Genomic DNA, 70696 nt, shown 5'->3' with positions numbered 1-70696 from the left:
GGATAACCCTGAGCTTCCTTCCCAAAGGCTCGCCAGACGCTTAGACTTGCACACAGGCATATATGGGGCAATTTACGAGCGATTTTATTGAGAAGGAGCCCCATGATTCAGGAGCCCCGCGCGTCGTGCCATCTGGTGTGGTAGCGTATCTGGCTTTCCTTGATATGGAGAGAGCCTATGACAGTGTTCCCCACTCAAGGTTTTGGCAAAGGCTACTAAGCATTGGCCTAGATTGTAAAAGCATAGACCTGCTCAAGAACCTATACACGGATTGCACAGCAGTGTATACACACTACAAGAACTAAGGTCGAAGAAAGTCGAGCAAAAGATAGGACTAAAACAAGGATGCCCGTTGTCCCCAACATTATTTAACATATACATCGCGCACAACTACTCCAAACATTAGGCAATGAGGGACCAGGCCTCCGCCTGTCCACGATAACGACTGACGAGCAAGAAGAATACACCAAAATTTCATATCTGGCATTCGCTGACGATATAGTGCTGCTAGCAGAATCAGCAGCTGACCTCCAACACCAGCTCGACATCTGCTCACAAGTTACAGGAAACGACCAGTTAAGGTTCAACAGTGACAAAACACAGTGGATGGGAATAAATACAAGCAGAACTAGCGACGAATCCACCCTCGAAGGGAACCTCATAAAAAATATATATATATATATCGGCATACAAATACTTCGGCGTGACTCTCAGCGACCAACAAAAGTTTCTGGATCCGCATCAAAACGCATCAGTAAAAAAATATAATCGCCTCAAAAGCCGCTTCTGGCACTTGGCCAGACATTCATATAACCCATACACGGTCGGACGCACACTGTGGAAGGGAGTAGCAGTACCAGCGACAGCATACGCAGACGATGTGCTGGCCTATACTCCAGCGAAACCATAAAATACCTGGAGTGTCACCAAACAGAACTAGGCCGCTGGCTGCTAGGGGGCATCATAGCCACTGCAAATGCAGCAGTATGCGGGGAAATGAGCTTGTCCTCGTACGAGGCAAGGGAGGCGAGGTCCAAATTACCATACGCCGGCAGATTCAAATTCACGGCAAACACAAATTACAGTCGCGGAATGTACCTACACCTATGATACAAGAACATCAAGACGGCTTGGATTCGGAAATACACGTCCCTAGACACGAGAAGAAAGGGGTTTGGCTCCTTATGATACGTCCCTAGACACGAAATACAGCCAAAATTCAAAACACCACAACACTAAGACAGAGGCCGAGTGGCGCAAGGCAGTCATCAAGCAAGTCAATGATGCTGCAAAAACGATTTGTCGCACGACAGTGGCAAAAAAAGCAAAGCCTGGCACCATATTACCACCACAAGCCGGAACCGTGCCCATCACCAGACTACCGAGGAGATAGAGGCAGCGTCCTGCTGTTTCAAGCCCGCACTGGCGCTCTCCTCACAAACCAACGCCGCCACGAACTATTCGGCGTGGATCCGACGTGTCGCTTGTGCGGTGCACCAGAAGAAACCCTTGTCCACGTGCTACAACAATGTCCGAGACTTACCGCAGATCCCCGATCGTGCCCCCTGGCCGAGAGCCTGGCGCTGACTGGTCTCACCGAGGAAGACCGAACTGCACGCGCCGAGACTACGAAGACCCGGCTAGAACAGTGGGAACGACTGTGCAGCCGAGCCGAAAATATGGAGGAAAACCCCAGACAGACATCGCTCGGCTAGAGCCGCCCAGTCACAGCGAGCGGCCGCCAACGCCTATCACCTCAGCTACACGAGCTACTACGACAGTCACAGCCGACCAGGCTACAGTGTACTAGAAACAAAGTATACAAAGTATTATAGTACACTGTAACCCGGCAGCAACGCGGCTGGGACGCGCTGACTTGAACCAGAATGGCTGGCGGATTGGATATTCGTGGCTTTGGTGAAATCCGAGGCGACTGGAGCCTAGAATACAACGAACCGGACCAACCAGACGGACTCACAAACTGCGACTGTGACAAAACTGTGTTTTATGTTATTTCTCTCCTTACCTTTCTACGGCTTACTTTCGTTTCTTTTCGTGCTTTCAAGATTCCCTGTGGCGTTGACAAACGCCTGCCCTGAGTCAAAACGGATCAGGAGCGCTATAACCACTGGCGTAGCAACGGGGGGGGGGGGGGGGGGGGGGCGTGTGCAAGGGGCCAGTGGGGGGGGGGGGGGTGACAGAAGACCTATGGGCCCCGGGTGCCAGACGACCTAGCTACGCCACTGGCCATAACGTACAGCTATTCCAAACTTTTCTATTCCAATTCTGCAATCAGGCCTCCGCGATTGGTCAAAATCTTTTTTGAACCCCCCCCCCCCCCCCCCCCCCCCTTCGCCTGCCTGTAACGCGACCTCGCGAAAACCGCGATAGCTCCCTGTCTGATATGACTCGTACACACTGATTATGCATGATTGGACCGAACGAAAGAAAAATATTTATTTCTGATTCGACGCCTTTTCGCCAAAAGCTCTCGGCTATTGGTGAATAGTTTTCGGGCTGCACTCACTTCACCTACCTGTCACGAGACGTCACAAAACCGCGAAAACTAACCTCGTCAATGTGACGTGTACGTGTTAAAGATGCATTAATATGCCGAACAAAACTGAGTTTCTTTTTCTGAATAGCCGCAGGCTGCCCCGTTCCGAAAGGAGTAAAAGATGGCTGCCGCCGATCGCACGGTGACTGGCTACTCGCACCTGCCGGATAGCATGGTGTTAGGTATGGCCGGACGCCAAGGGCCTTACGTCATCCCCTTACCCTCTACTTGGTCGGGCACCGCGGGTGCTACGTCATCCCCTTACCCTCTACTTGGTCGGGCACCGCGGGTGCTACGTCATCCCCTTACCCTCTACTTGGCCGGACCCCACCAGCCGAAGAGGTCATTCACCCGATCTTCTCCCAGGATTCGTCGAAAAGAGGATCGACTTCTCCTTCCCGTGCTCGGTAATGCAGGAGGAGGAACCCTCTCTCTGTGCCTGTCACGTGTCATCGACGGAAGCAAGATCCCGCCCACACTTGTAGAGAGCCTATTTAAGGGGCTCCGAAATGTACTTTTGAATACTTCATACTTGTTACTTCATGCTTTTCTTCTTTTCTTTCAACTACCTTTGAATAAACCGTGCAAGTTTCGCACTAGCAAAAACTCGTCTCGCCCCTGCTTCGTCGCCATGGTCTACCGGATGCCTGCAGCCCGCCGACAACGCTACGCTACCCAATAAATAATGTCGGTCGAGCTTCGAAAGGCAGGCGTCGCTACTTCTCGGCAGCAGTACGGTACGCTACCCTGGAGTACGCAAGAAACAGGTTGCTAGCAGTGGGATCGCCCCTGAAGTGCAACAAACTGGTTGCTAACGGTGGGATCGCCCCTGAAGCGCAAGAATGGGTTTGTTTGAGTACAATAAAGCTTTTTGCGAGGCCGTGTAACATCATCGAGCACTTTCGGCACGTTTATGACCTCGCTCTGCCAACACGTCTTTGATGAGGATCCGTTTTAGCATCATTCTTGACCTTTCGTTGCATGCCGCCGCGATTTTCAATCAGCCACGTCAAGCTAAGTAAGGGAAAGCGGACCAATCGCAGATGCTGGCACCACCCTCTTCATGCGGTTATCGATTTTCAGTGCGCTGGATCGGTCCCATAGAATCCTTCTCCACTTGAGCGTGCTCCTCGACTCTTGTCAGCCAATTAGATAAGACAAGCCGCTCACTGTATGCAGTGTTATTCGTTTTTAAAGCAAACAAAAGTGACCTCCTATATATGAGGTAAGCATTTGATTGGTCTGTTCAGACAACCTTGCGGGTCACCGCCCGATGCTTGCGTCGGTGGTTACGCAAATCTGACGTCAGGAGATTGGAATAAAAAAAAATATATTGAAATAGGTTTACGTTATAGGGCCCCAGGACCACTTACTTAATCACTGGCGCTCGCGTGCACTCCATAATGTACAACACTTTTCGAGTCGCACATAGAATCTGATTACGTAATGTTCTGCGACAACATAGGCAACAGATAGAATCGGCAACAACATTTGGGAAAGGTCCGATACAGAAAGTCGCGTCTTGCATTGAGCGAAAGCTTTTCACATGTGTTAGACGGTGAAAAATGCTCACCAGAAAGTCGCAAACAATGCACTATCGCGCTCAGTTTGAGCATCTAGCCTCTATAGTATGAGCGACAAAGCGCGAGAGCGTGGTCAAGCGCTCTCAAGATTGGAAAGGCTTACCGACTTAAAGGGTGAGGGTTCCGCTGTTATTGCTTCGAACAGGCCCCTTCATGTCTGCTTTTGCCCTCTTTCCCAAGCTTAAAAAAGATATCTTTGTCTCGCGAAAAGAATCTGAAAGACCGGTGGTAGCCACATTTTCCATGAGCTGGGTAGCATGCATGCTTCTGGCAATGAAAATCTCCGTAGCCACAGAATTTCATGCTTGATTTATCGGCCCTCAATGCGTAGTCCAACAAGATTTTGCATAATTCCTGTATATTTGTCTTTTCTCTCTTTCTGCGTGCAGCCGCACTATATGTAACATAAACGTCTCTGTGGACTCACTGTCTCTTATCTGCGAAATTTCATTGGTTGAAGTGCGTAGAACCAGTTAACGCACAACTCGCACAAAGGGTGGCCACCATCTGTCCTTACCATTTTCTTGAGACCAAAATATTGCCCATAAATTTGTGGGCGAGGGCGAAACAAGGCATGAAGGGGCGATACTCGACAAAAGAACAGCAGAACCCTCTCCCTCTAGGTCGGTAACCTGATGCCGGTCGGCGCCACTATAAAACCTGGTAGGGTGGTTAGCCACGCCCTGGCGCGTCATAGCTCATGAGACAGTACGCGAGTGGATATAGATAGAACCTATAAGGACATAACTAAAGTTGCGAAATAGCTATCTGCCTTGTGCAGTCTTACTGAAAGCGAAGAACCGACCAGGTATATAATACGGATTATATGTACAATATATGATTGCATGGATCTTGCAGGTATCTTAAGGGATAATATAAGCATTAGATTACATAACCAATGACATATACCACTACAGCATCTTTATTAGTACTCCTATAAAGAAAGTTTGTAGTTTAGTATAAACTATAGGACACAAACACAGTGCTTACGCGTAATCACAAATAGACTGGTGTACATGAAAATAGCGAAAAATAAGTACTTATATTTCGTGCTGTTTGGCATAGTTTGCCATGGATTATGTCACTTTCACCATTGCTTCACAGCGTTTCGAGCTTCCATTCCGCGACCAAGTCTTGAAGGCTGTCTGTGGCCGAGATGGCTTCGACCAAGTTGGTCAAAGCGTTCCTGTCGACGGGTTGAAACGCCTTGAGGGTCAAACACTGTAGAGCGGAATTCTTCATCGCGAAGTATTTCGCGAATGCTTCTGCCGAGCCAGTTGAGCCACAAGTGAAGATGCAAGAACTGTTAATGAGGGCGTGTGTCAGCATAAACAAGGCTTGCTCGTCTCCAAGTGTCCAACTTTTTAACTGGTGATACTTGTACCTAGGTCTTAACAAGGTCTGGACCGACTGCACTTTCAAGTACACCGCATGATAACTGCTTTATATCCACAATTACTTTATGTACTTCAGAGAAGCTACTACGTCGCAGACGTGCTGTACTTCTGAACTCAGTAATTGACTGACTTGGGACGTTTACCCTCTTCTGTGCCGGCATGTTATTGAGCGCTTTGTGCAGTGCACTGACAGCGACGTACTCGATATAAACAACAATGCACATATGCAACCTGATAATACTGTTCAAGAAACACATGGTTGAGCTCATTTTCTCCTCGCTCAGTCCATATTCTTCGGCTCCGAAGCGCCTTCCAGATACACTCACCAGCAGCTGATCTCCCAGATTGTCATCGTCGTGCTCCTCAGGCTGGAGACATAACTGCCAAAGGAGGTTGTTGCATGCCAAAAGGTGCTGTGCCATTTTGCAAACGCGAGTGTCTGTGGTTCTTGTACCAGGAAACTGGTACTCTTCAGAAGTGGCACTGGGTGCTACAGGCTCGTGCGTCGACCGTCGATGTAGTAGGGTGCTCCAACGGTTACCCATGGCTCAAGTCACGCCAGGGTGCAGTCCCTAGCTCGCCTTTTTGTCGCTCCCCGTAGAAGGCTGACTTTGGGCCCGTCTCTTAGGCTTGAGTTGCTGACGCCCTCCAGAAGATTGCCACAGTGGTGTTAGTCGTAGCAGAAACAACGGCGACTCAGAATAATCATCGGGTTATCTCAAAACATTGGGCAATGAACGAACGGACGAAGGGCGGAGAATGAAGTAGACTCACAGATAGTGAAAAACAAACAGGACGAGGCCCCAGCGTGGAACACTTTCACCCGTGCTGTGCGCGACGTAAAAAAAAAAAAAATGTTGGAATGCCGTTGTAGTTGGCCGGCCTGGCACAAGGCGAACCGGGGCATGCCACGCGCGACGCGCGCGACAGCCGCTCTTCATTCACATCTTCGTCGAACCTCACGCTTTTTCACGGCTTGTGAGAACGCTGTACGTCCGCTAACACGCGCAGCTTGAAATTCGATATTTTCGCGGAACATCCCTGCTTCTGCGCTGTACGCGGTAGAAGTGTACGCTTGTTTTACGTGACGCAAACCACGTCTTGCAAAAGCTTGTCTGTTCGCGTATTCTTTAAGTAAAAGAGCGGAGGAGGAGAAGCAATAAGCATTATTTGTGGAAATGAACGTCCGAGGTGGGCGCAGTCCCTAGTCCAGGATGCCGTGGGCCATGAACCGATAGCTTGGCCCTGCTCACCAGACAATGCTGGTCTTCAGGACTCGGGCTTGTTAGCAGGGCCTCCCACTGCTCGACAGTTGGTCTGGTTATGTATGATGTCGATGGGTTGTGCCCACACTCCCATACCATGTGGTAGAGGGTATTGGGCGCACAGCAGAAGGCGCCCTTGTAAGTGTAGCTCGCAGGGTACATTGCGTATGCAGGGTGCTGTGCGGGAATGTGTCCGTATGTAGTTTCCGGAACATCACCGCCTCTTCTCTGGTCAGCTTGGGATGCGAGGGTGGGTAAGTCCTCCTACCCAGTCTGTACAGTGGCTCAGCATGTTGCTCGGTGCATCCTTTCGGGACGCCATCGTGTGGGTATACCGGTGCTCGTGAACCCGGTGGGATAGCCCGGAAAGCGTTTCATTTTTTTCTTTCTTTCTTTAGTTTCCATTTATTTCATGAATTAGCTTTTTCGGTTGCAATTGTTTTTATTAAATATATTTATTTACTTTGCATGTTTACTTTCCGGTGTTATTATTTCATATTTCACCCTAATCATCTGGTGTACCATGACAGGCATTCGGCTAGGCTAACACCTGCAGCTGTTGACTAAACCATTTCTATATTTGACTGTCTCAGCTGTTGCGTTTTTCATAAGCCTTATTATCGGGTAGCTGAAATGACGAACGCATGTGAAAACGCTTTAGTATGCATTAAATCTTGTCCGCCTTGAGGTTAAAAGTTTCGGTACCGCAGGAAATAACAAAAAGTTTACCAAATTCCCCAGAAATTTCCGTAAACGTGGCTTCATGACGACAGCGTTCGTCGGTGGTAAAGAAAGGGCTAAGGACGCGTAGGACATTGTTGGCTGCATGCGAATTGATTTCTGTCTGAATGGTTCAATAAATGATCTTCAATGCTCATCGACAACTGAGTCTCGTCACAGAACACCATGCAACGTCAGCAGAAGCATTCACCTTATTGCATGTTTAATCGAAGACGTCATGAGTCGTTCACAGCTCTAAGAGAAGGGCACTGGCGATCATTGCCCACAGGTGGCGATGGGGAAGAGAAGGCAAGGGAAGAGAGGCACGGTTCGAGATCGATCCTACTGATTATAGCTTAATTACCTGTTATAAAATTTTGACTCATTCTAAACTTTACTATAATTGAACTACCCAATTCTTGGCGAATCCCCCAGAGTGGGCACGTGCCAGTAGATGATAAGGATCTACATCTATAGTTAGTGAGAAAATTTCCAGATAATGTGTGATGATGTCTACTCAAACAACATGAAACATCTGCGTTACAGTGTATTGAGTGGTCTATTACAAAATCACTTAAAGTGACAGATGCATCGCAAACCGAAGAAATACCAGGAATTCGCATTTTTTCTTCCGCCTTTGACTGGTCGTTCTCCTTAAGATTTCTTAACTCCGTACTGATATTTTTAGCTGAGTTTCTGGCGGTTATATTAGCCCTACGAAAAGGCAACTCACCAATCTCGAAAGTTGTTATAGTAACAGATTCTTTTTTTATTCTCAGCTCTGACTGTACATAGTGGTTCACATATTTTCCGGGGATTTTATTGCCTAATACCCTCTTCCATAACACTAATTAGATTGGTATGCATGCGCTCCTGGTCACAAAGGATTAGTTATGAGTGAAGTAGCAAACATTTTCGCGAGAGCAGCCTTTAGTGGTCCAATTCTCTCGATCCTTCCTGGGTCAGCTTTCATAACCACTGTTAGGTTCAGGAGACGTGCAGCATGCAAAACTCTTAGAACCTATCATTAACAAATTTAACTGATTATCGACACCTCCTATTTTCTTGGAGTAGAAAATTCTACCGCACTAGACAAGTTCACGTCCTGTTTACCAAATTCCGATGTAGGACACCTGCATTAAACTATTATCTGCATCGATATGGTCTGGCGAAGTCCTCATTGTACCCATATTGTGGTGATTATGAACCCACAGAACAATTCTTGTCATGTCACCATTTTGCATTATTAAGAAAATATTCTTTAGAAGGACAATTTCATGGTGCCGGATTGAATGTAGCCATTCCGGATATTCTACGTTTTGGAGCTTCCTCTGTAGGACATAATCACAGATGTCGGCGCAGCTTTCGTGAGGTTAATAATTGAATCCGGACAATTTCCTTGCTAAATTCTGAAATTTCTATCTGACCTTATTTTCGTGTTTATCTTGATCTTTACAAAATTTCTAATTAGGGTTTCTTTTTTAGACACCGATTATTTTCCTAACTCACTCGATAATTGGCCAAACCCCCATAGTTGGTATGATCCACTCGTAAAGGAAAACCAACTAACTAATTTCCTTGTTTTTATCCGCTTACATTTTATCTTGTCTTGTTTTAATATGCTCCAATACTGAGACCTCCAGATGTTCGCGGGCACAAAAAATTATGATTTATTGCTTGTTAACACTAATAGTTATGAATTTTAATTATATAAATTAATAAATAAGAAATAAATCGATCGTGAAAAATAGGGAAACGTTGCAAGATGATCTTTTTATTTTTTCGCAGAGGTAATCATACTGACCGTTATCGCGGAGCACGAAAGTGACAGCGCACGAATGCGAAACCATTACGGCTGTTACCCTGCTTCTGTGCAATCAGCTGCTGGAAATTCAACTGAGTTTTTGCTAATTAACGCATTTTGCTCCGATCATGCTGCAAATTGTGGAGCGGTGGATTGAAGACGTGTGCAGTAGTTGGCTGCGAAAATATTGACTGGCATATTAAGGAATGGAATTAATTGTGTGACAAAGTTCACGGACCGCTGCTACATAATGACAGCCTGTGTTGCGAGCCCTTCGCGATGCGCGACTTTCCTAGAGAATATAAAAAAAACGTCACTCATCCGCCAGTGTTGTATCACTAACCTCCAAAGAAAGGGCTTGAATCCCGGAGTGTAGGCAAGAGCGAGTACCGCTCGTTAAACAATGACAGAGAGAGTATCGCCGCTTCCTGTCGTAGTAAGTTTCGCGCACGTTATCTACACACATATACCCCAACTGACACGCGAACTTACGCCCACTCTACCACCAACGTATCAAGAATAAATGAATGGGCGCACACTTGAACACATGCGCACTATGTAGGCTCAATTAATCGCGGAATACACCGACTGCGCATAAATGGTCGATGCTGAATGTTTCGTGCCGGTTCAAAGGAGTAAGCAAGTCACTCGCGATAATACTTCTTTGTTACAACGCATTACAATGTACCAAACACCCAAGCTTCAAGTCTTGTGCGCAGCAAGAACAAATCAATCAGAACTGAATTCACCCGCGAGCGATTAGGCAGAAAATAATCAGATTCTGAACGCACCGAGGAACTTTCCTGGGGAGAAACGTGACAATTGACGCTGCTTCAAAATGTTAGCCAAATAAAGAACGAAAAACAAAACACGCTGATCCTTATTGATTTCATAAGCTTCGATAGTTTAGATAGCTTGAAATACATATTTAGCCCCGCTTCTAGAACGAGCACCATATACGTATACGCTGCTCGCACCGTTTGGACAAAGCTTAATCAGCTCCGAAAGCGCTTTTATATGTTTTCAGAAGCTGTGGCCGAAGCTTCGTGTCGTCCACCCAGTCCCCGTTTACGATATCTCCCGAAACAGATGTTTGCTAAGCCACACCAGTGTTATACACATCCATTGTAAACACTGAGGCAACGGAGGCCGCTGAAGCTATAGCAGTGAACGCGTCACCACGTGATCAAACATGGCAGTGCCCACAGGGTCGCCGGGAAAAGGATCAATACGGCTCGATAAACGTTCTACCGGCTGTATCGTAGCCCCGATGCTCCAAGTAAGAGTAAAACTGTACTTTAAATATTCAGTCCAAGATTACGAAGCGGAATCTCCAAAAGTCGTCTTCACTGAGAAGAAGCCGCTGGTAGGTTAGCAATACAACTTATGCAAATCCAACGTGCATTTGGGGAATCCATGTGAAGCTCAGGTTTTGTGAAGCGGTTAATGAAATGCCTTAATTTTGCGCACTTCATTCCCGCATCTTTTGTAGTAAAGAAAACAGGCCCGCGCCCAGGCGCTCTCGCGCACCCGTGACAACTCTTATATTGGCTTGTATTTCGTGGTTTATTTTATTTATTTGAAATCTACCGCCCGCGTCTTGGCCAATCCCTCGTTGTTGGAAATCGTCATCAGCAGCAGCGGGCGGCGATCATCTCAAAGAGTTAGTTGCCATCGGTACGATGCGTACCGCTCGCTTCTCGGCCAAATCCACGTTATATGCCATTGTATACGGAAATCACCATAATAATCAACACGCGGCGATCATCTGAGTGAACTATTTGGCGTTGGTACAATAGAAGTCTACATGCGATGGTGGCCTAATTAGTACGAGCATGTCATATGTCTTCGGAATTTTTGAAAGGCAAAAAACGAATTGAGAAAAATGTTGAAGTAACTATTGGTAAGCTTTGCCGTCGCATACTTATTTTAAATTTTTATTTATACAGGGCTGGTCTGGCACCCTCACTGATTTGTCATGTGTGTAGGGAAGATGAAACCATACAACGTTTCTTAATTTCTTGTCGACGATCTATTAGCATAACGAAACGAACCCTAGAAACACCACTCCGCCTTCTTGGATTAGACTTAACTGTTCAAAATGTACTTTCTTTGGATGCCTCTACACTTGGGCATAGCGACGGGAAGGTTAGCGCTGCCATCCAAGATTTTGTTTTAGGATCAATGAAATTTAAACTCTGAATAAGCATTCTTTAGCCTGCTTTTCTTTCACCAAAATTGAATTGTTTTTACTTTATGGTCATGGTAGAATTTTCAGTTTCATAAAAATCGTGCACGCGCTACTAGCTCTATCTTTCGATTATAGCTTACCTATTATAAAATCTTGATTTATTTTACACTTTACTATAACCTACCCGATCTTGGTCAATCCCCCAGAGTGGGTATACGTGCCAGTAGATCACAACGATCTACATCTACATTTACATCCTGTCCCCTACTTTGTTGCGGTACTGGCTCGGGGTATAGACTCCTCCTGGAGACTGTCTCGAGCCAGTCATCCGCGGCCCGGCCCTCCACACCACAGTTGTCTTGGTGAGAGCTCCACCGTCTACTTGACTGCCTCGCCCGCCGTCAGAAACCGGTGAACTCATTTCCCTTGGCGATACTGCATGGTTCCGCTCGCGATGTGCTGTGCCACCGCTTTGTTTGTTTGTTAGTTTTTAGATATGTGTGGTAATTGCTTCTTGATCTTAATATTTCAATAAGTGTTTATATTAACATTTTTTTTCATCCTTGGTATATTAAACCCAGAAAGCACAAGTTGGCTACTGGCTAACTTGAGACATCTTGAGCAGGCTAGAAGCAGCTAGCGCTGTGTCAAGCTGTGCTTAGACATCAAGATGGCTAGCACCTGATGTCTCTTAAGCTACACGCACTAGCAATTGTTAAGACCTTTAGTTAGAAAAAATATGTGAAAAATATTTCGAAGCCATGGCTAGCACTTGATGTCTCCATGCCATACGCATAATACTGTGATACTGTGTGCCATAATACTGTGAAGACGATTGCTAAGAAAACATGTCGAAATTTCCAAGGAATTGCCAGGGAGGATCCAGTGCAGCCTCAACGAATTGCAGGGGGGGGGGGGGGGGGGGGGCTTGCCAGAACATAGAGTGAAGAGAGGGGGAGGGGTCGAAACAATAAATTTTGTAAGCGCGGAAGTTGCCGGCATGCTTCAGTAAATGTTAGGGTATAGCTGCGTCGATAGGGCATATGAAACCCATTGTAGCGTATTCAGGACCTTACCCGCCGCAGTGGCTTAGTGGCAAAGGCGTGGAGCAGCTAAGCACGTGATCGCGGGATTGAATCTCGGCCGCATTTCGATGGAGGACAAGTGCAATAACGCCCGTGTACCGTGCATTCAGCGCACGTTAAAGAATCCCCAGATGACCCAAATTAACTACGGCGTGCCTCAGATCAATATTTTGGCACGTAAAACTCCAGAATATAATTTTGTTTTTATCATCACCTATACGTACTCCCCCCATGGAGCGCGCGGAAATCGATTCTTCATAGATTTCCTACGCACGATTTGAAGCGAGCACGTCGGCCGGTTCAAATCTGGCGCTAGATTGATGCGTGCTGCTACTTGCAGCCGGCAAAGGGGACACGCAATTCAAAATGTACATAAAAAGCAAGTAAAAAATAAAATTTATGCTGTGCATTAAAGTTGTTTCATAGTGAAATTATGCCTGTACAAGAAAAGATTAAATAGCACTATTCAAGCGCAGCGACGGTGGCGCAGGTGGCACCACATGTAACGATGCCTCTTAGCGCGTTTCTTGGCCGATTTTGAGACTCGGCAGCGGTAACAGCAGGTTGTTTGTGCTGTTCGTTTGCTTAAATTTCTGAGTTTTCGAGTGTAGAACTTCGTATAGTTTTTTTTTTCAAGAACGGCAGTAACAACACCGCTTCATTTCGGTTTGGAAAACGATTTTATTATATGATTGAAGGGTTTCTACTTTGCTGGAAATCGTGTTGCACGATTTGGACGGCACGAACGTGAGTTAACGTTTCGGAATGTTGCGTTCATGCAGTTATTGAAGGAGCGTTTCAGATTGCAAGTTTTTGTAGGTTTGTGAGCCGCGTTTCTTCTTTTGCCTGTTTGCAACGTTATATGGTACTGGCTTTGAAGCTACGATGGGAGCTATGTAATGCCATGTCCTGATGTTAAACATATGCGATACTGTTGAAAAATTCGTCACTATGCACAGTATTAAACCATGATCGCGTAGATAACATGCGCAGGCTGCAACTACAGACGTAAAATAAGTGAAACCACAATAATTTCGCGTGGACGGCGCCTCAACACCGTTCGTTGACCTTGCAAATCGGCGGAAAAAAACTAGTAATGGCCCCACATTTAGCTCATGAAAGTGTTCCCACTCCAATATTATGCATGAAGGCAATGCAAATAATACCAACGACAGGCAGCGAACAAGTGCGGTACCCGAAGGTAACGGCCGCCAACAGCTGAGACCTCTTGTACAATGATGCCAGTAAAGAGCAGCAGTTTATGATGCTGTTTCAAGGGAAGCCACACGGCATTAAAACATAATCCTCAACAGCTCGTAACCATACATATACCGGCCGTGGTTGCTCAGTGGCTATGGTGTTGGCCTGCTGAGCACGAGGTCGCGGGATCGAATCCCGGCCACGGCAGCCGCATTTCGATGGAGGCGAAAATACCCTTGTACTTAAATTTAGGTGCACGTTAAAGAAACCCAGGTGGTCAAAATCTCCGAAGTCCTCCACTACCTCAATCAGAAAGTGGTTTTGGCACGTAAAACCCCATAATTTTTAAGCATACATATGCAACATTTCATAATGATTGAACCTTTAAAGTGGTTGAACAATCTGATGTGCACCGCTATCTCGAGCGCAAAAAATTATGACCTTTGCACGTTAGCTAACTGAAATAGAATTTCAAGGTCAAGAAAGGTAATGCTGTGCGGCTCTTTTCAGTGTTCCTGTGTGAAACGTGAGAAGTTCTATACACAAATCATGGCTAACTTTAAATTACTTTTGCATGTATTGTTTTAGTTGTATAGATATAATTTTTTAAAATTTGTTTAAGCAAGAAAGACATTTAGCCGTCAGTTGCCCTTCATTATAGTTTTATTGAGTGGTTTCTGCACTGCACTAACCAATGTGACTCTCAAGACAGCTGTGTAACTTGCAGGGTTGTCACAGAGTAATGTGAAGTATGCATCTTTTTCCATTTTTGTTCAGAGCATCTTAATGTTTTCTTTGTTATGTATTATTACTTTTAGAGCATCTGTCTTCACATGGAGGTCACATTTGAAATTCTGCATGAGCGATCACTGTCCAGATGACATTCTGTGCCGATGGTAGAGAGACATCCGGTGTCTTTTCTCACTGCCAGAGGAAAACCTTGGATTAAGTGATTCGTAACTGTCGTTGAATGTGACGAAGTAATGTAGAGTTAGTATGGCTGGAAAGAGAGAGCAATGGCCATATATTTGAGACACCAAACAAGGCTAACATAAACATTGCATTTTGTTTGTTGAATAGTGAGCTGTCACATTTGCACTCTTTCCTTGAAATAAGGCAGCGCAGCTTAAGGCTGTTAATAGCCAATGTGCTATTATTTTGCTATTTTAATTTAAGTAGTTTGTGCTACATGCATTTGCTGATCAATTACAGCTTTAAGTCTCTTAATAGCCAATGTGCTATTATTTTGCTATTTTAATTTAAGTAGTTGTTCATGCTACCTGCATTTGCTGATCAGTTACAGCTTAAGTCTGTTAATAGCCAATGTGCTATTATTTTGCTATTTTAATTTAAGTATTAGTTCTTGCTACCTGCATTTGCTGATCAATGTCTGAATTTCAGAGGCTGCTAGGGACGACCCAGCGTGAGCTAATATGCTGTTGCACTATCAAAACAATGGCATACTGGCTGACAGGACCGCTGCTTGAGCATCATCTGCGACTCAAAGGTAAATGTGATGCATTTTATAACTTACGTAGAGTATAGTTACGTAGAATCCTTACTGTGTTTTCTGACGATGAGCGAACCGAGAACAAGATGAAAGTAGGAGCCAACGTTTTGAAAAGTGGACTTGGCTTCTTCAAGGCGACATATGCTTTCCCCCTGTTTTTACTGTGTTTTCTGACATATATGAAAGTGAGCTATACTTGCATTTGTTGGTGTAAAATCTTTTAGCTTTTTAATTTAGTATAAATATAAGTCTGAACTCTAGCTTGCCAAATTGCAATGTTTAAATGCTGCCAGCATCAGGAAAAGGAGTTTTGTGTTGTGCTATTTGTCAGTAAGCAATATGGCCTTTCCCTTTTGAAGTTTACCATATTCAATGTGAATTTACATCAAAACAATGATGATGAGGTTGTTTGTCGTCGTTTGTACTGGCGAGAGGGTACTTAGTTTTCTTTAGGAGTATATCACCAAATTTCTGTCTCGTTTTTATGCCCTTAATGGATAGCTGTCTTATTATGCTATGGAGCTTCATTCCTTGTTTGTTAATCATCATCATCATCATCATCATCATCAGCCTGGTTACGCCCACTGCAGGGCAAAGGCCTCTCCCATACTTCTCCAACTACCCCGGTCATGTACTAATTGTGGCCATGTTCTCCCTGCAAACTTCTTAATGCCATCCGCCCACCTAACTTTCTGCCGCCCCCTACTACGCTTCCCTTCCCTTGGAATCCAGTCCGTAACCCTTAATGACCATCGGTTATCTTCCCTCCTCATTACATGTCCTGCCCATGCCCATTTCTTTTTCTTGATTTCAACTAAGATGTCATTAACCCGCGTTTGTTCCCTCACCCAATCTGCTCTTTTCATATCCCTTAACGTTACCCCCATCATTCTTCTTTTCATAGCTCGTTCCGTCGTCCTCAATTTAAGCAGAACCCTTTTCGTCAGCCTCCAGGTTTCTGCCCCATACGTGAGTACTGGTAGGACACAGCTGTTATACATTTTTCTCTTGAGGGATAGTGGCAACCTGCTGTTCATGATCTGAGAATGCCTGCCAAACGCACCCCAGCGCATTATTATTCTTCTGATTATTTCCGTCTCATGATCCGGATCCGCCGTCACTGCCTGCCCTAAGTAGATGTATTTCCTTACCACTTCCGGTGTCTCGCTACCTATTGTAAATTGCTGTTCTCTTCCAAGACTGTTAAACATTACTTTAGTTTCCTGCAGATTAATTTTCAGACCCACCCTTCTGCTTTGCCTCTCCAGGTCAGTGAGCATGCATTGCAATTGGTCTCCCGAGTTACTAAGCAAGGCAATATCATCAGCGAATCTCAAGTTGCTAAGGTATTCTCCATCAACTTTTATCCCCAATTCTTCCCACTCCAAGTCTCTGAATACCTCCTGTAAACACGCTGTGAATAGCATTAGAGAGATCGTATCTACTGTCTGACGCCTTTCTTTATTGGGATTTTGTTGCTTTCTTTATGGAGGACTACGGTGGCTGTGGAGCCGCTATAAATATCTTTCAGTATCTTTACATATGGCTCATCTACACCCTGATTCCGTAATGCATCCATGACTGCTGAGGTTTCGACTGAATCCAATGCTTTTTCGTAATCAATGAAAGCTATATATAAGGGTTGGTTATATTCCGCACATTTCTCTATCACCTTATTGATAGTGTGAATATGGTCTATTGTTGAGTAGCCTTTACGGAATCTTGCCTGGTCCTTTGGTTGACAGAAGTCTAAGGTGTTGCTGATTCTATTTGCGATTACCTTAGTAAATACTTTGTAGGCAACGGACAGTAAGCTGATCGGTCTATAATTTTTCAAGTCTTGGCGTCCCCTTTCTTATGGACTAGGATTATATTAGTGTTCTTCCAAGATTCCGGCATGCTCGAGGTTATGAGGCATTGTGTATATAGGGTGGCCAGTCTTTCTAGAACAATGTTCCTACCATCCTTCAACAAATCTGCTGTTACCTGATCCTCCCCATCTGCCTTCCCCCTTTGCATAGCTCCTAAGGCGTTCTTTACTTCTTCCGGCATTACTTGTGGGATTTCATATTCCTTTAGACTATTCTCTCTTACATTATCGTCGTGGGTGCTACTGGTACTGTATAAATCTCTATAGAACTCCTCAGCCACTTGAACTATCCCATCCATATTAGTAACGATATTGCCGGCTTTGTCTCTTAACGCATGCATCTGATTTGTGCCTATTCCTAGTTTCTTCTTCACTGCTTTTAGGCTTCCTCCGTTCCTGAGAGCATGTTCAATTCTAGCCATATTATAGTTCCTTATGTCAGCTGTTTTACGCTTGTTGATTAACTTCGAAAGTTCTGCCAGTTCTATTCTAGCTGTAAGGTTAGAGGCTTTCATACATTGGCGTTTCTTGATGAGATCTTTCGTCTCCTGCGATAGCTTACTGGTATCCTGTCTAACGGAGTTACCACCGACTTCTATTGCACACTCCTTAATGATGCCCATAAGATTGTCGATCATTGCTTCAACACTAAAGTCCTCTTCCGGAGTTAAAGCCAAATACCTGTTCTGTAGCTTGATCCGGAATTCCTCTAGTTTTCCTCTTACCGCTAACTCATTGATTGGCTTCTGATGTACCAGTTTCTTCCGTTCTCTCCTCAAGTCTAGGCTAATTCGAGTTCTTACCATCCTATGGTCACTGCAGCCCACCTTGCCGAGCACGTCCACATCTTGTATGATGCCAGGGTTAGCTCAGAGTATGAAGTCTATTTCATTTCTAGTCTTGCCATTTGGGCTCCTCCACGTCCACTTTCGGCTAATGTTAATAATAACTACCTTTTAGTGTGACAGTTCAAAACATGCGCCAAGTGTAGTGTGGCTTCAGACGTGAAACAGAAGTCTGTTCATGTCATCAAAACTTGAATCTGGTGGTCTTGTGGTACCAGACACAACTGACGCATACATGCACACTATAACCATGCTGCGAAAACGCGTATTGTCCAACACTTGACAGGATAACAGGGGAGAGAGTCCTTGGAAATTTGATGGCTTTTAGTGACAGTCATTATATCACTGTGAACTACTGCATTGAGCCAACTGGCTCGTGACACCACATGAATCCCAACTATGGTTTCAGTGATGTGAATAGTCTCCTGCTTCACGTCTAAAATAGTGCTGCTGTTAGCAGCAGGCGCTATGGTTGTAAGTTTGCTGTGGTCAATATTTCGTAGGTGGAATATGAGGTCTGACTCAAAACTGCGTGCAGTATGTGTTAAAAAATTTCATTTCAGAAGCAGAAGGTACCAGTAAGAGCATAAGAGGATTTGTGGTTGATAATAATGAATTGTTCTCGGAACGTCCAGATCTATCCTAGTGGGCTTTGTTGTTAAGAGTAGGAGAGTAGGATACATATTTCAGCATAACTAAATGGATGCTGTCCACCTTAGAAAGGGCACAATACAACTTGAAATAACTGTGTATGTAACTATCTAGGTAGAGACAACCTTTCCTAGTTTTTCAAGAGAATGCAAATGTAAAAGTGTAATTTGTGGATCATATATATATACCTACACACACCAGGTTATATGTATAAATCCTCAGATTTATATTTTATGGACATCTTTCTCATTTTGTACACATATTAGCTACAAAGTCAGTGTACAGTCCGAGCAAGTCCTGCTGAGTGGAATTTTGATGAGTCTGAGTCAGAGTGAGCCCTTTGGTCTGAACCCTTTCTTAGTTACTAATCATGGCAACCTATATTCTTTAGCTTGGAGCTGACATGCGGGACTGTGTCGATAGTAATATATTTCTTGACATACAAGCCTAGATATTTTACTGATGTGCTATCAGTTATTTTCCATGACAGTTACAAAATGTCTTCCTCTAAAAAGAAACACAGAAAAAAAAACTAGAAAAAAAAGGAAGGAATGTCTGACTGCCTGTGATCTCGTCTCCAAGGCCCCTTGATCATCTTGTAAAAAAAACCCATCTCATCCATAACAACTTTAGTGGACGGTGCTGGGTAATTGCTCTGGACAACCTTCTTCAACGCCCTCTCCGAGAAAGCCAGTGCTTGGTTGGACTACTGCCTGAAGACAGGTACATGAACGAACTGCAAGCAGCTGGCGGCACTCATGACGCAAGCCTGCAAGATGACAGTGAGCACCCTAGGCAAGTCATCTGCTGAATCCCTCAGAAAGAACCATGCATCTTTTGCAGCAAAGCTGATGAGGGCATTGACGACTGGCTGAAGTATTATCAAAGGGTAAGCGGTCACAATGGCTGGAACTCAGCGCGACTTGCTAACGTCGTTTTCTTTTTCACCAGAACCACACTTCTCTGTTTCGATAATAATGAGAGCACAATGACAACATGTGAAAGGTTCGTTGAGGAAATCAAAAGCTGCTTTGTGGACTCACTTGCAAAAAGAAAGAAGGCTGAGCATACGCTTTCATGCATAGCATAGTTGCCTGGGGAAATATGCACAACTTAATTGTAGAGGTACTGAAGCTGTGCAGAATTGTGAACTCGGGCATGTCGGATGAAGACAAGGTTGGACATCTGCTGAAGGGCATCGCTTAAGATATCTACAGTCTTCTTATATCAAAGGAAGACTTGCGTACTGTGTCTGATTTAAGACGTTAGTGCCATGCTTTTGAGGCGCTGAAGACACGACGAGTATTACCGAAGTTTGGTAGACTTGCGTGGCCATGGTTGCAAGCGTGGACATCTCCACATCCCACGACATTGCCTTGTTAGTACGTAAACTCATTAAAGAGAAATTGGTGCACATTGAAGCACAAGGTGGAGAAAGAGACGCAGGGCGGGAGTGCCACCAGTGCACACATTACACTGTCCTGAACAGCCGGTACTTTGCCACTTGCAAACTAACAGTGAAAGTTGGCCCTTGCATGATGAATGCGTCCACTTCAACACGGCGGAGTTCCGGCATCCTTCGCGTATCTTCGAACGCCATCAGGCCACACCACCCCAACGCCTTCTTCCTGATACAGCCAGCCTCAGACCCCGTGTTATGACTACCCTGTGTACCGCGAGCCACCTATTTGTTTTAGCTGTGGAACCCATGGACTTATCGCCAGGTATTGTCGCCAACGGCAGCAGCAAGTTTCAGCCATCCCCGATTACCAATCTGATTACCATCCCTGATTACCAATGGTAGACTGCTGCGCCTCTTCGACAACATCCACGTGAATGTGTATCCTGGCTTGAGTCCTCAGCTTCCGACTAGTCTTACTCCACCTCTGACCAGCTATCGCGGCTCGCCATCACCTCGCCTTCGCTCCCTTTCACCACCATCCCAGCTGGGAAACTAGCTGGTGCGACCGATGAAGATGAGGTCACAAGACGGTCGCATAGTCCTCTGCCTGTCGCCATGCTCAGAAATAGAGGGTGTGTCTGTGTTAATTGTTTAAATACTGATGCCTTAGTGGATACCGATGCTACAGTTTCAGTAATGAGTGCTTTGTTTAAAAGTCGTCTTGGACACAAAGTTATGTTCGTGTGGGACCAAAAGAATACTTTTTGTGGAGTTGGAGGCGAACCCCTGTGGCCCGTTTGTGTTTGCTTTGCTATAGTGAGTGTTGGTAGACAAGATTTTCCAACTGAATTTGTTGTTTTGGAACACACCACTCACATCATCATCCATGGGATTTACTTTCTTGGTGGATGTGGTGCAATGTTAGATTGTCGGGCGGGTGAAATGTCTCTTTGAAGTCACGTGATGACACACCAGCAGTATCTGACGGGGACAAGCAGGCAGTATTTTCTGCGTTCCATGACGTCCTTTTACTGGCTCAGGCTGCGACATTTGTTCCGGTGACTTCGACGGATTGACCTCTTCATCGCTGTCATGATTTGAGCTGTACTCCCCTACCATGTTGAGGCAAAATATACTGCTTCCTGGATCCATTATAGAATGTGTAGATGGTCGTTTTCACGTGTGGACAGTGAACACGTCTTTGGAGCAAGTTTTATTGCTGACAGGGCTCAAGGTGGCCACCTTTGATTCAGAAGCGACTGTCAGTATTCATGCTGTTCACGCTTCTACCAACGCGAGGGCAGCAAATCGCAACTACTCCATAGAATTCTACCGCATGACAAGCAAGTCGTTATCCTTTTCGGAGTTGAAAGAATTGCAAAATGTGCTCGTCTGCTACCGTACTTATTTAAATCTCGGCTGGCCTCGATTCTAAGCCGTCCCCCGAATGCCCGAAGCCAGAAAAAATAAAAAAACTTACCTCGAATGTAAGCCAAACAAAAAGGCGAGGACAGTGTTCACAAAATGGAAACAGTATTTATTTAATATGAGCATGCCGAGCTCACTGTACATACTCATTGCTGCTAGCCTCGTACGTTTGCGGACGCATGCCCACTCATGCACAGACAGTGTGGCACGGCTCGTACGCGTCGAAATGCAGCGCGATCTTGGTGAACAGCTCCTCTCTGTTATGACGTGCGTCCTTATCGCTATCATCTCCTCGTTGCGGCACACGCAAAAGTTGTCTCCCATTGCCCGCTACAACGACTGATATTTTTCTCATCGATGCTGAAGTCCCACCTGGCTTGAATGTTCGACAATACCTCTGCGGTTAGCACAACTTTTCATTTGTGGCAGCCTGTTTGGTGCTATTATGATAATGCCACACCACATGCCGATACATAGCCATCATACTGATGTGACACAGGTCAAAATGGCAATGTCGCTCGTGTACTTCGGTTGGCTACTGGCCAGGCTAGTATCGGCTGCAATACTGACTTTTCTAGGTGACGCTGGCTATGTACCATATTTATCAATTTCAATTGCAAACTGGCACGTTTTTTAGAATTCTTGAATCTAAGCCGGCCCTAGAATTTGGTATATGATTTTTTGAAAAAAAAAAAACTATCAGCGTAGATTCGAATAAATATGGTACGTGCCAGTACATATTCGATTTCGTCCAAGACGAGCATCAATTTCGCTTCCCGAGTCATGAACGCAACAACGCGTAAACACAGGTCAAGCGGTGCCTATTCGCCAGAAGCTGCACCGCGTGTCTCCTGCAGAACAAAAAGTAATCGACGAGCAAGTTTAATGTCATGCCTTTCGATTTATGCAATTCGTCAGCAACCTTTGAAAGGTTTATGGGCACAGTGCTAAGCACATTGAAATGGGAGATCTGCATATGCTACCTTGATGACTGTCAGGAGTGACAAGCGCCAACAAAGAAGGAAGACGAGGAAGAAGGAGTGAAGCGAGCGCGTGGAGCCGCCATCTTGGAGAAGGGGGCGCGCGCAGGGAAGGACGTGGTGGCCAGGGCGCAGCGTTCCAGGAGAAGACGGCCGGAGAACGCCTCTCTGGGTCCTGCTCCAGTTCCTCGGCGACACATCGACGTCCCGCCCGAGTACCAGGCTCGGCGAGCAGATGCCCGACGTCCCTGGAACTACCGCTGGCCCGGACCTACCTGCCAGGACACGTCAGCGTTTGTGCCGCTGAACGTAGACGCGCGGAGGCTGGCTACAGCCAGTCACCGTCACGTCCGGAGAACTACGCTGGGCCGGCGCGCACCGGGAGCGCCAGCCGGCACGAGCCGCGCTCTGCCGGAGCGCGACAGCCCCTCAGCGACCGTGCCTTCGTCACGTCGGCCGGGGCATCGGGGACGCCGGACACTAACAACGACTGACGACGACCAGATCGCATCGACGGACCACAGACCGGGGGACGCCGATACCCGCGTCGAACAGAACCGGTACTGTAAGCGCCACTACTACAGCGAATAGACGATCGCCGCACAGACGTTTGTAAACGCGGTAGTGTGAGCGGAAAGCTGAGCAAAGGTGGACGCATTCCGTGTGTGATAAGTGTTGAATCTTACCGTGTGTTCCTGTTACTAAAATAGCCTAGTGAATGAATGTTACGTGTGTATTGCATCTTGCGTTCGTGTGTTCCTTCCGCCCGCTGAAGCAAGCGTACCAGGCGTTAACTTATGCGTGACAACATTTGGCGAGCCTGCCAGGATCCCTTTAACTTTGTCACGTGCCTCGGTGTGTCTTGAGCAGCGGAATGGACCTTGAACGTTTGATGACGGCAGGGAGTGCCGCGGGCATGTCGACTGAGGCCATAATAGCACTGTATCACGAGGAACAGAAGCGATTAAGAGAAGAACGCGCAGAGGCACGAGAGGCTGCGAAGGAAGATGAGGAGAGAGCGAAGGCAGCTGAGGAGAGAGCGAAGGCAGCTGAGGAGAGAGCCAAGGCCGCTGAGGAGAGAGCGAAGGATGCGGACGAGCGTGCGTATAGGAATTTGATTTTGGAAAAAGAGCTTACAGAAAAGAAATTGCAGCTGCGCATGAGTAACAGTGGATAAGAGGCAGGAAATAGCTCAGACGTGCTACCTCAGAGAATAGTGACAGTGTGTCCCCAAAAGCTTATCGCCCCTTTTGACGAAAGGCGAGATGACCTAGATGCCTACATGCAGCGTTTCGAGCGAATAGCAACTGGACAAGGCTGGCCGAAGAGTGACTGGGCGACGGGATTGAGTATGTGTCTCGTGGGGGAAGCATTGGCCGTGTACAGCCGGATGTCAGCGACTGACACACTAGATTACAACAAGGTAAAGAAGGCTCTCCTACAACGCTTCAGACTAACGGCTGAAGGTTTCCGGGATAAATTCCGAAGCTCCAAGCCACACGATAACGAGACAGGCCAGCAATTCGCCGCTCGAATCTCCAACTACTTTGATCGTTGGTTGGAGATGGCTAACATAGAGAAGACATTCGAAGACTTGAGGGACAACATGATTGCAGAACAGTTCCTAGCATCATGTCATCAGGGCGTGGCAATATTCCTGAAAGAGCGCAACTTGAGGACGGTGGTGGAACTATCTGAACACGCCGACCGCTATTTAGAAGCCCAAGGCCAAAAGAATTTGGGAAAGGGGAAGGAAGATAAAAAGACACCAGATGAGAGAGAACAGACTCGAAGCACAATCAAATGTTTTATGTGTGACAGGATAGGGCATCGGGCTGTGAATTGCCCCTTGGGTCGTACTCGCAGTTCGACGTTGAAGTGCGAGGGGTGCGGACGGCATGGACATACAATGCGAACCTGCCGAGCTAAGGCAGAAAATAAGACTGCCTGCATTGTTGCGAGCGAAAATCCCATTGGTGTTGACAGTACGCGAATAGAACAGGAGGAGGCCAGCGACAAGGCAAGTGCTGTCACAACGGCTCCGAGGTCAGAAGACCGGGAAACCTCGATGCCAGTAGTAGTGGGAATGCTGCAGGGACGAAAAGTATCGGTACTAAGAGATACTGGGTCCAACATTGTTCTGGTAAGGCAATCCATGGTGTCGGACAGAGATATCACTGGTACAGAAACACCAGTTCGATTGGCGGATGGTACAGTACGGCGAATGCCTATGGCTCGTGTGTTGCTTTTGACGCCTTATTATTGCGGTTGGATTGAAGCCCGGTGCGTCAAAGAACCGCTTTACGACGTCATTCTTGGGAATGTGCCAGGAGTCAGAAGAGTGGATGATCCAGATCCCCTCTGGAGTTTTCCCAATATCCAAATTACAAGTAGGACGGAGCATGAATCCAGCGAAGCCGGTGGCAGAGACAACGAAAGAAGTTCGGATCCGTATACCAGAGAAGCTAGCATATTGTCAGTAGAGAAAAGCAGAAGGAAGCAGGATAGGAAAGATGTCTGTATAAAGAATACTTCAGGCGCCGCCATCGATATAACCGCGACGGAAATGAAGAAAAGGCAAGAAGCAGACAGTACGCTGCGACATTATTTTGAAATGTTAGGGAAATGGATTCAGAATAAGAAGAGCCGGGTCGTACATAAGTTTGAGAAGGTTGGAGAATTACTTTACCGAATAGCCAGAACTCACGGTGGAAGAGAAACACGACAGCTAGTAGTGCCAGTGAGTTTACGAAGAGCAGTCCTCGAGTTGGCGCACGACACTATAATGGCTGGCCATCAAGGAGTAAGAAAGACGACCAACCGAATATCAGAAGAATTCTTTTGGCCGTGCATGCAAAGTGACATTAAACGGTTTGTGCGATCTTGTGACATATGCCAGAGAACCACACCAAAAGGATTGGTACCAAAGGTACCTCTAGGGACTACGCCTATTATTGAGCAACCGTCTCAAAAGGACACACGAATGGTCATCACAGAGTTGGTTGCGGAAAGTCCACACCAAGCAGACATCCCAACGACAGAAATGATCCCTCAGAAGGTGAAGATGACAAGCATGGTGTCTAAATTGAGCGTATGTGAGAAAAGACGGGCTCAAGAATTGAAGAGCAATAGACGTGTCATCGCTGTGTCCGACAACATTGACAAGCCCTCGGCATGCAAGTCTGGGTCCCGCACCAACCCCTGGTGTCATCCAAATCATTCTGCCCGAGGTCATGTCTCGATGAGGCGCCGGCGTCGAGATCCAGCGCCAGGGAAGAGCTTCCTGTCTGGCTGTATTCAGGTCAGACAAGAACCGGTAGGCTGGAGTTTGCAGACCACGTGAGTGAACGTGCCACGAAGGACATCACTGACTTTGCTGGATATGTTCGTTTTTGTTAATAACACTAAAGAGGTATACAATCATACTCGGGAGCTTGCTGCGCATGCATATAGTGTTTAGAGCTTCTGAGGAGTCTTCCTCAAACACTTGCGGAATACAACGCCTTGTAAATGCTGCTGTCGTTGACATTGACGTATTGTTAAGACTCGGCAGAAACTTACGTGCCTACGTGATGTGCGCGTGGGTGCAGTGAAGTGCGGTAAAGTGTAGTGATGTGTGAATGAAGAAACGACGAAGTGAAGTTATATGTGGTGTAGTGCAGTGAAGTGCGGTGAAGTGCAGTGATGGGTGAACGAAGCGGCGAATGAAGTTATATGTGGTGTGACGAAGTGAAGTGCAGTGTCCGTGTAAATCCAAGAGGTGACGAGCAGTGAGGGAAGTTTTCGCGGAGCGAATACTCGGAAAACAGGGGGGCCATTGTCAGGAGTGACAAACGCCAACAAAGAAGGAAGACGAGGAAGAAGGAGTGAAGCGAGCGCGTGGAGCCGCCATCTTGGAGAAGGGGGCGCGCGCAGGGAAGGACGTGGTGGCCAGGGCGCAGCGTTCCAGGAGAAGACGGCCGGAGATCGCCTCTCTGGGTCCTGCCCCAGTTCCTCGGCGACACATCGACGTCCCGCCCGAGTACCAGGCTCGGCGAGCAGATGCCCGACGTCCCTGGAACTACCGCTGGCCCGGACCTACCTGCCAGGACACGTCAGCGTTTGTGCCGCTGAACGTAGACGTGCGGAGGCTGGCTACAGCCAGTCACCGTCACGTCCGGAGAACTACGCTGGGCCGGCGCGCACCGGGAGCGCCAGCCGGCACGAGCCGCGCTCTGCCGGAGCGCGACAGCCCCTCAGCGACCGTGCCTTCGTCACGTCGGCCGGGGCATCGGGGACGCCGGACACTAACAACGACTGACGACGACCAGATCGCATCGACGGACCACAGACCGGGGGACGCCGATACCCGCGTCGAACAGAACCGGTACTGTAAGCGCCACTACTACAGCGAATAGACGATTGCCGCACAGACGTTTGTAAACGCGGTAGTGTGAGCGGAAAGCTGAGCAAGGGTGGACGCATTCCGTGTGTGATAAGTGTTGAATCTTACCGTGTGTTCCTGTTACTAAAATAGCCTAGTGAATGAATGTTACGTGTGTATTGCATCTTGCGTTCGTGTGTTCCTTCCGCCCGCTGAAGCAAGCGTACCAGGCGTTAACTTATGCGTGACAATGACGTAATCATTTTTGGGAAAACACTCGAGAAGCACAATCAGCGACTTGGCATCATGCTGGACCGCATACAGAACACTGGACTGGTTTTAAATTCAAAGTGTCACTTGGTGAACGTCAGGCTCGGTATTCTCGTCGACAAAGATGGTATACAACCTGACCCTGAAAAGATTGCTGCAGTGCGCAATTTTAGCTCCTTAGAAGTCTCCTTGGCCTGTGTTCGTATTTCCGCTGGTTTATTAATAATTTTGCCCAACTTACTCACCCACTCACGTGCCTCCTTCACAAAGACAATCTGTACGTATGGACTACTGAGTGCGAGGACACATTCCGTCAGCTGAAGTACTTCCTAACTTCTGGGCCAGTCTTGCGCCATTTCAATCCAGAGGCCATGGCTTAGCTACACACTAATACTAGCGGTGTGGGCGTTGGCGCCATCTTCGTTCAACTTCATCATAGGCGCCAGCACGTCATTGTGTACGCAAGTTGGACACTGACGATAGTGGAGTGAATTTACACTGTCACTGAATTGGAATGCCTCGCAGTAGTCTTCGCCATCCAGAAGTTTCGACCATATCTATATGGTCGCCCTTTCAAGGTGGTGACGGATCATCATTCCCTTTGCTGGCTTGTTGGACTGTGGGATCCTTCTGGATGGCTGGCACGTTGGGCATTGTTAAGCTTTCAAGAGTGCAGCTTTTCTGTCGGCTACAAGAGCAGTCGGTGTCATACCGATGCCAACTGCTTGTTTCCTCTCCCGTCGCCACACTCCTATGCAAACAACGACGACTTCGACGACTACCTTGCCATCATTACCGAGTTTGTCGACATCAGTACCTTTAAATGTGAACCATGTTGCGATCCCACACTGGTACCCCTATCGGAGGCCACCCGCACATCAGGTCAGGCCACGCCGTTTACACTCTGTGACGGCCTGCTTTACAAAAAGAACTACTCTGCTGACAGCGCTTCGTTGCTCCTCGTCGTTCCCGAACGCCTGCGTACTGAGATTCTTCGCGCCATGCATGATGACATCGTAACGGGTCACCTCAGCTTTGTTTGCACGTTTCATCAATTACGCTAGCGTTTTTACTGGCTGAAGCTATAGAAGAGCACAAGACAATACATTGGCAGTTGTCCAGTTTGCCAATGTCATAAGAAGCCGGCGACGCCTCCTGCAGGCTTTTTGCAACCAGTGAAACCACCTATTTTACCATTTAAAAAAGTTGGTATAACTTGCTGGACCCCTTTCCCAAGAGCTCTACCAGCTGTTGCTGGATTATTGTGTGCATCGGCTACTTGACTCGCTATACTGAGACTGTGGCCGTTACCTCTGCTACTGCCACCGATGTGTCACACTTTGTGCTTCAGTCTGTCATCCTACGCCATGGCGCTCCACGTGTTGCTATAAGTGATCGTGGACAGCAATTCACCGCCGATGAGGTTGAAGATCTGCACCTTTAAGGTTCTACTTATCGCCATTCAACGCCATGCTACGAACAAACAAATGGCCTCACCAAACGCACAAATCGTACGCGCACCAACATGCTGTCACTGTACGTCTCAGCTGATCACAAGAATTGGGATGACATACTGCTCTTATCATGTACGCATACAATACAGCCAACCACGAAGTAACCGGCTACATGCCTTTCTATCTGTTGTATACTCACAGTCCCCAAACGTTCTTGGACAAAGTTTTGCCATTCACACTGAACAAGGACACATGCATCGTGTAGACATTGTTTCATGCTGAAGAAGCGTGTCAGCCTGCTTGCCTAAGAACACACTCTTCACAACAAGTTTCAACCCAGGCACACTATGGTGCCCGGCAATGCCTGTCACTTTCGATCCAGATGTTCACATTTTACTGTAGACTCTTCATGCGGAAGAAACGCCTGTATCGCAAGTTTATCTGAACGTATAGTGGTCCATTCGTGACACCCAACCAATTAAATGACATCAGCTGTGTCATAGCAAAACTGACCTCCAATAATTGCTGTTCGCGGAAGACACAAGTGGTTCGTGTCACCCGCCTGAAGCACTACCATCATAGGGTTCCGGAAACCAGCACTACCAATCATGTGGTATCCTAACTCGCTCGGCGAGCTTCGTCTGCACCAGAGGAAGATGTTATGCTACACGGCAGAGTTGACAAAAAGAAGGAATGCCTGACTCCCTGAAGTCTTGTCTCTACGCCCCCTCGATCATCTTGTAAATAAACCCATCTCATTCGTTACAATATCTTTAAGCCAGTCTGAGTGAGGGGCACTCATTTTGCCAACCAACGACTAGGAGAGCTGTCTACGGTTTACTGCAGCTTTTGCATGGTGAGCTGACGCACAACTATGCGACACCAGTCCCAGGTGCATTTTGGTCGACCATGATGTGCCTAAAATTAACCTCTTCTGTGCCTTGCACGAGCAGGTTCATCCATGTTTCTGGTAAACACGACCAAAAATGTGCTCAGGTCATCCGCATTGGGCCAGTTTTGTTTAGATTTCAGGTGTAATACCATAGCACGGAAGGGATCGACAGTGCTTACTTGGCTGCAAGAACCATAAGTTCAGTCATTGCTGCTTGTAGCCATTTGTACAACATCCAAGCATTTGTATCTACCATTGGGAAATCTCAACCATTTTTTATTCCTGATGCCTGCTGCCATCACAGAATCTCAGCTGTTACTATGTTTTCTCATCTTCCTAAGCAGAGGTACAGGGTCGTCCACTCTTAGGGTGAACATGGCTCAGCGTGGCAGTGCTCCGCGGAGCGCCAGTGCGTCCGGCACAGCCGCGCATTGCCGAAGCGGTGCTGTCCATTGTCGCATATGTGTCGCGGGATGTCGAATTCTTATTTAGAGGAATCATTGATCAATCCTTTCATGACATTGATAAGGTGATGTAAAGTAGGTAAACAAGCTGAGAAGCTTGTTAACTTAAACAAAGGAAAGACCCAGCCTTAGCCAGCAGCTACAGGCCAATAGCGCTAAAAAGCTGTCTGTGCAAGGTTCTTGAAAAAAAATGGTAAACCGATGTTAATCTGCTTCCTAGAATGTAACAACAAGCTAGTCCCCCTTCAATGTGATGTCAGCGAGGTAAGGTCAACAATAGACCACCTTGTCCGCATTGAGGCAAACATCAGAGATGCATTTATTCATAAGCAGCTTTTACTTTCAGTATTTCTAGACCCAGAGAAAGCGTACGACACGACATGGCGATTTGGCATCCTCCGCGATCTTTCTGCGATGGCCGTCCGTGGGAACATGTTAAACAAATTTGCAAGCTATCTGTCTAACTGCATTTCTCACATAAAAGCAGGCAATGCTTTATCTAAACCATTCACCCAAGAAACTGGTGTTCTGCAAGGGGGCGTGCTTAGTTGCACACTGTTTATTGTAAAAATGAACAGCCTGCATACAGTCGTTCCATGCGCAATGTTTTATTCCGTGTATGTCGATGATGTGCAAGTCAGTTTCAAATCATGCAATATTGCTATCTGCAAACGACAAGTGCAGCTTGGAATAAACAAATTGTCTAAATGGACGGATGAGAATGGCTTCAAAATAAACACCCAAAAAAGTACCTGCATACTTTTCTCAAGTAAGGTAGCACCATTGCCTAGTATTACGATCAAGGGAGATCAACTCTTTCTTTCTTTATTGTTTGTTTCACGGATTCTCTCCGTGTAGGGGGCAGAGGTAAAGGCAAGATGCCTGACAGAGCCTCTGCGCCCCTACAGTTCAAGGCAGCATGACATATCATTCACATACATATTTGTCGAACCTATCTTTAACACACAGCACACAGCAACGAAAAATTCAATTATTCAGAACACATGTCTCCAAAGCATTACTTTTGCTTCAACGGGATAGATTTCGAAAAAGCAGAAGATACATATGCAATAAGTATTATATAACAATAAAATTGGCTTACACCAGAAGTCAACAAAGAAAAAAAACCATAGAATCACTTGCTCGAAAATAAATAGCACATACAGTAAGTAGATCAGTACATTGAAACATTTCAGAAAAAAAAAAACGAAGGTTTAGACTGATACACAATGTAAATGCCGAAACAATGGCAAACATGATTTAGAAGCGCTGAGAAAAATCTAACATAACTGAGGTTACATGTGTTATCAGGGATGAGCACATGTTACTCAAAATGAAAATGCAATGTCACTGCACACTAATAGGTTTTTACAGTCATTTTTGAAGCTGTGGAAGGATTGTGTGTATTGTACGTTAAAGTGATCACTGTTTAATGTATTAATCATTTGATAATTCAATGTTTGCTTTCCGTAATTTCTTGTGGCGGGCTTTACATAGTGTGGTTTACGTATTGGGTATGAGGTGCAACTGTCGACAGGTATTGTGTGCAGCCTATATTTATATATCCACTGGAGTAGTTTGAAATAATAAACTTGATCTGCTTTAAGCATGCTATATTTAATGAAGAGTGGTTTTGTTCGGAGTCCTCGTTTGTCACCCACATAGTTTTCGCACATTAGAGAGTTTTAGAATAGGGGCCCCAAACGTTTTGGGGCCCCAAAGAAATAGCGTCGAAGCCACTGCGCATGCGCGAGACGCAAACTGCGTTTGGGTTTTGCGTTGGGAACGCTATTTCACCGATTTAGCGGGAGCTCAAATAGCGTTCCCAAAAGCTTTGCGTCAACAAACATGGCGGCACCCATCGAAGCGACGGCTCTAACCTAGCACCAAACTGGTTTCGATTCGCGGTAATGCGTGAAGTTCGCAAGCTAGGAGAAGTGACTGCAGTTATCGCTTTCTCTCAACTAGCGTGTGTTATGAAGATTGATTCATTAGACGCCGCTGATTCCGAATTCGAGTGTGGATTTTATGGCTCGTAGGCCTAACACGGCTAAGCTTGGCTGGTGAAGGCACGTAAAGTTGGTTTTGTTGTTCCAAACTAAGCACAACTAATTGTTTGCTGCTTGAAGAATAACCTCTAAATTGTAATTAAACGCGAATACACGCAAGTCAATATTACTATTCATATCATAAGATGGTATATTTTATTTAATTATTTTTAATCGTTTTTCTTAGATGCCGTAGTGGCGCTGTCAGCGCAAGACGCTATCTGCAAACGCAAAGCCCTATTCTAAAACTCTTCACACCTGCGTGCCCCAACGCTAACACCCGCAAAGCTCTTTGGGGCCCCAAAATATTGGGGCCCCTATTCTAAAACTCTCTATTCTCAATATTTTCTTTTGTACAATGATTAGTTTGTTGTAGTTTGAAGCTGTCGTAGTTCCCCAGACTAAAATGCCATAACTGAGTTTTGAATAGAAAAGTGAGTAATATAATGTTTGTTTCAACCAGGTGGGTAGTATATTTTGTATTTTATACATGCAGCCAGTAACTCGAGATAGCTCACTTTTTAATTTGTCAACATGAGTATTCCAAGTAAGGTCCTCTGTAAACCATACGCCCAAGAACTTTTGCTCTGTAACTTGTTCCAGTAACGTGTCCTCAAAGTGCAGATGAACACAATAGGGGTCTCTTTTATTTGCTGGCTTAAAATGTTGCTGGCTTATGTTGGCTGCTCACTCTCTGTGAGCAGCCAACATAAGTTCCTGGGAATCACTTTAGACTCTTAAGCTCATGTTTATTCTCCATATTAAAAATCTGAAAATGAAATGTCTGAAAACAATGAACCTTCTAAAGCTTCTGTCATGCACAACATGGGGTAGTGATCGAATGTGCCTTCTGAACTTATATAACAGTCTTGTCTGTTCCCGGCCTTGATTACGAAGCTGTAATTTATAATTCTGCAACACAAAGTGCATTAAAAATCCTAGACCCCTTCCACCACCTAGGTATCCGTCTTGCAATCGGTGCTTTCAGGACAAGTCCAATCCAGAGCCTCTACGTAGAGTCAAATCAGTGGCCACTTCATCTGCAGCGATCATACAGCAGTTTTACATATTTTCTGAGAGTACAGTGAAACCTCGTTAAACTGTAATTGGCCGGAGCTCGCAAAAGGTACGTACTAAACGGTAGTACTGCTTAAACGAAATAGCATGAGATCGCCCACTTACCTGTCAAAAACGGAACTCTGAGAAAGTGCAAAGAAAGGGCAAAAAACGTACACTATTTATTCAATTTGGGCGACAAAAGTCTGTAATCTTTGTTTGATGCCGCGGCGGCCTAGCAGCAACGACAGCCGCCTCAAACTCACTTAAGCCGTGAGCCAGCTTTTCCACCAGCCCCCTCTTCTCGGCAAATACCCACATGAGGCTGACATAACGTGCAGCTTCTGCCACTGTCGGAACTGGATCGCCCGCGCTGTCGCTGCCGGTGTCGTCCTCATCGCTGTCGTTACACGACACTTTGGCAACAGAGGCAACTATAGCTTTGTCGGACATATCCGGAGAAGTCTGAACTTTGCTGTTGTTGTCCCTGAAGTCGGTGAAGGAAATGCCTTGTGTAACACTGTGCTGCTCGAGCACTTCAACGAGCAGTGTTTTGCAAGCTTCGTCGACGGCGTCAAAAAACTGATCAACGGCGTTGCTAGCATCCTCTGCGTCACCTGCACACACCGTGAAGCCAGTGCGCTTGAAGCAGTTCTGCACGGTCGCCGATTCAACATGGCGCCACGAGTATTCAAGCAGGTGAATTGCGCCCAGCAGGCCAATTGAAAAAACCTTGCCACACTCAAAGGCCAGAAGAATTCTGCGTAGCAGATTCTTTTTGTAGAGCTGTTTCACAGCCCGAATGACACCTTGGTCCAAGGGTTGTGCAATTGCTGTGGTGTTAGGAGGCAGAAACACCAATTTTACAGCCGCAAGGTTATCAAGTGCGACATGCGCCGACGCATTATCCAAGATAACAACTTTTCTGTTTTTCGCCGCGAAACGGCGGTCAATGAAAGGTGCATGTACTCTTCAAAAAGTTTCAAAGTCATCCACGCTTTCGTATTGCTGCGGTAGACAACTCCGGACGGCAGTCGGGCGCCTTTAAAACATCTCGACTTGGCCGACTTCCCAATCACGAGAAGTGGAAGTTTTTCAGTTGCCGACATGTTCACACCGAACGCAACCGAAATCCTGTCCTTGGCAGGCTTGCCGCCGGTGCATGTCTCACCTTTAAACGCAAGCATCCTGTTTGGCAGCAGCTTGAAGAATGGGGCCGACTCATCTATGTTGAAAATATCGTCGGGCGCGTAGTCGGTCAGGATGTGCCTCAGCTGACCATTTTGCCATTGTTCTGCCCCATCCACATCGCCAGTGGCACCTTCTCCTAGAAGTATTCTTGTGTTTACGCCATGCCTCGCCTTAAACCTCGCCAGCCAGCCATTGCTGCATACGAAGTCATCGTGGTTCATCTGCGAAGCGAAAACCAGGGCCTTCTCCACAAGTAGGGGTCCGCTAACAGGCAAGTTTTTCGACCGCGCTGCTTTTAACCAGTTCACCAGTGCCTCCTCCACATCAGAAAAAGTCGAACCTCGTATGCGACATCTTTTCGCGGTCGCAGCAGCACTGCCGAACAACTTTTCCTTTGCATTCCAGATGCCACACACCGTAGTTAAAGGTGAATCCCTTTCGCGTGCCAGCGCCGACTTCTTCATGCCACGTTCGATGGCACAAACGACGTCCATTTTTTCTTGAATGCTAAGCACACAGTGTTTTTGTTCGAGTTTCGGCATGGTGAGAGTCCTAGCTTGCACGGCGTCGCAACGCTCTCTCGTAGAAAATAAAGAACGCTCTCTGGCACGGTGCCGACTATTCTCTATGGTGCCGAAATGATGTTGATGTTGATGTGGCTTTTCGGATGGACAGATGGATGAATGCTTCACCCTTCCAAGTACCCTCTGCATTTGCGCTTGGAGTGCTTGGAGGCTGTTCGGATCTCTGAGGCTTGTTATTCTGCCGGCCCTCCCAACGGGGACGATGTACCGCCGTGATCACGCGACGAAAAGTGAAAACACTACTTCTTAACCGATACGTACGCAACAAGCTGGTACGGTTTATGCAGATACAAAATGCATTATGTTCGATGGTTTTATGTTCAACCAGGTTTTCCTGTACAAGTGAACATTGAACATCCTTCTTATTCAACCATAAACGATATGGCCACTGCCACGCTCTTCTATAACTGACCTCCAGTGAGGAAGCCATTCGCTTTGCTTGTGAGAAACCTCATTGAGGAAATGGGTGTTCCAGTATTTGAACATTGCCCTATGACTCAAGCGAAACTGTTACCGCCATGACAGTGGCAGCTCGTAGACTGTGATACATCGTTTGTAGAGGTCACGAAACATGTGCCAGGGGCACATATTAAGATCCTAGAACTCCAGTATAAGTACTTTTGCACTGAGTTTTACACAGACGCTTCCAAGTCACATGCAGGGGTGTCTTACGCAGCCACTGGCCCATCTTTCTCAGAATGGGGCATACTGAACCCGGAAACAAGTATATATACAGCCGAGGCCTATGCACTATTGTCGGCAGTGAAGCATATAAGGGAATCAAAACTTCGAAAAACAGTCGTGTTTACAGACTCCCTAAGTGTCGTAAAAGCCCTGAAGTCGCTCTGTAAACACAAAACTCTATACTTATTGAGCTCTACTCTGTTCTGTGTAGAGCGTACATATCTAACCAGCATGCCATTATATGCTGGGTACCTGGTCATAGAGGCACCGAATGTAATGTTCTAGCAGACCAAATGGCCACATCCACTACATCGCAAGCTACTCTTATTGCTGCGGTTCTTGCTACAGATCTGAAGCCTATCTTACGAAGGAAACTGCGAAACCACTGGCAACCTTGCATGATGCTGAAACAAATAATAAACTGCACATGATCAAGCCACAGTTAGGTTTCTGGCCCTCTGCAACAAAGTCACACCAAACAGATGTCCTATTCTGTCCTCTCAGAATAGGACACACATTTGGCTCCCATAATTTTCTACTTACTGGAAATGGACCTCCAACCTGTGGTAGATGTGGGGAAAGGCTGACCGTCGTACTGGAGTGTTGGGAAGCCGAAGCTGAGAGAAAGAAACATTTTCCTCTGGCATACCGCTATTTTGTCCCACTTCACCCGGCTATGTTTTTTGGTAACGAACTGCTTTTTAACTCCAAAGCAGTTCTCAGTTTCTTGAATAATGTTGTCCTACATGTTATTAGTCCGATACGTCCGTAGCGCTTCCTTTCTTCAGAAGATGCCGCTGCGATAGCAGTATTGCATAGCACATGCCTCCAGGCCCTTGTGTTTCAAGGGCTCTAACGAGGCAGTAGTGCTGTGGCCAATATTTGCATCTGACATGTTTTGTATATCATATCATTTTTCGCAATGCACTTTAAAGCTCATTGTACACGTCATTAGTCATCGCCATAATCTTATGATATGTAAATTTTACGCACTTTACAGCGACTATGTTTAGGCACCTTTACAGCCACGTCACATCAACTTCATAGAACCCATCACTCCACTGTGAAGTCACTAACAATTGCATGGCACTCTTTGGCCATACCTCGCCCTTGCACCACTAAAAAGCACACATTCATTCAAGCTTGTTTCTGCTCATGCATATTGCCTAAGCACTCTGTTCGCAAGCTACACACAAATGCTCCAGTGAGTGAGGCACGCTTTCCTGCGAAGCCACCTTGGTCGCCTGCGTTTGGTGACGTGTACTCGCTGCAAAGCTAGAGTAGTGCGCCCCAGCGTTGTAGCACATGACGCGAAGCACCTCCCTTAGTACCCAGTGCGTCTGCGCCACTTCGTTCGATGTGTGGCTGTGCCGGACGCACTGCCACTCCGCGGTGCGATGCTCCTCTGAGCCGTGTTCACCCTAGCAGTGGAGGACCCTGTACCTTGTGCATATTGGAAGACTTGTTATGAACACATTCAAAAATGTGCGAAACTCACGATGTGTGCCTTGTGTGACTACATTATTTGCCAAGTGTACACTACATTGGCTGCGAATCATGAAAATGAGTGTACAAACAAGCTATTTTAACTTTCCAGACTTCCAGGTCATTGGGCTGATGAATTCAAAACAAGAATATCCGGGCCTGAATAGCGGTGTGCAGTCTCCCATGCCACCCCAGATGGCCAAAGCTGTCACCTTTGGTGCATTGCTTGGGTGGGTGCTGACTTATTCTCACATCTGGTTTGTACACACATTTTATTGCAAAGCTTCCTTTATCCCTTTTGGCAATTTTGCGTGTGCTGGCTGTCTTGCCAGGCCGATATTGCCAATAATTTCAAACAAGCTGTCACTCAATTAAAAAAAAATTGCATAGGCGATGGTGGGATTTGAACCAGGCCTTCCCAGTACACTAGCTCAATGCTCCACCTTGTAGGCCACACACGTTTATGGCATGAGAGAATAACTACGCACCCCAGGTGCTTTGAGATGGCGCGCGAGCCCCATGACATAGCAACAATTTGATTGGAAAAACAAAAAAAATGTTAGTTTCGACCTGTCCTTCCATAGTCGCAGCTAGTAGCTTGACATGCTATCCACACTGCACTGCCTTTATGATCGGCCCAGTTTACAATTCATTAATTTTGGGATTGGCACATATTTAATGAAAAAGGTTGAGAGGTTTCTCTGCCTGAATACAATGGGCAGTCAAGCCATTGTTCCTGTTTTTGTTTCATACACTTGCGTCAGACATACATTTTCTCACGTTACATCGACACATAGTGCTGCCTGCAACACTTTGCAATGACAAAGAAGAGTAAATAGATATAGAAGTATAAAAGAACCTATTGTTACGACGCAACCAAGAGTGGCGCCAGTCAGAAGAAGACAATTTAACGTGTGTAGGTGGAATTGGTCTCGACAGCCATCTTGCTTTTACATCGTTGTGTCTCTTGTAAGTATTCTGAATACATCATTATGTGTTACTTCTGCAATGTAACAAATTGGTGAGAGATGTGGGGTACCCACGAGAAACAACAACAGAGCTCCGCAGTGGTCATCACCTCGGACTGGACAACATGACAGACAAAGCAGGACCCGACATGGCGCGGCCCACATCAGCGCCTACAACCCCGATGGTTGTACTGGTTCAGCCGCGGGATCCAGGAACGTTCTGCAGCACTGGCCACCTCGACGTGGAAGACTGGATCGCCATGTATGAATGTATAAGTGCCCACAAGAAATGGGATCCGGCGATTATGTTGGCTAACTTGGTCTTCTACCTTCAAGGCACGGTGAAGGTGTGGTATGACAACCACGAGGAAGTGCTTAACGACTGGGACACATGCAAACAGAAGCTGAGGGACTTGTCCGGCCGTCCTGCCGGGTGGAAGAGCACCGCTAAGAAAGAACTAGCGACCCGCACCCAGACGTGCACAGAATCGTACGTCTCTTACATCCGGGACGTGCTGGCTCTGTGCTGTAAGGCCGACAGTGATATGGCTGAATCAGACAAGGTTCGCTCATGGTGCTTTCAACCTGCTCATGCACAAAAATTGTGGAACAGTACAGGGCATCATAAAAGAGTGTAAACACTTTGAACAGGCCAAGAGTTGCCTCATTGCAATGCCATTTGCACACCTGCCGAACACAGCTGCGACATCCTATTGTGACGACAGGTTACGAATGCAGCAACCATAACCATCAGATGACCTGACGCGGATAGTAAGGTGAGAACTTGAAGCCGTGGCTCCTACAGCCCCTTTTTCTCGTCCAGGGAATCGAACAACTTGCCTACAGCAACGTTTTGGCAGGCAATAGTCTGCGAAGAACTAGCTAATCTTGGAGTTCATTCTGTATGTGCTGTTGCCGCTTCACAGCTGTCTCATGCTTCAGGTCCATCGATTGGTCCACGGTATCCTGTACGCTACTGAAATCGAGCCGAGTGGCGAACCGCAGACGATCGGCCAATCTATTTTGCCCGCTGGCATATCGGTCACGTTGCTGATGCCATTGTAATAGCAGTACTGTCTCTTTATCGCCCCGAACAAAGTAAGCATCGTTACTAACCTCCATCGGCACCACAACAGCCAAAGAGTGATGTTCGTGCTCTTTGGAACAGTCCCTTGTCATCATTCCGACGTGATTAGTCCCATTCGCCACCAGCTTGTTAGCCATCGTCCTTATCGCCGCAGCCTCATCGCCCACTGGCCCCGATGCAGCACCGGTGCCTGTTTCCAGAAAATTAAGTGATGCAGCTCCCGGAGGTGATGCTGCATTGATGCCTCTGCCACAAAACTCTCTGATCACTTTGCCTACCATACAGAAATTGAAGGACATTTTAGTGGATGGCGTCAGTGTCCCAGCGCTCATTCACACTGGCGTGCATGTATTCGTGATGAGTGCCCAATTGTGCCGACGCCTGAACAAAGTTCTCACACCTGCTGGATCATGCACCCTCCGTGTCGCCGAGGGAGGAGCGCCTACCGTGCTTGGTATGTGCACCGCTCTCATTGACATCGCGGGATGCCTAATGACTGTTTTGTTTGCCATTTTGGAACAATGACCTTACAACTTATACACGGCTTACTTTTTGTCGTCCCATTCAGCCCTCTTTGATTGGGCATCTAGTGTCATTCGCTTGAACTGCGCCACGACTGCTATAGTCCACCAGTCACACAACCACGGTTATGCTCTCCCGAAGACATCCACTGTTCACCTCAAGCCACTACGTAGGTACATCATTCTACTGCTGTTCCCATCTCTTCCTGACAGCATCTATGTACTATCTCCCACCGCTGACATACTGCTTGAAAGAAATTTGGCTGTTCCCCATACCGTGCTCACAGGCAATCAGACTTTGCTCCCTCTCCTTAATTTTAACTGCTCGAATCAAGTTCTTCCCAGAGGCATGTCATTGGGTGACATCTCACCTATGAATGATTCCAAGATATCAGCTCTTGATGCCGAAATTTCATTGCTGTCTACAGGAACCTTTGATTCACTGACTCTCACAGATGAACTTGCAAGATGCTTGCACCTGATCATCCTCCGGCACATGCTGCTGACCTCCGCCGTCTCTTGGAAATTTACTGCAACATTTTTTGCCTTGACAGCCGCCCTTTAGCCCAGACAACAGTGATCACCCATCGTATTTACACCGGCTATGCCAATCCGATATCCTGCCGGCCGTACCGTGTTTCACATGCTTAATAAGAAGTGATACAACTAGAAGTCAATAGAGAGTTTTAGAATAGGGGCCCCAAACGTTTTGGGGCCCCAAAGAAATAGCGTCGAAGCCACTGCGCATGCGCGAGACGCAAACTGCGTTTGGGTTTTGCGTTGGGAACGCTATTTCACCGATTTAGCGGGATCCCAAATAGCGGCCCCAAAAGCTTTGCGTCGGCAAACATGGCGGCACCCATCGAAGCGATGGCTCTAACCTAGCACAAAACTGGGTTCGATTCGCAGTAACGCGTGAAGTTCGCAAGCTAGGAGAAGTGACTGCGGTTATCGCTTTCTCTCAACTAGCGTGTGTTATGAAGATTGGCTCATTAGACGCCAGTGATTTTGAATTCGGTTGTGGATATTATGGCTCGTAGGCCTAACACGGCTAAGCTTGGCTGGTGAAGGCTAGTAAAGTTGATTTGCTCAAAACTAAGCGCAACTAATTGTTTGCTGCTTACAGAATAACCTCTAAATTGTAATTAAACGTGAATACACGCAAGTCAAGATTATTATTCCTATCATAAAATGGTATATTTTATTTAATTATTTCTAATAGCTTTTCTTTGATGCCGTAGTGGCGCTGTCAGCGCAAGACGCTATCCGCAAACGTAAAACCCTATTCTAAAGCTCTTCACTCCTACGTGCCCTAACGCTAACACCCGCAAAGCTCTTTGGGGCCCCGAACTATTGGGGCCCCTATTCTAAAACTCTCTAATAAGATGTTGACTAAAGGCATTATCGAGCCATCATACAGTCCGTGGGCGTCCCCTGTTGTCCTTGTCAAGAAAGACAGCAGTTGGCAATTTCGTCTGGATTACAGACACCTCACCGAAATTGCATGCAAGGATGTCGTGTTCTTATGATGCCTTCGACTGCTTGCATGGAACCAAGTAGTTTTTCTTTATAGACCTCCGATCAGGCTATTGTTGAATCTCGGTGCATGACATGGACCATGGGAAAACTGCCTTTGTAACACCTGACAGCGTCTACAAATTCAAGGTTATGCCATTCGGCCTTTGTAATGCCCCGGCAACCTTCGAAAAAATGATGGACTCCTTACTTCGTGGCTATAAGTGATCGACATGTCTATGTTATCTAGACGATGTCATAGGCTTCGCCAACTTTCACGAGTCATCTAACATGTCTATTGGCTATTGCTGTTTTCGACGCACCAGCCTGCAGTTGAAGTCATCCAAGTGCCACTTTGGACGCCATAAAATTACCGTTCTTCACCATCTCGTCAGTCCCGCTGGCATTCAACCCAACCCTGACAAGATTCGCACTGTCCAGAACTTTCCTGTTCCGTCTTCTGCCACAGTCGTAAGAAGCTTTGTTGGCCTGTGCTCATATTTACGTCGTATTATTAAGAATTTTGCAGAAACCGCTCACCCACTCACCAGCTTATTTAAGAAGAACATTGCTTTCACATGGGGCCTTGCTGAAACCAAAGCTTTCTCCGACCTTGTATGCTTGCTCGTGGCTCACCCATTGCTGGCTCATCATGGCTCTTCAATAGTGGCAGATGATCCATCTGCCACTACTGAAGTTCACACGGATGCCAGTGGCCATGAAATCGGGGCTGTACTTGTTCGATGGCAGTGTAATGCAGAGCGCGTAATTGCATACGCCAGTCGCCTCCTGTCACCTATTGAACGGAATTTTTTAATTACTAAACGGGAGTGCCTGGCATTAGTTTGGGCAGTTGCCAAATTCCGCCCCTACTTGTACGGCTGCACATTTGCCCTGGTTACCGATCACCATGCCTTGTGCTGGCTCTCCTCGCTTAAAGACCCCACTGGACATTTGGGTAGATAGGCACTATGGCTCCAAGAATATTCATTTGCTGTTACAAGTAGGGTATTTTGCACAAAGATGCTGACTGCCTCTCCCGTCATACTGTCAACCGCCCTGAATATGATGCACATGAAACCGACTCTTGCGTCCTGGCCATTTCTGATCTGCATGACATCCACACTGAGCAACGGCGTGATGCCTGCTTACATGTTCTCAATGATCATCTCAATTCTGGACATTCGGAGCCCATGCTGTACATATTCATGCTCCGCGACAACGTTCTCTACCGTCGCACCTTATACCCTGAAGGACTAGAACTTTTGCTCGTTGTACCACGCCATCTCCAGACATCAGTTCTTGAGCAGTTGTATGATGACCCTACTGCAGGCCACCTCGGCGTTCCGCGTACTTACGACCGCATATGGCACCACTTCTACTGGCCAGGCCTGTACCGCTCTGTGCACCGCTACGTTACAGCCTGTGCGCTCTGTAATTATCGCAAAAAACATGCTGTGCTTGCCCGCTGGACACCTTCATCCCATCGATGTGCCCTCAGAACCATTCTTTTGCTTCGGTTTCGATCTTCTCAGCCCTTTTCCGACATTGAAATTAGGTATTAAGCGGGTCGTTGTCACGACTGATTACGCGACCCGGCACGTAATCCCAGGAGCTTTGCGCACAAGCTGTGCAACTGAAGTGGCAGATTTCCTTTTACATGACTTCATCCTCCATCACAGTGCACCCCGGCAGCTCCTCACTGATTGTGGTGGCACCTTCTTGTCCAGAAGTAGTTGGAGACTACTTCGTTCCTGTTCTGCCAAGCACAAGCTTTCCACCGCCTGCCACCCGCATACAAACGGTCTGATGAAGCGGCTCAATCGTACGTTGACAATAATGCTGTCTGTGTATGTTTCCAATGACCACAGTGATTGGGACAGCACGTTACCCTTGGTGACCTTCGCCTATAATTCATCCTGTCATGAGACCGCTGTCTTTTCGGCCACCGCCCTTCTTTGCCCTTGGACAAACTGTTTCCTTCCTCAACGAACACTCCCACTGAATATGTTCAAGACATCTTCGCCCGGGCTCACACGCCACACGAGATTGCCGGCTCCCGGCTCACTGAGTCTCAGGCCACTCAGAAGATCCGGTAAGACAGCCGACATCGGGATGTTCAATCTCCTCCTGCCTCCGTTGTCCTCCTATAGACACCATGTTGCCATGTTGGCTTGTCTGAAGAGCTGCTGCCACGCTACACAGGGCCCTACACAATAGTGTGTAAGCTTGATGATGTGAACTACGAGATTGCTCCGCTGGACTCGCGTGTCCCCACGGATGTTGTGCATGTGTACTGACTGAAGCCTTGCATTCCCCGCGAGTTAACCGCCCTTATATTTAGCGCCAAGACAGTGCCTTTACAGGCCGGGGTTATGTCACGGCGCAACCAAGAGTGGCGACAGTCAAAAGAAGACGATTTAACCTGTGTTGGTGGAATCGGTCTTTACAGCCATCTTGTTTATACATCGTTGTCTCCCTTGTACATATTGTAAATACATTGTTATATGTGACTTCTGCAACGTAATATGAATTAATTGAATCAACATAAAGGAGATCAACACATATTTCCCCAGAATCTGCGTCATCAGTGGCAATGACGCAGATTCACACATAGCATATAGTCATCTGTGTCATAAAATGACACTGATGACACATAGCAGCTATTATTCAAATAATAGTGTGAATTTTCTCATTATATATAGATGGCCCACCACTTAACCCTTCATGGTAGCTCGTATAAATACCTGTATAATTGTTTATAAATCTGCGTAGTTGACAAAATTTTACAAAACCATTTAATTCATTACTTTGCTAGTGTTCTTTCTATGGTAATATTGCCATTCCATATGTAGTTTTAGCTACTCTACAAATAATTCTCTTTTCTTGCTTGCCTATTAGAGGAACAGCAGCTGTTTATTTTAATCCTATAATAAATTATACTCTTTCTGGCAATATGATATTAACTGTAGTGATAATGTTTCTTTTTTCATTTTCTTCCAGTTGTCTTTATTTGCCATTGGTAGTGAACTGACCATAGCCATACCTTGGGCTAGCTTGCCACCTGGTGGACAGGGGCACGCTATTAGCAGCAGGTGCTACGGTCGTAAGTTCGCTGTGGTCAATATCTCATAGTTGGAATATGAGGTCATACCTAAAACTGTGCACATCAGACAGAAGCTTAATCCTTAATAATAGCTCGTAGAAATACCCGGATAATTTTTATAAATCAGCTTACTTTATCAATACTTCATCGTTGGAACATGAGGTATGACCCAAAGCTGCGCGTAGTATGTAAAAAAATTTAATTGCAGAATGAGAATCTACCACTAACAGCTTAAGATTTGTGGTTAATAAGAATAAATTGTTCACAAATTGACTAGGAGAGCCGTCAACAGCTCGCTGCAGCTTTTGGATAGTGATTGTTCTTAGCTCATCAATGTTACTTCGCATTTTGTAACAAAGCTATGAACATGTTTAGTCATGCATTTGGTAGCTGACAGCACACGATCCATGAGACATTGCATGCAGAAGCGAATTTACTCTTTATGAATGGATGAAACATGTGGGCATTTGGGACCTTTGAATATAGTGGAGCCATATTTGGTTAGATTTCAGGTGTACTATCATAGCACGAAAGGGATTGAGAGTTCTTACTAGGCCAAAAAAACCTTAAATTCAGCCTTTGCTGCTTGCAGCAATTTGTACAATAGTGAAGCATTTGTATCTAGCATTGGGAAATCTCAACCGTTTTTTATTCCCGATGCCGCATGCCATCACGGAATCTCGGCTGTTACTATGTTTTCTCATCTTCCTAAGCAGAGGTACCTTCTGCACACTTAGAAGACTTGTTATGAACATATTCGAAAATGTGCGAAACTTGCAGTATGTGGCTTGTATGACCACATTATTTGCCAAGTGTTCACTACATTGGCTGCGAATCATAAAAGTGAGTGTGCAAACAACAAGCTATTTTAACTTTCCAGACTTCCAGGTGACTGGGCTAATGAATTCGAAGCAAGCATATCCGGGCCTGAATAGTGGTGTGCAGTCTCCCATGCCACCCCAGATGGCCAAAGCTGTCACCTTTGGTGCATTGCTTTGGTGGGTGCTGACTTATTCTCACATCTGGTTTGTACACACATTTTATTGCAAAGCTTCCTTTGTCCCTTTTGGCTATTTTGCATGTGCTGGCTGTCTTGCCAGGCCGATGCTGGCAATAATTTCACACAAGCTGTTACTTAATTAAAAAAAAAATTGCGTAGGCAAAGGTGGGATTTGAACCAGGCTTCCCCAGCACACTAGTGCAATGCTCCACCTTGTAGGTCACACACACATTTATGGCATGAGAGAATAACTACGCACCTTACCATATGCTTTGAGATGGGGTGTGAGCCCCATGACAGCAACAATTTGATTGGAAAAACATGAAAATGTCAGTTTCGTCCTGTCCTTCTGTAGTGGCAGCTAGTAGTTTGACATGCTATCGACACTGCACCGCCTTTGTGATCGGCCCAGTTTACAATGAATTAAATTTGGGATTAGCACATATTTAACGAAAGAGGTTGAAAGGTTCCTCTGTCTGAATACAATGGGCGGTCATTGCCCCTGCTTTTGTTTCATGCACTTGCGTCAGACATACATTTTCTCACCTTACGTGGACACATAGCACTGCCTGCAACACCTTGCAATGACAAAGAAGAGAAAATAGGTATGTAAGTATAAAAGAACATATAAGTTAATGGAATCAGCATAAAGGGCATCAGTACATATTTCCCCAGGATCTGTGTCATTGGTGGCAATGACATTCCTAGGAGCTATAATCCTTGAAATAATTGAATTTTTTTCACTGTAAATATAGATGACTTGCTGCTTAACCCTTAATGATGGCTCATAGTGATACCTACATACTTGTTTATAAATCAGTGTAGTTGATCAAAATTTTACAAAACCAATTGATTCATTACTTTGCTGGTGTTCTTTCTATGGTAATATTGCCATTCTATATGTAGATTTAGCTACTCTACAAACAATTCTCTTTTCTTGCTCACCTATTAGAGGAACAGCAGCTGTTTATTGTAATGCTATAATAAATTATACTCTTTCTGGTAATATGATATTAGCTGTGCTGGTAATGTTTCTTTTTTCATTTTCTTCCAGTTAACTTTATTTGCCATTGGTAGTGAATGGACGAATGCCCTACCTTGGGCTAGCTCACTACGTGGTGGAAATGGACACACCATTAACAGCTGGCACTATAGTCGTAAGTTCGCTATGGGAAGTATTTCATTGTTGGAATATGAGGTCTGACCCAAAACTGCGCTCATCAGACAGAAGCTTAACCCTTACTGATAGCTCATAAAATTACCGGCATAATTATTTATGAATCAGCATAGCTTGTCCGTATTTCATCGTTGGAACATGAGTTCTGACCCAAAATGCATGCAGTGTTTTAAAAAATTCATTTGCAGAAGGAGTCTACCACTAAGAGCATAACGAGATCAGTGGTTAATAAGAATAAATTATTCACGGATTGACTAGGTGAGCTGTCAATTGCTCACTGCAGCTTTTGAATGGTGAATGTTCTCAGCTCATTAATGTTACTTCGCATTTTGTAACAATGCTATGGACATGCTTAGTAATGCTCTTGGTAGCTGAGAGCACAAGATCCATCAGACACTGTAAGCCGAAGCGATTTTTTTTCTTTCTGAATAGATTAAACATGTTGGCTATCGGGATCTTTAAATATAGTTGGGCCATGTTCTATTATATTTAAGGTGTAATGTCATAGCATGGAAGGAGTTGAGAGTTCTTACTTGGCTGCAAGAATCTTAAAGGGACACTAAAGCGAAACAAGAAATCAGTTTAGACTAATGAAGCGTTGTTTGAGAACCCTGCAGGCAGTCATTTAAAAAATATAGTTTGATTATTAGATGAGAAAATGGAGGTCCAAGTATCAGTATTTGAATTTCACGCCGGAACCCCAGCGCCGGTATGTCAGAGTGACGTCAGGGATTCCAAAGTATGTTTTTGCATTTGGGCCGCATTGGCTGAATAAACGTTCCCGAAACTTGCAATGTTTCATATTTGGTTCCTTTAGAACACAATGTAGTCAATCTGTACCGCTATATATAATTAGTAGGCCCTAGAAGATGCCATCAAAATCCAAGACGTCACAGCCCCCAGGTGCGGGAACATAAGTAGGCGTCGCCACCCGTATTTCGCTCTTGCGCTTTTTCTGGCTCACCAAACGTCTTATCGTTGTAAGAGTGATGTTTTTGGTGTTGTAGAACGGTAATTTACTGATGCAGAAGAAATCATTTTTCACTTTAGTGTCCCATTAAGTTCAGCCTTTGCTGCTTGCACCCATTTGTACAATAGCAAATCATTTGTATCTATAATTGGGAAATCTCAACAGTTTTTTATTCCTGATGCCTCCTGCCATCATGGAATCTCTGCTGTTACTGTTTTCTCATCTTCTGCACATTTAGAAGACTTGTTATAAACATATTCGAAAATGTGCAAGACTTGCAGTATGTGACTTGTATGACCACATTATTTGCCAAGTGTTCACTACATTGGCTGCTAATCATAAAAGTGAGTGTGCAAACAACAAGCTATTTTAACTTTCCAGACTTCCAGGTCATTGGTCTAAATGAATTCAAAGCAAGCATATCCGGGCCTGAATAGCGGTGTGCAGTCTCCCATTCCACCCCAGATGGCCAAAGCTGTCACCTTTGGTGCATTGCTTGGGTGGGTGCTGACTTATTCTCGCATCTGGTTTGTACAGACATTTTATTGCAAAGCTTCCGTTGTCCCTTTTGGCTATTTTGCGTGTGCTGGCTGTCTTGCCAGGCCGATGCTGTTAATAATTTCACACAAGCTGTTACTCAATTTAAAAAAAATTGCGTAGGCAAAGGTGGGATTTGAACCAGGCTTCCCCAGCACACTAGTGCAATGCTCCACCTTGTAGGTCACACACATTCATGGCCCAAGAGAATGACTACGCACCTTACCAGGTGCTTTGAGGTGGTGTCCCATGACATAGCAGCAATTTGATTGGAAAAACAAAAGCATGTCAGTTTCGTCCTGTCCTTTCGTAGTGGCAGCTGGTGCTTTGACATACTATCCACATTGCACCGCCTTTGTGATCGGCCCAGTTTACAATTCATTAATTTTGGGATTGGGACATATTTAACGAAAGAGGTTGAAAGGTTCCTCTGCCTCGTTGCAATGGGCAGTCAAGCCATTGCCCCTGCTTTTGTTTCATTGACTCGCTTCAGGCATACATTTGCTCACCTTACGTGGACAGGTAGCACTGCCTGCAACACTTTGCAATGACAAAGGATAGTAAATAGGTATGCAAGTTGTGGGGATGCGCGACTCTCACGCGTCCCCTGATATGTTGTTTTCCCGCACGGCTCGCGTGGCCTGGCGCCCGCGGCGGTCGGAGTGGTTGAGGCGCAGTACGAGAGACGGCGCGAGTGTTGCGCTGCTAACGCCGCCGACAGGCGGGGTTACTTGGGCGCCGAAAGACAAGGCGCTTCCTTTTTGGTTCGGGACAGCAAGCAGTGCGGACGTGCTGTGCCGCGCATGCGCCGATCCATGCTTCTACGAGACCGTCTCGCGTGGCTGCCTTCGAATGCGCCACCGCTCGCGTGACCGTACCCACGAATGACCAGGCGTTGGGATCCAGCATGGGGCGAACATATTCGCTCGCTATCCGGTCGCGGTGAGTCGGACTTCTAGATTTGTCGCGCGCCCATCGGCATGTTTTGTGGATAGCAACTCGGCTAGCAGGCATTGATCTATGAAAGGTGCAATAAATGCCCTTGTGATTGTTTGCTCTACTGTGTTGTCGTTCCTTTGTCCCACGAGCACGGTGTGAGAACCCCACAAAGTATAAAACAACATACCGTATTTACTCGAATCTAGGCCGGCCCCGATTCTAATTCGACCCCCGAACGTCCGAAGCCAGAAAAAATAAAAAAAAGTTACCTCAAATGTAGGCTGAGCAAAAAAAGTGAGGACAGCATTCACAAAATGATAACAGCATTTATTTAATATGAACATGCCGAGCTCACTCGACATCGTCACCGCTGTTAGCATCGACCACACATACACTTGCGGACGCATGCATGGTCACGTCCGTGTGCCCATACATGCGCAGACAGTGCGGCATCACACGCGTCGAAACTCGGCACAATCTCGTTTAACAGCTCTCTGTTATTGCGTGCTTATCTTCCTCATCGTTGTCATGTCCTTGTTGCGGCACAAGCAAAAGTGTCTCCCCTTTCTGCTTCCAATGACGGTCGTTTTTCTCATTGATGCTGAAGTCCCGCCTGGCTTACTATGCCTCTGCGGCTAGCACAACTTTTGGTTTGAAAGTGGCACTATAGTGTGCCATTACGATAACGCCACGCCGCATGCCGATACCATAAAACCAGCTCCGATTCGACACAGGTCAAAGCGACAACATCGCTTTTGTACTTCAGTTGGCTACTGGCCTGGCTAGTAGTGGCTGCGACACTGACTTTTCTAGATGGCATTACTTATAGACCATATTTATCAGTTTCAGTTACAAAGTGGCGCATTTTTTAAAATCCTCGAATCTAAGTCAACCCTAGAGTTTCGTATATGATTATTTGGAAAAAACTATCGGCCTAGATTCGAATAAATATGGTATAAGTTAATGTAATCAGCATAAAGGAGATCAACACATATTTCCCCAGAATGTGTCATCAGTGGCAATGAGATTCGTAGTAGCTTTTATTCTTCAACTAATTGAGTGAATCTTTCCTGTATAGATATAGATGGCCCTCCGCTTAACCCTTAATGATAGCTCGTAGAAATACCTGCATAATCCTTTATAAATCAGCGTAGTTGATCAAAATTTTACAAAACCAGTGAACTCATTACTTTGCTAGTGTTCTTGTCCATGGTAATGTTGCCATTCCATATGCAGTAGATTTAGCTACTCTGCAAATAATTCTCTTGCTTTATTATTAGTAGAACAATGGCTGTATATGTAATGCCATAATAAATTATACTTTTTCTGATGACTGGTACACATTTGAGCAAATAAAATTCAGTTGTAATATGTGTCTAACTGTAGTGATAATGTTTTTTTCTTTTTTCTTCCAGTCGTCGTTATGCGCCATTGGTAGTGAGCTGAGCATCTTCCCTACCTTGGCATAGTTTGCTACCTGATGGACATGGGCATGCCATTAGCATCAGGCTCTACGGTCGTAAGTTCGCTATGGTCAATATTTCATAGTTTGAATATGAGGTCTGACCCAAAACTGCACGCAGTATCTTTTAAAACATTTAATTTCAGAAGCAGAAGCTACCGGGGACAGCATAAGAGGATTTGTGGTTAGTAATAATAAATGGAGCACAGAGCGTCCACATGTTGTATCACTGGTTGTGCAGGGAGATCTATCGTACTGGGCCACATTGTTAAGAGTAGGTTACATATTTCAGAATAAATACATGAAAAGCAATATTGTCCACCATAGAAAAGGCGTAACTTGAAATGCAACTTGAAATGATGTACAATCGAACCCACTTAGAACAATCTTGAAGTACCACGAAAATTCCATTGTTATAACCCATAATTGTTATAACCAGGTTGCATGAAAAAAATGAATGTAGTGGAATGGCAGAGCTGGTGTGAGAAAAGTATTATGACAGGAAAGCCAGTGCCCCTCCCCAGCACTTTCTTCCATCCGGCTGCTGATTGTATTCACTCGTTTTACTGCTTCCTGGGTGCTCTGATCACGTGTAACAAGTCGCGACTATGGGCATTCAAGAATACCACTGCTATAACAACTGCAAAGAGGGGTCACGGGTGGAAAGCAAAATGCGAGCACCGCCAAGGCATTGCTTTGGTGGTCCTGAAAGGGGCCTTTTAAAAAATGCGAGAAGGTTGCCATGGCTGCCTGTCAGCTTGAGAAATCCAGAAGAAACACTGAGGAGGGATCGCCAAAAGCATCTCGCCACACACTTCTCACTGGCTTGCACAAGAAGACCCTATGTCTGTCATCCTTGCGTACTTTACGCGAAGCTTGCCGACATCCTTTTCCAAGACATCCAGGTGATCCACGTAGTGCAGTGGAAGATTCCTCGTGAAAACAACGCCTCGGAGGGACTGAATCATCTGCTGGGCCTCCTGTGAGGACAACGTTGAGGCAACGTGCCCTACGACGTCATTGCTGCCATCGTTGCCATTGCTATCCAGTGCACGCACATTCATTCGATCGCCTCATCTGTTAGAAGAACTTAGTTTCCAAATCTATAGCCATGCGCTTTCTTTCTTTTCACCGGCAACGTCATGCATTGCTGACGATTAGTGGGCGGATCAGCCATCTTCCGTTTCGATTGCGAGTCAAATGAGGCTGAGAAACCATGTGGCCAGGAACGATTTCGACGCAACCAACAAAGACGAACGCAAGCGATTAAGCTGTTTGCAGAACTGTGCTGAATGAGGAGCCAGCAAGCAACATGCGAGGAATCTATACTCGCAGACAACATTCTGTGGCTATGAAGGGAAAGCTACGGGGGCAGAGCTTCTACACATCTATTACCGCGCCAGTGCCAAACAGTGCTTTTGGTTGCTCAGAACAGATGTCGAATCGACGCAGCTTCCACGTGCGATGGTTTTGCGCTTTCCTAGACATGGAAGGAAAAGCTGCAAAATACGCAAGCTTTTACATTCAGTGGTTTGTTTTTACATTCAGTGTTTGTTTTCTCTTCCCCAGTTTAAACTAATGTGGATGAAAAAGCGGGACTCTTTTCAGAAGCGCTCTTACTTGTGAGCGCTTTGCCTCCGTAGCTTTCCCTTCATTGCCACAGAGAGTTGTCCACAAGTATAGGAGCAGTGCAATTGGCATGGTCCATTAATGTTTCAGAGGGTGGCACGGTGTAGAGGTGTGGCTGCAGCCCATTCGTGTTCGGAGGGGTGGAAGGCGACGAGAGAGAGGCACGCGGAGAAGGCAGGAAAGTGTGTGGCGGCTGTTGGAGCAGTGGGCCATCGTGCAGTGACTCGAATTTCTCATTTTCTTTTTTTCTTTTCAAAGATTTCGCATTTCACTACCTTTCGGCTCAGACACCCAGCAGCCAAACTTCATTTTTATAACCAGTAATGCAGCATTGGGGAATTGTAGTAAGCATATTATTTCACCATAGAAAACAATACAAAAGTTGATGGTGCAACAGAATCTCATTGTTATCACCAATACATTGTTAAAACCAGTACCACTATAAGTGGGTTCGACTAACTTGAAGTGTATGTAACTGTCTAGGTGGAGACAATCTTTCGTACTGAATATAAATGCATAATTTATAGATCATATATAAATCCTTTACATCTAAATTTTATTTTGTTACGACATGCAGAGTAAACCATATGCCCTGTGACATTCTTGCACACGTCTCATGTTCATTTTCCCCTTAAAATAGTCATCATGTGGCTGTGATGACACTGCCTCTTGGGTTCGCAACGTTACCCTTTAGCAAGAGTGATATGTCATCTTTCTGTCATCTTGCAATGCTTGTTTCAAGGAGCAACGTAGCTGATTCACGGCACGCATCTGCGTACTGCAACAGTTCATGTGCGCATTTACCGAACGGTTCACTGCATCCATTGAGAGGCATATGCCGCCCAATGCTGACAAGTCATTGTGTAGTAAGGGCATGTGAGGATCGCACCTATGCTGCCTCGAGAGACGTTTTTCCATTCCGCACCAAGTGGGCAGGGACAGAAGGGGGGGGGGGGGGGGGGTAGGTGGCGGAATGTGGAGGTAGTTTTGGTAGCTTGTTGAACTGAAGTGTTCATTTGCAACTTCTACATTGTGTTGTACTTCATTTTCTTTTCTTTCTATTTCTGCCTGTATCATTTTATAAGTGGTAAACTTACGAATGCATAAATGTCTTTGCAGACTTGCCCCTATGCGTCGGGACTGAGAAAATGTGTTTACTCTGGAAACTGGGTGGATTGAGCACTGGTGGAGGGGTAAAACCCAGAGGTGCAGGAAGGCACTGACGAAATCTCAAGCAAAAAGGAAAAAGAAAAAAAAGGAAAGCTGCCCCAATAGGACCAAGAGGGCTGCCCTGCAAGTGTTCAAGTCATTCTTGAAACAAGAGATGCTCAAACTCTTGGGAAGCCCGGTTCTGCTCCAGGGTGCAGCATGTGTTGTGAGGTTCGTCAGTGTTCAAAACATTAATAAAAAAATGAAACTACTTTGTGGTTGGTTTCTGGTCGCTGGCACGCTGCATAAAAACATGTGGAAGCCAATGCTTTGCATAGCGGCACTCACACAGCTAAGCTGAGCAGTCGCGCTGACCAACAGGCGAGTGGCTCGCGAAGTGAAGAGATGGAGAGCCATCAAGGAAATTAAGGGAGTAGCCGGCAGGGGAAAGAAGGGCGAATGGTGAAAGAAGAGCGTGGCGCCACCACACCTTTTGTACTGTTTGTGACTTGCTTTTTACACCGTCCACACCCAGGGGAGGAATTGGCAGTGATTGTAGGCCTGACATAATTGCGATGGGATTTGACACAGCCAATGGGAGGCATGCAGTTTCCGCCCAAGGCACCTACTCTGCATATGCTTCTGCGTACTGCAAAGCAGCGTTGGAAGGAAATGAAAAAAAAAAATATATATATATATATATATATATATATATATATTTGACCAGAACAAAAACGTAACTGAAATACTTTATCGGTTTTCAGTTAAAGGGGAAAGTCGGCAGTCAGAAACAACTGGTGTCAGCGGGCAACATCAGCATTAGCGCCTATCTCGGGCAGGTATAGTGCGAGCGAAAGCAGGTCGAACGCTTCACTAATCTAAGCCTGCTGCTTGGTGCACTAGAAGATCGGTGTCGTGGCAAAACCGAGGGCTTGCGCACTGAAGAGCTTATCGTTTCGTTTTCTACGGGTACGCTTTAATCATTCGTTTAAGTTCATTTTATCAGAACAGTAGACTTGCATTTTGGCGAGTACACTCGATGACGTGCTGCTTCTGAAATTATGCTCAGTGCCTTGAGTCAAGGCACTGAGCATAATCTCATAATTCATAATTCACTTATTGGGAAAAATAAATACTATGTTTTTATCGTTATTTCACCGAAACTTTATCAGTGGAACATAAGTAAAAACAGAACAAAAAACATTTTGTTCTGGCATCCTGCTGCAGAGCATCACATATAGCCTTGTAGGGCGGCTTGGGCCGTAGTGCGCCAAAGTAGAAGGTGACGCCTACTGCGCCTTCACTCAAATACATCTTGGCAATGCTTGTCCCAGTACCCCGAGGCGTTCTTGCACAGTAGGTTGTAGAACAGTTGTGCGACTGTCGCTAGCTGAATAAGCTTGCTGTAGTAGTTGACAATGCCGAGAAACGACTGCAGCTGTTTTGTTTCTGGTGCTGGTGCCTTGAACAGTGCGACCTCTTCTTACTTCTGACATCAAGGTGCGTTCTGCACTGACTTAGTGTTCGAAGTAGTGGAGTTCTTGTTGGAAAAATTAGATTATTTTCCTGGCCCAGACAGCAGGCTTTAGGAGGTCTTTTAGCACAATTTGAAGGTTATCGACACTCCGTGGTCCTACCAGTAATCGGCATGTAATCCAGGTAACAATAAATGCCTGACAGCCTTTCCAGCATAGTATCCATGATTCTTTGGAGCATCCCAAGCACGGGTGAAGTCACGAAAGAGTCTGTTGACGACAAAGATGATCTTAAGATCATCTTATGCATTTTGAGTGTAAGCTAATGTTTAGAAGGTCTCCGACATCAACACTTGCTGATAGGTTGATGTAGGTCAACTTGAAAAAATGCACTCCACCAAACAGAGCCGTGAACAAGTCTTCAAACCTCGGTAGCTGGTTCTGGTCAACATCTAGGCAAGTGTTTATGGTGGTCTTGTAATCGCCACAGAGGCGCCATCCTTCTTGATAATCAGGGAACGACTGGTGTTACGTATTCATGGTGGAAACGGAAGTTATGCCCAGTTTTATCACGATAGCAATTACGTATGAATGCTCTAAGCGAATTTTCGTTGTCGCCATGATGTTCCGTGTAAAGTCAAAATCTTGAAACCGATCTGCACTAGGTATAGAGTCTAGGTGTGCCGGGGGCTGAAGGCTTCATGTGCACTGTGTTCTCGCCACTTATTTCGCATTGAAGCGCGTCGCAGCAGGAAGGGCACTTCGCATGCTGCTTCTGCCGCCCTCTCTCACGCTAGCATTCTGGTGTCAAGTGTCCGCGGTAATCGAGTGAAATGTGCTGTGTTTCATTGTGTGCGGCGACAACGTGCGTGTTAATTTAGATAGCGAGTGTTTACAACAATTTATGCAGCTGATAAAACGACTAACCTTATTTCGTAGTTTTCTAAAAATTTGGAGGACGCTTAAGCTTCTTCTTTAAGAGTGGAATGTGATAGCATTAAAAGATTCCTGACTGCTTCTCACGCTTCCCGGCAACTGCAGCTTATGTGACCATAGTGTTTACCGGTAAATGCTGGCGGCGAGCGCTATGCACGAACACGAGCCTTCTGGTAGAAACGCGGCCACTTGCGTGGGCCGCGATTCGGCGGAGGCGAGCGCCATCTGGAAGTGTTGCAAGGAACCGGGCGCGCCGCTTTATGGCCTTTGAGATTTGCGCGCGCAAATCTCGGAGGCCATGGCCGCTCTTTGAATGGTAGAAACGCTGGTAAAGGGGTTTGTGTTTTTTTGAGTTTCGGTGTAACAGAATTATGTTTTCTCGTATATTCAAATTACAATCCGACGCTATCATTTCTGTAGGTTGTGTGCAAGTCGTACTTTGCGATTTTTTTGACGTATTTTACCTTGAGAAATTTAATTAGGTCAGTAACTTCCTTGCGCTACATGGAGGGCCTGCGTGGTTGGGTATGCGTGGTTCGAAATGATTTTTGTCGAAACGGTAAACACGGGATGCCGACGCCGGTTTTTCTTCCACACGGGGCCCTTAACGCTGTCGCGGTAATAATTTGCTAGCTTAATCAGTGCTCCGCCTTTTGGGCAAACCTGACTTTTTTTGCATTGTCGCCAGATATAACTACGGCGCTTTGCAACGCTGTGAGCGTGACATTACTGGTTTTTAGGAACCTTGGTCGGTGATTGTAGTTTCTAGCAGTAGTTCTGTCCGATCTTCAGTAATAGGGCCAAGTTCTTCCTTGAAAAGCCGATCGTACTTTGAGCGTAGGGCGTCAATTAAGTATGGGCATCGTTCTGCTAAAATCCAGCATGTCGGACGTTTGCAGATGGCTCAGGTGCCAGTCAAGTCTGATAACATAAAGCACTTGTGTCCCAATAGTGGTGAGCCCTCTTGGTCAACGACGTACAAAAGCAAAGGTACAAAAACAAAAATTGGTCATCGATGCCCCCCCTCCCCGTATCTCTCGTGTTATCTGCCCCTTCACTCTGATAATGCCGGTAGTTCAAATGGTCAAAAGGCGGTGTTCGATCTACCCTCAGGCATGCCGGGGACAAAATTTGGCAAGTACCCCACATGCGGAGCTGCCCAACCTGAAGCCCAAGTTCTCAGTGCGCAGCACCTGTCGGTTCCTTCAACGCGTCTTCAAACAACTTATCGCTGGGTCTGAGCTGTCGAGAACACGTGCGACACGGTTGCAGGGCTAGCGCTAAACTGTGACGCAAACAAGCGACGAGCCGAATATTATGCAACCACCGCACCTCGCCCAGCTCCACAAAGTTCGCTTGGGTATAATGCTGGCATGCAAGGTGTCTTAAGGTCTGTATCCGACTTGTACCGCCGACAACGCGTGCAAATAACTATGGCAGAGTTCTGAACTAGGATATTCTAGTTCACTATAGACGGCACGGGTATTCAACGGCAGCTGCGCACGGCCATTTTTCGTAGGCAGCGGCGGCGCCGGCGGCGTGAAAACCGAAATCACAAATTTATAAAGCTGTTTCACTACACGCTTCTTTGCTAAATGGGTTAAAATTCTGGCCTTTTCATACTTCGGGCTGAGAGGACCGAATACAGAGGTGTCGAAAGTGAGAGAAATACAAAACGTTGGTGCAAGTTCTTGCTTTTCTGCCGACATATTAAAAAAATTAGGCGCATATCTAAAGGCATCTGTGTTGAGTGTGTTTGTATATTCCTTTCTCCACGAATATGCAGAGTCCTGTTGTTTTTTGCGTCGTAGTCCCAATTTTTTTTTTCTTTTTTGCTGTGTCTCAGTGTATGAGATTTTTACATTGAGCAAAGAATCGGTGAATTTGCCTAGAACTGTTAAGCCAGCACCGACGCACGTGACACTCTCTAGATATGTTAACCTTGCTTCCACTTGTTCTGAATGAGATTGTGTTCATACAATATGCTTCATGTGAAAAAAAAAAAAAAAAACAGACCCCTTTTATGACCAACTTTTTCTGGGTTTAGCCCTTAAACTGTCAACCAATCAGCAGATGTTATATAACGCGCATTCCCGACTGGACAAGTGAAATTACTTGCTCAGAATATTAATCACTCTTTGCTCATGTAACTTTTCTTATAACGCCTTTTTTCCCTGAAGAAAAAAAAAATCTAAATACTTTTTTTTCTGCAGCAGGTGAACACCTCTTTTTTTTTTTTTCAGCTGAGATTTGTTATGATGCGGTAGAAAACAAATTTGCTCAATTTGTTACCTCGTCATCACCAGGTTGAATGAACGAAGTGTGGATAAGTAGAAATGCAGGCATTGCTCGGATACACAATAATTTCTGAAAAAAAAAGACATCTTTTTTGACCTGTACATCGAAACATTTTTTATAGTTCAGTGAAGCTATCGGTGTCACTTGCATTCAATTTTTTTTATATGAATGCTACAAAGAAACACCACCATGTAGTAGACATGTAAAAATATATTTTTTACATGTAGAAATGTAGAAAAACTCCTGCGAATGCAACAGGCGGAATAATGCGAAATCTTTCAACCGGCATCGTAAACACATTGGGACCAGAAATTTATATCTTGCTACAAGTTGCATCTCTCGCGTTGATGCCGCTTTCAGACATATCGCCGATTCTACCCGCAACTACATTGCCCACGACCCTCAAGCCGTGATTCCGACGTTCCGAGGATGCTGTTTATTCTTGTTGCGCCATATTGCGCTTTTGAAGAACAAGTTTCGGAATCCTACGTTGCGCTGACTTCTGACGACACGCATGCGCAGACGTGTGGATAGCATGGTTACATTTGTTTGTCTGTATTGTGTTGCTTCATTGCTCCCCTGCTTGACGTGATTCTCTGCTTGAGATAGGCGAAATAATTAAACAAGGCGACACGAAATCTTAAACGAAGCTGGATTGACTTAAAAAAAAAAAAACACTCAGTGCCCTTCCACTCTGTGAAGAAGGATGACCAGCGAAGCTGTGTATGTGGGCCCCTTAATGGCGAACTACACCTCCGCCGTGGGTACGACCGGTATTGCACTATCTTCGGGATCGGCCCACGTATGGGGAGTGCTTAACGCCTGCTTCACCTCCGCCGCGGGTAGGGCCGGTATTGCACTATCTTCGGGATCGGCCCACGCAGGCACGTACCCAGGATTCTTTTTTTTGGGGGGGGGGCCCACCACCTCCATCATCATCATCATCATCATTCATCATCCTGTTTTATGCCCACTGCAGGACGACGGCCTCTCGCTGCGATCTGTAATTACCCCTGTCCTGCGCCAACCGATTCCAACTAGCGCCCGCGAATTTCCTAATTTCATCGCGCTACCTAGTGTTTTGTCGTCCTCGGTTGCGTTTTTCTTCTCTTGGTACCCATTCTGTAACCCTAATGGTCCAACGGTTATTTAACCGGCTCATTACATGACCGGCCCAGCTACATTTTTTCTTCTTGATGTCAATTAGAATATCATCTATACCTGTTCGCTCTCTGATCCAAACTGCTCTCTTTCTCTCTCTTAACGTTATGCCTAGCAATCTTCGTTCGATCGCTCTTTGCGCGGTCCTTAACTTGCTCTCAAGTCTCTGCCCCATATATCAGCATTGGCAAAATGCACTAATTGCACACCTTACTTTTCAATAATAATGGTAAGCTTCCAGTCAAGAGCTGGCAATGTCTGCCGTATGCGATCCAACCTATTTTTATTCTGTGAATTTCCTTCTCATGATCAGGGATCCCTGTGATTAATTGACCTAGGTAAACGTACTCCTTCACAGTCTCTAGTGGCCGACTGGCGATCCTGATCTCTTGTTCCTTTGCCCGACTATTTGTCATTATCTTCATCTTCTGCATATTAATATTCAACCCCACTCTTACACTCTCTCTTTTAAGGTCTCCAATCATTTGTTGTAACTCGTCTGCATTGTTGTTGAATAGAACAATGTCATCGACAAACCGAAGTTTGCTGAGCTATTTGCCGTCGATCTTTACTCCTAAGCCTTCCCAGTTTAATAGCTTGAATTATTCTAAGCACTGAGTGAATAGCTTTGGAGAAATTGTGTCTCCCTGTCTGACCCCTTTCTCTGTAGGTATCTCCCTGCTTTTCTTGTGTAGAATTAAGGTAGCTGTAGAACCTCTGTAGATATTCTTACGCGAAGGACGAGTCAGTAAGACGAGAAACTATTTACAGAATATATTTACAACAACGGTTGCAGCGCTGACCGGTTAGATTCACAGCGCGAGCACAGTTCGTTCTCCCTCCTTTTTTCGTGAGTGATGGCGCCCACGCGCCTCGTTCAAACGAACAAAGACCACACGCATGTAGCAATAGTTTCCAAGCTTTTTACGTAAGCGTTCTGTACTCCTGGATTACGTAGTGCCTCTATGACTGCTGGTATCTCTACTGAATTAAATGCCTTTTCGTAATCTATCTAAGCCACATAGAGAGGCTTATTGCACTCGGCGGATTTCGTGATAACCTGATTGATGACATGGATAAGATCCATTGTAAGGTATCTCTTCCTGAAGCCAGCCTGTTCCCTTGGCTGACAAAATCCAGTGTTGCCCTTATTCTATTGGAGATTATTTTGGTAAATATTTTATATAATACTGGGAGCAAGCTAATGGTCCTATAATTTTTCAATTCTTTAACGTCTCCTTTTTTGTGGATTAGTATAATGTCTGCATTCTTCCAGTTTTCTGGGACCCTTGCAGTCGATAGACACTTCGTATAAAGAGCCGCCAGTTTTCCAAGCATTATGTCTCCTCCATCTTTGATTAAATCAACTTTTATTCCACCTTCTCCTCCCGCTCTTCATCGTTTCATGTCTTGCAGGGCCCTTCTGACCTCATCGCTAGTTATAGGAGAGTTTGTGTATCCTGTTCATTACTATTTCTAAGTGAGGTATCGTGACTCCTCTGGGTACTGTATACAGGTCAGCTTAGAATTTTTCCGCTGCTTTTACTATATCTTCGAGATTATGATGATATTATCCTTCTTATCTTTTAGTGTATACATCAAGGTTTGTCCTATGCCAGGTTTCTTGTTTACTGATTTCAGCCTGCGTTCATTTTTTACGGCTTCTTCAGTCTTTCTCATATTATAGCTTCGAATATCAGTTATTTTCGCTAAGTATCGCTATGTTGATCAGTTTTGACAGTTCCGCGAATTGCGTAACGCTGTGCGGCCGCCAGTCCCATACAACCGCGTAGAGCGCAGGACACTGCGATTCTAGACGTACTGCGCCCACCGCAAAAGGTTAAAAAAACACCCACATAAGCACAGCAGAGAAGTGGCTACGTGAGGCGGTTCGACCGATAACTGTAGAAGCGTCATTCAAAACAAGTAATTGTTTTCCACTTCCGGCGGCGTTTTCTATACTTCCTTTTTAAATAAAAAGATGTTGATCCATAAATATTCTCATAAACAACGGTTAACTTTTTTATTGTTCGCTTTTCCTTGCAATTTGGTTGTTGCCTTGGCTCTCTCCCTTAGTAGATCGCTTAATTTCTCAACTCCTTGCGATTTTTGTTTCCAGTTGTCAATTTTGCTCGAAAGGTGCTATACAATTAGGGAAAAACAGACGAGGTAACGGGCGACAGTCATCTCGCTTATGGGTTTAAGGGTTATTGCAGGGTTTCATGATGGACGCTCTTTCACATTATCTTATTTCCGACCTTATCTAACCCATATCACAAGTATATGGTCCCGGGCATCTGCCAGCGTCGCAGCGAGCCGTAACTCAAGGAAATAATGAAGCAAACAAACAAGTTAAACGCAATTGGCGTTTTCTCCGGCCGCAACTCGTTCCATGAGAGTACAGACCAGCTGAGTAACAGCCGCATCCCTCTCCTGGTCCCAGGATCAGCCTAAACAAAGAAGGTTGAACTAACAAAAGCAACAGCTATGCGCGTGATGGTTGAATAGATGGTGACAACTGAACGCATCTCGAGTTAATCGCGCGGGTGCGGAATCTATGAGAAAACTGTCCTTCACATTACAAGAGATGCCGATAACTACCGCCATCTAAAAGGAGTGAAAAAGGCAGCATAATGCTGACTGATGATTAGCTGCCAAGTCTCAACATTGATCTGGCGGCGCTTTAGGAATGTGTGAGGAGTGGTGGCGTGGGTGGGGAGGGGGGGGGGTATGCCACTTGATTTCGGGGGGGTGCCGGGCTCCCCCGGCCCCCCCCCCCCTGGGTACGTGCCTGGGCCCACGTATGGGGAGTGCTTCACGCCTGCTTCACCTCTGCCGCGGGTAGGGCCGGCATTGCACTATCTTCGGGATCGGCCCACGTATGGAGAGTACTTGACGCCTGCTTCACCTCCGCCGCGGGTAGGGCCAGTATTGCACTATCTCAGGTGAATACCGGTGAAAACGTGCCGGCGATACGGTTGTAATCATTCCCGGCAAAGCCTCATCAGCGGGAGCAACGGTAGCAAAAATGGATCGTCGGTTCGAAGCGAAATTTCTTCTCATCCTTTCCTTTGTCTCGGCGGTGTTTTTTTCCACTCGATCATAGTTAGACGCGTGAGCAACAAAGTTCGTCTGCAGTGCAGCATGAGGTTTGAAGGCATTTCGCTAAAGTTCGGAATGCTGTTTGCCGCTTACATTGTTTTCCGCTTCTTTACCGCGTTGCGCTAGCTAGGCAGCACGACTGCACGAGCGCATTGCGTTGTATGTTAAAGCTACTGAAGTTTGCAAGAACTGAAATTGTTGGTTTCATGTGGCGCGGTAAATCCTCGCACCAGCTGTCGCGAACTTCATGTTTTTACATCTATATTATGCGTGGCTTTGCACATGTTTAACTGTTGCTAGTTGCTCCATGCATAACTCTTGTCGATTCTTTTGAGCTGCGAAGTTTTCACCCTGCCTTGTTTGTAAAGAGCATAAATCACGCTGTGTCTTATCGGAATGATACCAAGGGAGTGCTTCTTTAACAGCTTTATTCTTTTCGCCCGAGGGCATCTTAGATATTGTTTGCGTTTTTGGAAGTGTGTTTATAAAATAGGTAGTTCAGGGCGAGAATTGCTAATAGCTGCTGCACATGGTATTTGTTCCATTTCTCGCTGAAAAGTTCGCGTCCCGTTTGGGAAGTCATCGCACGTCGATGCTGCCTGAGCAAACTTAACACGCCGAGTGATTTTTTGTTTCACAACGTAGTCCCTTGCATGTGAGTTTTGTACTCAACTGAATTCTTTCTTATACTTACGCTGCAGACGACTAAACCGGGCCTTGCCGCCAGCGCTCATCTGCTTTGACTGGCGCTGCTCTGCCTTTAGATATATCATGTGGCACCTCTCTTTAGTAATATAAAAAAGTACTGAAGAGTTAGTCACTCTTTAGCTTTGTACGTTTCCAAGCAGCTCCCTTGGGGAATTTAAAATTGCACAAACTGCAGCGGGAACGGTAGTTCATCGGCGTATGCAGCAGAATTGCATCGGTGGTACAGCACTAACACGCGCTTTTATTAACCCGTGTGTTTGGTGACTTCGTTGGCTAGTGTACGTGTTTCCATCAATAAATTGGCAATTACTCTTCTTCAGGCGACTTCCACTGCACTTATTCGGCGATGTCACATGTATTCATCGGCAGAAAAATGACAACGGCATATGCAGAGATTGCACCGTGCGGATTTGTTTGATATAAGTCTGCACTAACGACGGGTGCTTATTATTCAGGTACAGAAGCAGCATTGCGGCAAGGGTAGAATAAAAAAAAAAGGAACATCGAGAGACCGCATCACTCAACAAAATTTATCGGCTAGTGAACATCAGCTCCACGTCATGTAAATGGGGTTCATGGCGTTTGTCTGCGGGACACATCTTGCACGTATGTGGACCATGTTGTCCCAAACACCGGTAACATCGTGTTCATACCCGCTCGCACAGAGGTCAGCATCTTCCCTACAGCTGTCACCGCAGAAGAGGCAGCCCGGCACCCGAACAAAGGAGAAATCGCAGCCGCGAACTTCAGCCATCCTTGCTGCAAAGGGTTGTCGTCTGCTACTGCTCCCGCGTGTACTGTTGGAAGCGTCCGCTAGGTGGCTTTCAGTGGCGCCTCTATAGGCGGTGCACGAGGCGTATACACGGCATTTAGTTGTTTTCCCCCGGTATCTTCGGTAAAATATGCGGGGCATAGTGTTTATATTTATTCGAAGTACGAAGCAATGTTCTGAGTGTCGAGCGATATATGTTTATTCTGTGTAGGTTCATTACAGCCTTTGTAGAAAGTTGCTCATTGAAGCTTTTCAGAGTGTCATACTGCCCCTAACATAAATGTTTCCCAGACTACTAAAACAACAGCACAAGAGACGGTTGACATTCCCTGAAAATAGAGAGAATTTTAAACGCCATGCGTTGCAAAACTTTCACTTTCCTGCTTTAAATGGAAGTGTTGCAGATAATTACTAAATCCTCGTTTTCCCATGTGTTTTCGTGCATCATACAAGATTCGTAGTTCGTTTCTCCAATGTCCACGGTGAGCTAAAAAATGCATCTTGTTTATATCGGGGGGAAATTATGGGCATGGTATGGCCAATGTGTAGGCATTTTCCAGTACAATACATATACAAGTGCGCCATATACGTTATTAGTCTGCTTTACGAGCGATGTAAAACTTAGACGGCTGCGCTGACATAATTACAACTACAACTGAGGTCAAATTTTGCGAACATAAGGGGAACAATCCGCCAAGTTCATTTGCGACGGTAAATGCGTGTTGATCAAATACAGCGTTAAAAAAATTGTAAGCAAGTGTTCGAAAGTGTCATGCTGCTGCTATTAGCTGTAGGTTTCCCAATGTCCCAAGAAAACTCTGCGTTTCACATATTTTATTCTTTGAAGGGATAGGCAGCATTTTAACTGTTAATGTTTCGGCTTATTTAGAAGTGTTAAGAACAATTATGGAACCCTCATTACCTTTTTTTTACTTTTTCATGCGTGACATATTAGTTTCGCCTGGTACCCTCACTGAAATAAAAGAGACAGATTCGTTTTGTTTGGTGACTGCATGGACAAGTTAATGGGGACAGGTTAGTACATGAGCTTTCGCAATATATATGCAGGCACTGTTGAGTGGTACGAGTGTGCCTAACGAGCGGGAGCCGCCAAGACTATATTTAGCGAAAAATGTCGCTGCGCTATGGAAACTCTGTGCGAAGTATGGCTGGATTAAACACAGCCTTTGTAAAACGAAAAATCTTATTCAAGTGTTAGAGCGTGTGATGTGGCTCCTATCAGCTATGCTTCCCAGTGTCCCTGCATAGCTGTACTTTACAACAGGTTTATATTTTGTGGAAAGCGGACGGGGGCCATGGTAACTGCAATGTGTGACAAAATTTTTGCGTTCCTGGACCAGTGAGAAGCGTTGCAAATAATTACTGATAGGAAATTGCTGATAGCAAAAAATTGGAAATTTCCCGATTTTCAGGCGTCCTAACGCGTTCCGATTGGGTTTCAGCGATGTCCTCAGTGAACTAAGTAAGACATGTTGTTCTTAACTGGTGGAAATCAAGTGCGCCTTATGGACAATATCTAGGTAAACTTCAAAGACAGGGGACTAATTATGGTGCAGTAAATTACGCACATTGCAAGCGATCCGGGGTTTTATGAGTGTGTTTTGCGAACAGAGAATTTATCCGGCTGCCCTGGGAGAACTCAACCGATATAAAATCTAGCGGAAATCGAGATTGGGTAGGGGGGGACACGGAGGAAGGTAGGGCACCATGGTGAATGTTTTGGCGAAGTAACGTGTGCTGGTAAATTACTGGCTTTTTAAAAATTCCCAGCAAGCAGTGCTCCAAAGCAATACTTGTGGGCACGGTTTAAAACAGAACAGTCATATACGCGGGCAACATCTTAAAGTACGCGACATAATCAAAAGAAACTTTTATTGCAACTGTTCGAAAGAAGCAGCTTCGCTTGAAATCGGGTTGTAACTATCCCAAGGTCGCACACGTTTGCTGCCTTTCTTTTTCTTGTGAATATTGAAAGTAATTTATATTGATTGTACTTCGTTGCCTATAACCTCGACAATGCTATTACGTAAACTAGCGATACATTTATGCTGTAGACTTAAACATCAAGTACAATTCTTCGTTTACTTATTAAAATTGTAGCAAATCCGCATGTTCTATGTCCGCTGTACTGCTGCTACTGGGTGGGATCCGGGACCTCTGCGAGGCACTCGTTGCAAGAAATAAATGCAAATTCAAGTAATGTTTCGAGTCCCCATGGTTCACCACGTGTGATTGATAAATAGGTCTATGTCTGTTAAAAATAAGTATACTGTATATTTGACAGACTCATTTCCAGGCTCTTTCACTTACTGTAATATATATATATATATATATATATACAGGACTTAAATTTGGAAATGTGGTTGTTTCCTTGAAATCAGGGGTACAATCAGGACTCGATGGCAACCAAAATTCAGTGGGACGCCTCGCATTGGGCGATCACGGGAAGACTACAAATGAAGCAGTGCAGGGTGATATGGGCTGGACAAGTTTTGAAGTGAGGGAAGCTCACAGTAAAATTGATTATGAAGAACGACTGAGAAATACGGAAGAAAGTAAATGGGCTGGGAGAGTGTTGAGGTATTTGTACAGGAAAAACATTGATTCACAGTGGACGTACAGAACTAAGAAGCTTACCAGCAAGTAGGGAGCCTGTAGGGTGAGCAACACAGCAATAAAGAACGTCAAGCGGAAAGTCAGAGAGGCTGAGATAATCGCATGGGTGGCAATGGAAAAGAAACCTACCATGCAGTGGCGTAGCCAGAAATTTCGTTCGGGGAGGGGGTAGGGGTGGGTGGGGGGGGTCACGTTGCAGCTCGGCCTTCTCCTTATCGAATTTGTCGAGGGATCAAATACATTAATAATACCTGCACTGCAATTGCCAAGGATGCTGCAAACGAATTTTTGAACGCTACACATTGTCAAGACAAGTAAAATAAGTATTTTTTTCATAAAACAATGTACTCGTATGTCCCAAAAATTGTGCCCGAAATAACTGATATCAATGCATGCTCCCATGTTTTTGTATATTTAATAAGTGAGGAAAATATCACGCGAACTTTAGAACTATAGCACTTCGAAACCAGCAAAGCAGTGCATGCCGCTGATATGAAAAATATAAAGAGCTTGATATGAATAAGTCGAGGACAAATATTTTAATGAAACTTTGTCATTCAAGAACCTTGTTTACATTTTTGTACATATGCAACATCCACGGAAAAATCTCAGTGACGCTGTCCTTCGTTCCAATGTATTGCGCAGGAGGAGCTGTCGTCGGTCGTGTATTGTGAGTAATTGCACCAAAATATAGTCGCAACAGAGAGCACATATGAAAAGCAGGAGTTTTGCAAAATATACGAGGGCGAATAAAATGAAAGTGAGCCAATGCGAATATATGACAAAAGGGGCACTTTATTCAAAAGTAGTCTCCATGGGCATTTAGACATTTGTCCCACTGACTAACGAGTCGCGTGATTCCGGTCTCATAAAGCTCCTTGGGTTGCTGCTTCAAAAAGTCTCTAACAGACTCCTTCCCGTCATCGTCCAACACGAATCTGATTCCCTTGAGCTGCTTTTTTTTTTTCAATTGCACCAAGTTGTGGAAGTCGCAAGGCGGCAGGTATGGGCTATATAGCGGACGTTGCAGCGTTTCCCATTTGAACTTTACCAGTTTTGTGTTAACCACATCAACGACGTGGGGACGGGCATTGTGGTGGAGTAAGATGACCCCATTCGTCAATTTTCCACGTCGTTTGTTCTTGATTGCGACACGCAGCCGATCCGGCGTTTCACAATATCGGAAACGATTGATAGTCTCTCCATGTTTAGCAAATTCGATCAGTAATGGCCCCTGACGATCGAAAAAAAGTCAACAACACATTTTCAGCTGAAATGACGGCCTTTGCTTTCTTTTGGGGTGGTGAATTCGAATGTTCCCACTGTATGCATTGCCGTCGCGTTTCAGGCTTGTAATAGTGTCCCCATGATTCGTCCCCAGTGACAATTGCAGACAAGAAGTCGTCACCCTCATTGCGATACCGGATCATATGAGTCAAGGCAGCGCCGAACCTCTCCGTCTTCTGGCGATCGATGGTTCAAAATATTGGGCATCCATTGCACACACAAGAGCCGATAACTGAGATGTTCATGAATTACGGTGTGAACCGAACCGTGACTGATGTTCACACGCTCTGCCAGTTCATCGATGCTTATCTTCCCTTCTTGTCTAATCAGCTCATCAACCTTTGCAAGTGCGTTGGGGGTGATTGCACGGTGGCTTTAGCCCGGTCTTGGATCGTCTTTGCAACTTCCACGTCCTTCTTTCAACTGTTTGCTCCAGCGCTTCACAGTGGCCAATGAAATGCAATGTTCAACGTACGCAGCAGCCATACGGCGTCTAATTTCTTTTTAGGAAACACTTTCAGCTGTCAAAACCTCACGGCACCACGCTGTTCAACTTTTGGAGCGTCCATATGTCAGGCGACCATGTTCAGCCCAGTGTATGAGAGCATTCAAGAACATTTATCCTCGCACCTGCGTGTCACTTTTCTAAATGAGAGATGACTGTGTGCTACGTGCATGCCTCGCAGATAATGAACCGAACCATTATTGCGCGGAGTCAGTTGGCTCACTTTCATTTGACTCGCCCTCGTACATTATAAAGGCAAAGATACAATGGAATATACAAATGCGAAGATACAGCTTGATAAAGGGCAACAAAGTGTCATGAAAACAAACAATTGCACGCATACACAAAACCTCACAACAAGATATTTAAATACACGTACAAGTCTCCAATGAATACACATATCTAAGAAAAGGTCATTGTATATAATGCGTCAAACAAGGCAAATAAATATGTTGGGCAATCACAGATTCACAGAGATCACAATCCTAAGCCCCCCCCCCTCCTTCCACTCTTCCCAATGTATCGCGCGCGGTGCAAGACGGCGCGCTTCCTCCCCGCTTTTCTCCCTTGCGCACACAAGACTCAGCCACCATCGTGGGCTCACCCATGCCCCCCACCGCCCCCCCCCCCCCCCTAACGCTTTCACTCGCAGATGCAGCATGCAGCGCGCGGTCACGATGTTATCGCCCTTGGACTTTGTACGGAACAGGAGGGCGATGGCGACGGCAGGAATGCGCCTGGAGTGTCCATATAATTACTATCGCAATAATATAATAAGAGTATCGGCAACTGAAGCGTCCCGTGGACCTTTACTTTCCGGGAAAAAAGTAATGAAATCGAACTTTCACCATGCGGCAATTCGCTGCGCCGCAACAATATCTTTCTTTTTGTGGGGCCGGAGCACTGCAATGAAAAAAAAAAAAAAAACACGAAGGAAGGCATGTTGGCCACAATCGAATGCCTACCTTGGGCACCTAATGCGGCTACCGAAGGAATATCGAAGAAAACGTGAGACGCTAGGCCCACAGAGAACCATACGCATACTGCTCGGTATCCTATACACCGGCTAGACAAGACTTACCGGAGAGGTTCCGCTCAAGCGAACGCGTTGCAATGCGTCGAGTCCCCACAGTGATGGCGGCGAGCGACCATTGCTCCTTTTACTCGTCTGCTGTAGCCAGAAAGCGTCCAAAACTCTGCCAGGCGGAAATCCACTGGTCCAGACGAAAACGAACGCGCACCGAAGTGTGCCGCGCGGTGGTCGGGGCAACACGAAAAAGACGCATGCGCTCTGGCTGGCTCTGGCAGTCCGCGGGTAGCGAGAACAAGAAAATTGAAGAGGCTCAGTGTGGTCCTCGCGAATAAAAGCCAAAGTAAAAAAATAAGTAAGAACCTAGTAACATTTTCTGGCTTTAGTGTCTTGACGTGGATGCCTTGGCGCAGCTGAAAAAAATAAATGTTTATATCCTTTTCTGTTGCATGACGGCACAAATGAACCACCACAACTCTTCGTCTCATTGGGCCTCGCTGCGTGCTTTGTCAACTTGTATAATAGTGTGTTCATTTGGCTTGTCTCGTTGTATGGTCCGATCTACGACTTTAGAACTAAAGTCATTGCGCCTTTTGCGTCAAATGTTTATAACAACATTACACCTACAAAGTTCCGGAATTGAAAATCTAAAGCACGGCTTTAGAAATGTCAACGCACCTTGCGCATCAAAAGTTTACGAGAACTTTATACCCGTAAAGTTTCGGAATTGAAATCGATGCGCTCCGTAAATTACGCGGCCTCCGCGAGATGCCGCGACAAGCCCGTTCGCCATCAAAACGCCCTTGAAATTTTGTGCTCGGATGGGGCCCCTTGCGTTATGTGACTCCCGGTGCATGTGCGTTGCCGCGAAATTCAGCCCGAGTTTGCAATGTTTGCCCTGAAACGTCTTTTCGAGCGTGAAATAGACATTCCAAGCAAAATCCAGAACGATTTCCTGCGCCGAAGGTTGTTTTGGTCGGCGGCGCATGACAGCCCGAAAAAATTTCGGGGGGAGGGGGGCGCTAAAGCCCCATCAGCCCCCTCCCCCACCCTGGCTACACCCCTGATCATAGCAGTGTCAACTCATTCCGACAAAGGTGGTCTATACAATCACGCTGCACGTGTAAGTTCTTGTTAGCAGTTTACTTTTAAGCAACGTAAACTATTTCGTATTGTTTAACGCCTCTTTAACATACACCACTATGACGTGAAGTCCTTTCGAAAACTGCCGAGAGAGAAAATCTAGTTTAACTACCTAAAACTCTCCGTGCACGTCAATTGACTTGCATGAAGGTTTCCTTGGACAAATTCGGATCAATTCAACCCTGCTGCCGCTATTCGCGAAGCCGCAGTAACTTGACACAACGCGTAACTTTTTTATGCACATGCTTTTAGCAGTTAGCTTTCTCTCCGATTCAATAAACGTGACCGCGATTGCATCGTAATTGTAATTCGTACCTTCGACGTTGCAATTACAGCTTTAATAACGTTTTAAACATTCCATGATCTCAATTTCTTGTCAGCAAGCCTGTGTGGTTGAAATACACGAAAGCAAGAGACATAACATTGCCGCGAAACGCGAACATTTGTAAAACCTGCGTACGCGCGAGGACAGAGTAGGCTCCCCATGAGCTCCCGAGCTTCCTAACATGCAATAAAGAACCTCCCTAGGCGAAGACACAGCCTATGGCGAACATAACAATGCGTGCAGCGACATCTGTCGAAACTGGGGCGACGAACACGACG

At 45.8% G+C, this 70696-nt stretch overlaps 1 long non-coding RNA gene across 5 annotated transcripts; it reads left to right on the top strand.

The window, feature by feature from the left end:
- The first annotated feature begins 13127 nt into the window (after positions 1 to 13127).
- On the top strand, positions 13128 to 53311 carry LOC129381316 (uncharacterized). Of its 5 annotated transcripts, none has more exons than XR_008609519.2 (9): positions 13128 to 13349; positions 15204 to 15309; positions 37092 to 37209; positions 44074 to 44176; positions 45057 to 45201; positions 46231 to 46333; positions 47705 to 47823; positions 50215 to 50318; positions 53010 to 53311. It is a non-coding gene; the product is annotated as an uncharacterized lncRNA (long non-coding RNA). The 5 variants fall into 5 exon arrangements; XR_008609517.2 differs by having other exon boundaries at positions 37092 to 37236; positions 45057 to 45174; XR_008609516.2 differs by having other exon boundaries at positions 37092 to 37236.
- Positions 53312 to 70696: the final 17385 nt, after the last annotated feature.

This window comes from Dermacentor andersoni, chromosome 1 (genome assembly GCF_023375885.2).
Source record: "Dermacentor andersoni chromosome 1, qqDerAnde1_hic_scaffold, whole genome shotgun sequence".
NCBI lineage: Eukaryota > Metazoa > Arthropoda > Arachnida > Ixodida > Ixodidae > Dermacentor > Dermacentor andersoni.
The sequence above is the reverse complement of the archived record's forward strand: the minus strand, read 5'-3'. Positions and strand labels throughout refer to the sequence as shown.